Below are 72,089 nucleotides of genomic sequence, written 5' to 3'. Positions count from 1 at the left end.
TAATCGACTCCCGAACCTGTTTTCTTGAATTTCATAAACCAAAATTGTTGTTTTAATAAAACAGGACATTTTATTAAAATGACTAAATTACGAGGTGATCTGATCACACCTGAACAAAAAAGATTGGTGGCGACTCCCATGTTCGCTTTCATTTTCAAAATAAAAAGTAGACTCTTTTTTCAAAAAAAATGGTTTCGACACAACATAATTTAATTTCATATTAAAAATTTCAATTTTTACTCAATATTTGCCTAATTTCCAATTTAGTCCTTAAATCGAGACTAATTTCATTTCTTCACAATTTAATTCTTTATTTTCATACAAATTCCACTTTAGACTAAATTCAACTCCCTATTTTCACATAAATCCCTAAATTTTGAAATTTTCATAATTTATCCCTATTACTCAAAATTTACAATTTATTCTACAATTCAATCCTTTTTCATTTCTAACTTGAAAACCTATCAATTTAATCCCTAATACTCAAATTATTCAACATAAACAACATTTAAAAACTCAATAATTTCTAAAATTTTGACATGGGTCGGATAGTATTTAATACCAAAATTCTAAAATTATAAAAATTACAAGAAAATGAGACTAAATTGACTAACTAATTGAACTTGAAAACTTTTGAAGCCATTAGCCCTTCGTCTCCTTCTTTCTCCCTTTTCTTTCTTTTTCTTTCTGTTTTTCGTTTTGGCTTTCTTTCTTTTTCTATTTCTTTTGTTGCTTATTTATTTTATTATTATATTGTAATATAATATATATACTTACATATTAAGTAAGTATATATATATATATATATATATATATATATATTATATTACAACTTATGCGGCCTCAACTAAAGACAATGACATAATTCCTTCTTTAATCCCTTGAATTTTTCTTTAATATATAATTCAACTTTCATCCTATATGCAATTTAATCTTTATATCTAATTGCTTTTAATTAAAAAATTTACTTAACCGAATTTTAATTAACTACACAACTAGTTAAAAATATTTACGAGTCTGATTTATGGGAACAGAGTCCCGAGAATGCATTTTTTTAATTTGATTCTTGTTAATTAATTAACTATTGAAACGTTAAAATTTCTTAACGAAACTTTAATACCACCTTAATAACACTCCGTAAATATTTATAAAAATATTTACGGCTCAGTTTATAAAAATAAGGTCCCAATATCTCATCTTCTAAAATCACCTGAACTTAATAAATCACTTATATAACATAAATTACCAAATAAAAAACCTTTTTAAAAATCACATTTGTCTCGTAAATATTAAATAATAATATTTACGAACTTATTCGTTGAATTTAGTAACCCCAAAACTACTGTTTCCGACACCACAAAAAAACGGATTGTTACATATCAAATTAAAGATGACCGGGTGAGTGAATGTTTATTGGATTATTCTTCTAGTAGTTTAGATGTTGATTTAGAAAAAAGATTAATTGAAAAATCGAGAGAACGAAAATTGTTATAGGAATGACCTCTTGAAAAACAACGAATGTTGGTCCGCGATGACTATGGTGGCGGACAACGGCAGATATGGTGGCTGACCGTTGAATTAAGGAAGTTTCTAGGGTTGTTTTATATTCATTTTCTTAGGAAGAAAAGAAAAGATTTTAAAGTAATATTATATATTAAAATAAGTATGAAAATATTTTTAAAACATTAAATTAATGTTATATGAAATATTACATATTTTAAATTATTTTCAATATGATTTTGTATAGAATATCATTTATGCAGTTTAAGGGTAACGATGCCATTTTAACTTTATTACTTCCATATTCCTTGATATCATTCATTCAAACCAAACCAAACAATGTAATAATATTTTTATTACCCAAACTATGTAATCCATCCCTACTCCGGGTGTGTAACAAACTGGGCATAATTAATAAGGAGCCTATGGGAGTGTGTTAGCTACATATAACCGTACATAGTTGTTAACAAAATGACAGCAAATTTTGAGGCAAACTTGTAAGAACGAATCAGGATTGAGGATTGATTTCGTTTATTTCTTTCCTTGAATCTTAATTGTAGCTGTAAAAACTCCTTGTAAATAAAAAATATAACACAACTTTCTCTCTAAGTCTCTTTTGTTTCTTACAACTATTATTAATGAATAACACAAGCCACACAAGATCTGATATGGTTACAATAATATTAACAAACTCAAAAGACAAATCACACTAACTGCATCTTACAAATATGAACTTCAAAAATAGAAGGAAAGAGAAAAGGATGGGGGATGAGTTGAGAGCTACCTATACAACCGCACAAACACTGGCAACTCGGAAGCCTGACAAAAGGTTAGCCCACAGTCAGTAGTTCCTTTTTATCTGTTTTGTTTTCGCTCATCTCTACACATAGCAATACGCAATCTATGTCAGAACTCGAAAGCATAACTATTTCTTCTCTTTGCTGATTTTGGTGAACGCAGGTTCATCAGTATGCAGGTTATAATTTTATACTCACTCACCAAAGGAGAGGTAAAAGAAATATTAAAATTATATAAATATAATAAAACAAAGGACCCTGGAGAGTGGAGATCCTATGCAAATTTACTCCTCTGGCTTCCGGAATTAAAATTTGTTGTCATTGAGTGCTGCGTGTTAACCCACTCCGAGATGCATTTCTGCATAAATTTCAGAACTTGTTAGCTGAAATCAACAAAAAGTAAACTCTCTCTGTAACCAATGAAAATGAATTAAACTATATTCTTAAACTCTAATTAGAAAGTTTTCTTTAGAATGATTATGTACAATGATTGGTAAAATCTATAGAATGTCTTGCTCTACGCATACTCCTCCACTCTAAACTGCAGTGAACAAACATAAGATAGACAAACCCAAGGACTAAATCATTTCATGCTTTCTGACCAGGAAGTTTGCTTTAAAATAATTACCTAACAATCCCCAGTAAAATCTATATAAAAATCTTGCAATGCATAGATGAGAAGGCAAATCAACAATCAACTTGAATCATACTTACTACACTAGTACAATTTTATACTTCAGATTAATTTGTATTTTGCAAATACATACATACATACATACATACATACATACATGTTTGTACTGGCACATACTGAAGCAAAAAATGACTCAAGCTTTTCCAACTTCACCACATCTCCCCCTATCGCTTTTTCCAAGGGCAGAAAAGGAAAATCAAAGGAAGGTTGATAAAGCATGTAGATATGCTCCATCCTTCAATTTTTTTTTAAAAGCCATTAATCTGATGTGCTAGATGACAGTTTATGCTATCACTTTGATTTGGTCCTGAGCAAGTAACAGAATGGGCATGGGCCAACAAGGTCACAAGTACACTATCTTCTACTAAGGGTTTATGGATGAGATAGTAATTTTGTCTGCTAGAAACCTATCTCATGTTATCACATGTAAATTTAGAGTTATCATAATACTACAAAAATATCAAAAAAGTATGAACTTTGAAATTTGAGGCAAAAACAAAATGCAAAGATATGAAGAGTAGAACAGATCAGTGACAATAAAATCTAAACAGTCGTATAAAACAAAAGCACCTTCCAGTAAGCAGCTGAGCAGCAGATCCCTTGGAGTTACCAAACCGCTTGGCCCTATTCCCATGTTCTTTCTCCACACGCATGGCAGAAACCTCTTTCTCCATGGCAGCCACTTCTCTTCTCATCTTTTTAGCCTCAACTTCCATTGCCTTAGTCAATGTTTCTACCTTCTTAGCAAGCATCTGAAAAGTACTAGGATTACTAGAGCATTTTATCCAGAACAATAAAACAAAATGACATCGACTTGAAAGTACAAAGTATCAACCTCAATTGCATCATCCTTATCCTTGAGACTTTGATCTTTCTCGTGACCTGCTTTCCTCAAAGCTATGACCTCTTTCTGCAACAAATCATACAATACTCCTGGAACATTATCCTCTTTGTCAACTGGCTGGAAATCATCAGGAATTGCAGTACTTGGTGCTTCACCCTCCTTGGCTCCTTCAGAAGGCTGGTTGAATGAAATATTTGAGCCTGACCCATTAAAAAGCGTTTTAGCTCTGTCTAATGATCTTGTGCCTCCATCAAATGACTTTGATGTTCCTTTAGCATGCTTCAACACTGTACTAGAAGACAAAGAGGATCTCAGTTGAAAGCTCGGAGATCTCTTGGGTAAAAACCCATTGGATGCAAGTTTTGAGAAGCTATCAGCTCCACCAAGAGACTGACGCCTAGAAGGCCCATTGCTCATGCTTCTTCCATCTGATGTACTGCGACTAACACTATTAGAAGATCCTCTCAAGCTCTCTTCTAGAACTCTAAGACGCAATTGATATTTCTCCTGGAAAATAAATAAATAAGGTTCTTATTTCAAAAGCAGCAGTATCAACATAGAGAATAGAATACTAATTGTCACAATCAGATTATTACTTTCAACTGAGCTTCAGATTTTGCCGTACGCTCAGTTATAGCAAGCTTGTCCCGAAGTTGCTGCATTTCTCCCTGGAAGAAATAAAGTCCACAATGAGTAGAAAGTATTAATTCAAATGACTCAAAAGGAGAAATGATTTACAAGAACCTGCAAGAATCTTCGTTCTTCCAGCCATTGTTTTACAGGCATCACTTTGTCATTAGAATCTTTCCACTCATTTGCTACAACTGTGGCAACCCTATTAGCAGTTACTTTTGCACGTGCTAGCTCTCGATCAAGAGTTTTTCTTTCCTCCTAAGGAACAGAGAAACATTCATTTCAGAAGAGCTTTAAGATTATATCAGCAAAAAAGAATTCGGGCAAACTTGGACGGTTGAATGCTGGACACATTACATTCATCTCCTGAACTTTCCGCTGGTAATCCCTAACAGCATTTGCAGCAGCACCGCCAGCAAGAACAGCCTCTTCCAGCTCCCTTACTGTTTGTGTAAGCTTCTCAACCTCCGCAACCTTTTGGCGATGCATTTTGTCCAAAATTTTGTTCTCTTCCTACCATATACAAGTTATGGATATGTGACTTTCTTCATATATAGTTTACAGATTATGCAAAAAAATATTTGCCTCAACTCCTGATGCACATTAAAAAAGGATATGCCAAGAATGATTGGAATACCTGGCAAATTTCTATCTGCTTCATCAACTCCTGATTTTTGTTTTGGAGGTCATCCACCATGGATGCTTTGGCCAACGCAACTTGTACAGTCCTTTCAGCTTCAAGTAAAGCTGCTTCTTTTGATTTAGTTAGACGATCAAGGGCCTTGTTATCATCTTGAAGTTTTGCAATCTGCAAAGAGAACCAAAAAAAAAAAACTAATCAGTAAGAAGATATCCATCAAATATAAGGTATAAACAGTCTCTAATTCTCTTAATGTGACAGAACCAATAGTTCAGGAGCTCAAGAAATACCTCTTGCCGAGAAAGCTTCAGCTCAGCTTCCAAGGGTGCAAGAATGGCTTCAATTGGAGGCATATCATCATCCTTTTGAGCGGCATGAACCCTTCGCAAAGTGGCCTCAGCTGCAAACTGAGCAGCCATGGATGCCTTCTTCTCATCATTTATTTTCTTGATTTCAAGGTTCTGCAAAACATGTTTATTAACTAAACATAGCAACACAACAACTAAAAATCATAACAATAGAATAAACCTTCAAGGAATACCTTGCTTTCAAGAAGAGATTCTGCCAATTTAAGCTTCTCCTCCATTCTTGAGAGCTCATCAGTGAGCTATGATGCAAAAGGAAAATACAAAGTCAGAATCCATCTCAATCATAAAAAAATTGTCACAAGAACTCCAAATCAACATAAAATCACATTTCATACAGGTCCAACACTGCAACAGTCATGAGTTAATTTTATATATTGAATGGCTACAAAAGGTTCATAAACTAAGATGCAAGAGTATTGGCAAGTTTAGAAGAGCCCATATTACATAAAAGCACAACTTTTCCTCACAAGATTAGCGAGTTATTGTATATACAGATATAGTAAGAAATAAAACAAAGAGGGCAATTAACCATCAAAACAATCATGACATGGAATAATACTATTAACCCCATTAGATAATTAAGCATATGAATATAGAAAGATAATGGAGGAAGAACATCTAATCTAACAGGAAAACTATGATGAGACAAGTTCTAGATTACAGGTAGACATGAAATCTTGTGACAGCTTTAACAATGACGAGCCAACAAGTTTAGCGGACAGGACCCAAGCAACCGAACAATTGCAAAGCATTGAAATTAATTTGCCATAATCTACAATTTAAAATAAACACATACAGATGCTACAAGGCAACCTGAAAATGAAATTGGATAAAGCACCAAAAAAGGATTCATTCTGTTAGATGAGACAGCCCATCACTGAACTTTAAAGAGTTACCAAGCAACAAGTAATAATGATGAAAATTCCACCCAACATGACTCTGACATAACAGTTACATCTATATTATATTTAACCAAATTATATCCCGAAGGTCAGGAAACCAACATTCCAACCATCAGAGGGAACATAGTTTCACTATCAGCAATGATGATGCAGGCAGAAATAGCAATTTACATATAAATTTACAGGATCTACTCTTCGGATACAAACAGCTCCATCTTCCATCAATTTATTTTTCTTTTAACAGTACCATCTCTAAACTTCAAACGAAACGTACTTCTTCACCAAAAATCAAACATTATTAATGCGGAGGAAAAAGAAACAGTGGAGTTCAACTAAGGTCAGACATAAATCAACAAGATATTAGCAAATTACAGAACTCTCAAAATAAATTACTACTTTAACAACCGGTATTGCTAGAGTATTAATTTCTAAAATAAATTAAAACCCAATTTTTTCAAAATAAAATAATAGTTTTAATCAACCTCTTCAACAGCCTTTTCTCTTTGTCTTTCAGACATCCTCAATGCCTTAATTTCTGCTTGTGCTTCTCCCAGTTCTCTATCTTTATCTGTAACCCAATCCAGCAAAATAAATAAATAAAATACAGTTAACTTTAATCTAAAAAGTAGCTACATTGGACCAATCAAGGCAGAAAAACAACTGGATCGAGCCACATTCCTAACCTCTAACTTCATTCTCCAGCCGATTAAGCTCAACTTTCACCGGATCCGACCCGTGAAGCAACGTAATGAACTCATTATCCGCATCGAAGCTAGGTCTAACAACTTTCCTCCTCGACGAACCTTTCCATCCACTCTCCTTGAACGAAGCCGACACCGCCAACGGCGGAGCTACTACCGCCGTGGTCAACGACATCCTCACCGGCGAATCACTCCTTCCATTGCTCCCTATCTCCGCTGCTTCGCGGGAAATCTCCGCCATCTCCGATCCAAATCCTTCCTCTCACCACTTCTTCAAGCACAAAATGCAAACGGAAGAAAAAAAAATGACTCTATCCAAAGAGAGAGATTTGCTTCACATCTAAAACTTGAAGTGGATCCAAATGCTAATGTTTCCAAATCAGTTGAAATACAGCTGTTGAACAGATTTTCGGATATAGAAAAAAAAAATCAAGCGAGAGAGAGAGAGAGAGAGAGAGAGAGAGAACAATGATACTTATTATTATTATCATCTTTCTCGCACTAGAATGTGGATTTAAATCTGGTTACAGTGACAGAGTGAGGAGAGAGAAAGCAAGAGTGATTAGCCACGGCTAATCCAATCTAATCACTTTAATTAATTGATTAATCATTGATCATTTAATGGCGCTGTAATTTCTACAGATTAGTGGGGAAAGGAAAATGGAAAACAGGCTTTGGTTTGGTTTACCGGTCAACTAAGTCAGTGATGTAAGTAAAAAATTAACACTTAATCCAAATCTAAAAGGTCTAATTTTAAATTTCATCATTCTATTTCTTGAAAACTAAAATTTTAGTCCTTCTATCTTAATTTATTAGAACTTATAATTTACAAAAACAAAAGGGTTAATCCAACTGCTAGTGAACATTTGAACTACTACTATATTTTGTTAATTGGTAGCATATTTCTTGATTTTTTGCTAATGCTTTACGTATAAATTATTAAGTTGGTGATTTAATAATAAAATGTAATGGTGTTACACAATTTGATTAATTTTTCCTTTTTCTTCGTCTTGAAATTTTGATAAATTAAAGTAAAGAAATTAATTTCTTTAATTTTTATAAAATGAAATTGATAATTAGAACATTATTAAGGCTTCACTGACTTAATAAGAACGTTTTAGTTAGGATAAGCGAAGTGCAATTCTCGTAGGGTTGCTAAAAGGGCCAAGGCCCAATGGTAGACCCGTTGCCTGGATAGGTAGCCTTAGTTTTGGATAAAAATTTCATCAATTTTGATTAATGAGATTCACATACATATTCAACAATAAAATTTTGTTTATGTGGATACATATTACTATACAATATTTCATTTTAGTATTATTAGAATAAATCCTCACTTAAAAGGTAAATTAAAATTTTGATACGAAACCTTTAATTTTGTAAAGTTCAAATATTTTGTTAATATTAAATTATTTGTCCATGCCAATCACCAAGACGGGTGAGGAATATTATAAGATTGATGCAACTCCTTTCAACAATCACGCTTCTTGAACTTCAACTTTAACTTAAATTTTGAAAAAAACAATTTATGCATTTTGCTTTCTTCTTGTTTATATTATTTTTATAATTATCTTACATCATGCACTTCTAAATAAATTCATTTATTAACATATAAAAAATCATTATAAATTACTATAAGATTCTTTTAAGAATATGTTTTGTTACCAGTAGAATATTTTACAATTTCCTTGAATATAGTATTTCCAATTTATTTTCTATTATCAATCCTTCTTTTTAGTCTATTACTCTTAGAAATTTTTACCATTTAAAACATGCTAACTTGTGTGAGGCACCAAGTGCCGATATAACCAACCCTCTAAGGAACAAAGTGCAACCCGTACAAATATAATAATGCAGCATTGCTAATTGTATCCTATGCCATCCACCTATCTAGGGCTTTAACAGAAGTTATAACAATATATTCAAATCTATATTAATGTTGAACTATTTCTATTTGTATAAAAAAATTAAACACAATTTGATAGTGGTTAAATTTTGCTATTAGTCCCTATATTTTGTGAAAGTTATAGATTTAATCCATGTACTTTAATTTGATCAATTTAGTCCCTATAACTCTCGAATTTTGGAATTTTAGTTTGAACCCAAACAATGGCAGTTAAATTTATTTAGTTAGATTTGGTTACTAGTCCTGTACTATTTGTACATGTAACGACCCGAAATTTAAGGGTATCGGAAAAGTATATTTTCGGGTCTCCGTTTTAGAAAGGTTAATAAATATTTATGAAGCTAGTTGTGTGTTTAATTAGGTTCTAAATAGGTGAATTTGACTTAATTATGAGTAATTAATAAAAAGACTAAATTAAATAAAGGGTAAAAGTTGAATTATAGATTAAAAGAAAATAAAAGGACTAAAAGGAAATTATACCAAAAGTATAAATTGAGGTTTATGGGAGGAAAATCTAAGATTTTTATGTTTAATATATTATTATATTATTATATAATAAAAATATTTTATGTTTTAATTATATTATATTATATTATGTTATATTATGTTATATTATATATAAACTAAAGAAATAAAAGAAAGGAATAGAAACAGAATTGGGGACGAAACAGAAAGAAAAGAATAAATTTAGGGTTTTCAAGGTTCAATTTTAAATTGGTAAGTTAAATTAAGTCCTTTTCTTATAATTTTGAGTTTTAGAAACCTAGAACAAAATATGTTATGGTTTATGTTGAAATTTTGTTAGTGATAGATTTTTAGACATGAGTTATATTGAATTAATTGATGAATTAGGGGTTAAATTAATTGAATTTCAAGTTAGAAGTTAGTAAAGGATTAAATTGTAAAATAAAGTGTAAGTTTTGAATAGTAGGAACTGAATTGAAAGAATTTCAAAATTAGGGATTTATGGTGAAATTGAAGAGTTAAAATGAGTTTATAGAAGAAATTTAATGAGAATATAGAATAGTTTTAGTAAAATAAAAATTTGAATTGATTTTGGGATTAAATTGGAACTTAGATAAAATTTATATATAAAATGAAATAAATATTAGATGGAATTGTGTGATTAATGATTTTAATTGTTTAATTACGTAGCTAATATCGTACCAGAGACTTCGACAAAGAAAGGAAAAGAGAAGGTTGACGAGCAGTGATTCGAGAATTTCGGTTTGTATTTCTATAACCGAACTCAATAATTATTTTGATACATTATTATTACTATGTACGATTATTGAAATTGAGTGTTCGTGAAATTATGATTTATGTGATATTTGAGCATTAGTATTGAATTTAAATTGAATTGGTATTTAATCCGAATTTAATTGTTATAATTTGGTTTATATGTTATTGTAAGTAATTAAGGTAAGTATTAGTAATTGTTATTGAATTGGATTTATATGGATATATGTGATTAATTGAAATGTGTATTGGTTAAAAAAATTGAAAGTGAATTGAATACCCTATTAACAGTATCGGGCTAAGTCGGATATAGTTGGCATGCCATAGGATTGGAAGCGTTCAGGGATACTTCGACCTTGAGTCGATGAGGCACTATAAGTGTCGTTCTGTTATTGTTACTTCGATATAATCCGATGAGGTATTGAGTATCGTACTGTTACTGTTTACTTCGGCAAAACCGATGAGACATTAAGTGCCGTACTGGTGTCTTGGTTGGATCCGTGTATCCGTCATTGTCCGAGTCATGTGAATAAGGGTAACCAATTGCACTAAACGACTAAATATTTCTAAATGGTTTATTGTTACTGACTGATTGATTGTATTGAATATCATTGATTGGTTGATGGCTACTGAAATATATTGACTAATATTAAGTTTGGATTAAAATGGTATATAAATTGAAAAGTGAATGATTGAATATTTATTATTTTGAAAAGTTTGAATATATATATTTACATATGTTTTGTATTCATTTAAGTGTTCGGTTAAAGAAATACCACTGAGTGCATACTTCGTGTACGGTTTGTTTCCATGCGCAATTTAGGTAAAAGACAAATCATTGAATCAACATCCAAAGCCGATCCCAATCTCAAGACTTGGTGATGTATGTTTCATTTTGGTAATGGCATGTACCTAGGATGTCAAATTTTGTTATTTTGGGAAATATTTGTAAATGGTGTTTTAAAATGATACAAACTATATATATATATATTCCTGAAAATATGAATGGCATGTTTAAGTTTAAAAACATATGAGTATGAAATAGGTAGTTTTGAAGTAATAGTGCTATAAATATAGAAATTGGTTTGAATAATGATTTGTTTTGGATTGGTCTCAATTTGAAACTTGTAGGGAGGGTTAGCTATTTATAAAGGGGTTATATTGAGTTCAAAAAAAAAATACCCGAACAAGTCCCGATTCGATTCTAACATGTAATTTGGACCTCGATGGTCCATTATAGGGACTTTATGATTAAATCAAGATATGTACGTCATTTATTTTGAATTAATTGTGAATTGTCTTTAGCTGAAAACTGAATAGAGGCTATAAAAAGGATTCTGAAACAACATGCACCCCTTAGGAAAGTTTATTGTGTGCCGTATCTTTGTTACAAGGAGAAGCGTACGTATGGTGGGAATTGGTAACTCAACATGTATCAGAAGAACAGATAAATTAGGAATTCTTTCTAAGAGAATTTCAAAAGAAATATTTGGGAGAATTATATATGGAAGATAGGAAACATGAGTTCTTAATGCTGAAACAAGGCGACATGTTTGTAATAGATTATGAATGAGAATTTTTTAGGCTGAGTAGATGTGCAACTGAATTTGTACCGACTGAAGTTGACAAGTGCAAAAAATTTCTGCAAGGATTGCGTGATGAATTATGACTACAATTGGTATCTCTCTGAATTACTAAATTTGCAGATTTAATTGAGAGAGCCAAAATGGTTGAACAAGTGTTGGGATTAGATAAAAAGCCTGGAACTTTTCGTTCACTTGGAAAACATCCTGGAACTACAAGCTCTAATCCACAACCTAAGAGATCAAAAGAATTTCGTGGCAGTTGGAGATTTGGTTCTAGATCAGATAAAAAGTGACAGAAATCGTGGTAGGCAGACGACAGTTTCCACTAGTAGCATCAAAGGGCCAACTCGGAATACTGAAATTCCAGAATGTCAGTACTGTGGAAATAAACATCGGGGAGAGTGTTGGAAATTAATTTGAAGATGTTTTCGTTGCGGATCCACCGATCATTTTGTAAAAGACTGTCCAAAGATTAATAAAGCAACACCAACGGTATCACAGAGATTTGAATCTGCTTCCAGAGGTCGAGAGTCGGGCAAAGGCGGATTAGTTAATAGAGAAGGTGCTAGAAGAACAAGTGAAGTTGCCACTCAACAATCAGAAGCTAGAGTCCCGGCTCGAGCATATGTAGTAAGAGCTCGTGAAGAAGTTGATGCACACAATGTGGTGACAGGTATATTTTTATTGCACTTAGAACCTGTTTATACTTTAATAGATCCGAGATCATCACATTCATATGTTAATACAAAACTGGTTGAGTCGAAAAATTTAAAACCTGAAATGTCTAGAGTAACAATAGAGGTATCTAGTCCTTTGAGGCAAACTATGTTAGTGAATCGAATATGTCGAAGATGTCCGTTAATGATTCAGGATAAAATCTTTTCTGTTGATTTGTTGATTATGCCATTTGGTGATTTTGATATTATATTGGGCATGGATTGGTTATCGGAACATGGGGTAATTTTAGACTGCTGTAAAAAGAAGTTCACTGTTCAGAATGAAAGTGGTGTTCAGATTGAAGTAAATGGTGTTCGAACTAGTAGGTCAAACCGTATTATTTCGGCAATTCAAGCTAATAAACTTTTTTATCAGGGGTGTACAGCTTTTCTGGCATATGTTATTAATTCAGATGCAGTTGAAAGTCAATGTAGTAAAATTTGGATAGTTTGTGAATTTCCTGATGTTTTTCCTGAAGAATTACTGGATTACCACCTGACTGAGAGGTTGAGTTCGTAATTGAAGTTTACCCGGGTAAAGTTCTAGTGTCAATACCTTCGTATCGTAAGTCACCTACAGAGTTGAAAGAATTAAAGGTGCAGTTGCAAGATTTGTTGGATCGTGGTTTTATACATCCGAGTACTTCGCTTTAGGGAGCTTCAGTGTTATTTGTTAAAAAGAAATATGCTTCAATGCGATTGTGTATTGATTATAGGCAACTGAACAAGGTAACAATTAAGAATAAATATCCATTACCTAGTATTGACGATTTATTTGATCAGTTGAAAGGAGCTTCTGTGTTTTCAAAGATTGATTTGAGATCGGGTTACTACCAGGTAAAGGTAAAAGAAAGTGATGTATCGAAGACAGCATTTCGTACGAGGTATGGTCATTATGAATTCTTAGTGATGCCATTCAGATTAACAAATGCCCCAGCTGCTTCAGCCGTATTTGGATCAATTCATGGTAGTTTTTATTGATGATATTTTAGTTTATTCAAAGTCTGAATCTGAACATGAGCAACATCTCCGAATTATTTTGCAAATATTACGGGATAAGCAATTGTATGGGAAATTAAGTAAATGTGAATTTTGGTTATCAGAGGTTGTATTTCTTAGTTACGTGGTAACAGCAGATGGAATTAGAGTTGATCTAAAGAAGATTGATGCAATTGTTTAGTGGAAAAGCTCCCAAAAAGTGTTAGAGGTACTTAGTTTTCTAGGACTGGATGGGTATTATCAAAGGTTTGTGAATGGATTTTCAAAGATAGCCTTATCGGTGACAAAGTTGTTGCAAAAAAAATGTTCCATTTGTTTGGGATGATCAGTGCCAAGAAAGCTTTGAGAAATTGAAGTAAATGTTGACTGAGGCACCTATTTTGACTTTACCAGAATTGGGAAAAGATTTTGTTGTATATAGTAATACTTCCTTAAATGGACTTGGGTGTGTTCTGATGCAAAATGGGAAGGTAATAGCTCATGCTTCTCGGCAATTGAAACCACATGAACGTAACTATCCGACACATGATTTGGAACTAGTAGCTGTGATTTTTGCTTTGAAGATATAAAGACATTATTTGTATGGTGAAAATGCTACATTTATACTGATTATAAAAGTCTTAAGTATCTTTTATCGCAGAAAGAATTAAATTTGAGACAGCGTCGGTGGATAGAACTTCTGAAATATTATGACTGTGTGATTGGTTATCATCCGGGAAAGGCAAATGTTGTGGCTGATGCATTAAGTAGAAAAGCAGCCAGTGAATTACGAGCAATGTTTGCACAGCTCAGTATCAATGACGATGGAAGCCTGTTAGCTGAATTGAGAGTTAAACCAGTGATGTTTGATCAAATTAAGTTAGCATAGTTGGAAGATAGTAAGTTGATTAAGAAAAGAAAGATGGTTCAAAACGATATGGTAGAAAATTTCAGCATTGATGAGTATAATTGTCTGAGATTTAGTAATCAGATTTGTGTTCCAGCTGTTTCAGACCTGAAAGAGTCAATACTTCATGAGGCACATGACAGTCTTTTTGCAATACATTCGGGAGGAACAAAAATGTACTGTAATACGAGAGTCTTACTGGTGACCAGGTATGAAGAAAGATATAGTGGAATATGTGGCTAAATGTTTTACTTGTCAATGAGTTAAAACTGAACATCAGGTTCCGACAGGACTACTTCATCCAATCAATATTCCTGAATGGAAATGAGATTGTATTACGATGGATTTTGTAATAGAATTGCCATTGTCAGCAAGTAAGAAAAATACTATTTGGGTAATTTTTGATCGGCTTACTAAATCATCTCATTTCATAGTTGTTAGAACTGACTGGTCACTTCAAAAACTTGCGGAAACATACATCTGGGAAATCGTGAGATTGCTGTATCGATAATCTCTAACCGGGATCCACGGTTTACATCTAGATTTTGGAGGCAACTGCATGAATCTCTTGGTACTCGACTTAATTTTAGCACAGCTTTTTATCCACAGACCGATGGACAACCAGAACGAGTTATCCAGATTTTAGAAGATATGCTTTGAGCTTGTATTAGTGATTTTGAATCAGGTTGGGAACGTTATCTACCGTTAACTGAATTTGTATACAATAATAGTTTTCAATCAAGTATTCAAATGGCACCATATAAAGCTTTATATGGTCGAAGATGTCAGTTACCAGCGTGCTGGACAGAATTGAATGAGAGGAAGGTGATTGGACCAGAATTGATTCAAGAAACAAAAGAAACTGTTAAGAAGATTCGAGAAAGACTGAAGACAGCTTTTGACAGGTAGAAATCATATACAGATTTAAAACGTCGAGACATTGACAATTTAGTCGGGGACAAGGATTTCTTAAAGTTTCCCTGTGGAAGAAAGTCTTGAGATTTGGTCGGAAAAGTAAATTGAGTCCACGTTTTATTAGGCTGTATGAACTAGTGGAAAGAATTGGACCGGTTGCCTACCGATTAGCTTTGCCTTTAGAGTTACAGAAGATTCACGATGTTTTTCATGTTTCGATGCTTCGGAGATATAGATCGAATCCTCCACATGTTATTCCCACTGAAGACATTGAAATTTGATCTGATTTAACTTATGAAGAAGAGTCGGTTCAGATATTAGCACGAGAAGTGAAAGAATTAAGAAATAAAAAGGTTCCTCTAATGAAAGTTTTATGGAGAAATCATAATGTAGAAGAAGTGACTTGGGAACTGGAAGAAACGATGAGAGTACAGTATCCCCACCTTTTTTTAGGTAAATTTCGAGGACGAAATTTATTAAGAGGGAGAAATGTAACGACCCGAAATTTAAGGGTATCGAAAAAGTATATTTTTGGGTCTCCGTTTTTGAAAAATAGTTTCGTAAATATTTATTAAAAATATTTACGAAGCTAGTTGTGTGTTTAATTAGGTTTTAAATAGGTGAATTTGACTTAATTATGAGTAATTAATAAAAAGGACTAAATTGAATAAAGGCTAAAAGTTGAATTATAGATTAAAAGAAAATAAAAAGGACTAAAAGGGCAAGTATACCAAAAGTATAAATTGAAGCCGTTTATCGTGAGGAAATTCTAAGATTTTTATGTTTAATATATTATTATATTATTATATAATAAAGATATTTTATGTTTTAATTATATTATATTATATTATATTATATTATATTATATATAAACTAAAGAAATAAAAGAAAGGAAATAGAAACAGAATAGGGGACGAAACAAAAGAAAAGAAAAAAAGAAAAGAAGAAATTTAGGGTTTTCAAGGTTCAATTTCAAATTGGTAAGTCAAATTAAGTCATTTTCTTATAATTTTTGAGTTTTTAGAAACCTAGAACAAAATATGTCATGGTTTATGTTGAAATTTTGTTAGCTGATAGATTTTTAGACATGAGTTATGTTGAATTAATTGATGAATTAGGGGTTAAATTAATTGAATTTCAAGTTAGAAGTTAGTAAAGGATTAAATTGTAAAATAAAGTGTAAGTTTTGAATAGTAGGGACTAAATTGAAAGAATTTCAAAATTAGGGATTTATGGTGAAATTGAAGAGTTAAAATGAGTTTATAGAAGAAATTTAACGAGAATATGGAATAGTTTTAGTAAAATAAAAATTAGTATTGATTTTGGGATTAAATTGGAACTTAGATAAAATTTATGTATAAAAAGAAATATTAGATTGTAATACCGAAAATTTTTACAGTAAAATATTATCCGTGATATAGTAAAATAAGGAAATAAAGTGACAAAAGGGAATTTTTGAGTGATGTCAATATTGAGAAGTATATTATGATATATTAATTCAAGAAAGGACTAAATTGCAAAGATGAGAAAAGTCTTGTTGCACAAGAGTAAATACTCAAAAGTTAAGGGGTTGAAGTGTAAATATAAAAAAATTGAAGGTCTAATGATGCAAATATTTTAAGGGTGGAATGATCTAGAAACTAAGAAAATTTGATGAATTATGACCAAATTGAATAGGTAAAAAAAATTATAAGGGACTAAATCGTAATTTTACCAAATTAAGTGATGACTCAAGGATGGAATTCTAAAAGATCATGAAGGGCAAAATGGTCAATTAAGTAAAAGAGAGAATTCTAGAATGTAATGATTATGTTGATGATATTTTAAATTAATTAATTAGATAAATATTATTTTATTAATATTTTATGAGATGTTTATTATTATTATATTATTATTTATTTAGTATAAAAGGAAGGACAGATGAAGAATTATCAACATATTTCCTTTCCCATGCAAACTAACGTAAGATAAGAAGAAGAAAAGAAGTTTGCTTTCTTTACAATTTAGTCCTTCCACCAAAAATTCATTATTTTCACCTAAAAATTGAAAGAATTTCCATAGCCATCGAGAGAGAAAGATAGCAAGGAGATGATGGGGAGCAAGAATATCAAGTTGGATTCAAGAAATCGAAGCTGGAGGAGAGAGAAAAATCAAGTTAAAGATTAAAGTCAATAAGAAAAGATAAGTACATCAAGATTTCAATATGTTTTTAAGTTTGTTATTATTGATAAAGCATGGAAATAATGTTATAGTAGAGTTTTCTTACATAAGGTCCTATGTTCTTGATATGTTAGTGAAGAAAAAATAAGAGAAAGTGATGAGAAATGGTGTAGAAAAAGAAAGTAAGGATGTTATAACATGGTAATTAATATCTTGTACTAAAACAGTTTTGGACAGCAGCAGTAGTCTAACTTTGAAAAATCATAAAAAATTGTAGAAATCTAATTATAGGATGAAGAAAATATGAAATTAAAGCTTATTAAGTCTAATTTCTTATAGAAGAAATTATGTAAGCAATGGAATTCTAAATTATGAGATATGATGAATTATGTGAGACAAGGTCAGAATGATTTTGGGTTCCCCTGTTCTGAATTTGTAAAATCATAAAAAAAATTGGATAAAAATAATTAGGGGCTTAAATTTATATGTTTAGAATACTGAATGAGTTTATTTTCAATAGAAACAAATATGAACATCATTCGAATTCTGTACAAGGAGATAATTAATTTTTAGTGAAGAAGGGTCACAACTGTCAGACAGCAGAATAGGGGTAACTTTAAAGAATAAAATGTACTTATTTACTAAACCAAAAATTCTGAAAATTTTATGGTAAGAATACATATGAGTCTAGTTTCAGGGAAAATTAGCGTATCTTAATTTGGAGTCCTATAGCTCCAGATATAAATAATTTAGTGACTATGACACAGATGGATAGCTTGAATATTCATAAAAGTAAATAATAAAGATTATAGATAATGTTACTTACAAGTGTTCTACATACATCAAGGATGTGGAATGGAGAGGAGGAGGAGGAAAACATATATGAATATTCATTAAGCATGGCTAATTTGCATATTTTAGGCTTAGGGACTAAATTGAATAAAAGTAAAACTTTATGGGTAATTTTGTAAAAATCTTAGAAATGACCAAATTGCATGAAATGGATTATTTTATTATTTAAATTAAAAAATTGAATGAAATTATTAATTTAGTTCAAGATCGGGGGAAAACATGTTTTAGAGAATAAATTGAAAAGTGTTGAAATTATGGAAAATTCTGATATTTTATAGAATTCATGGACTGTTATCAATATATATGAGAATAATAGCTGGAAATAAGGATTAAATTGCAAGAATTTTATTTTCCTGACCCTAAAGACGGAATCATCATTAATTAAAAGTTTAGGGGCAAAATGGTAATTTTGCCTAGAGCATTAATTAAATGCATTAGAAGATGAAATGAATGAAAATGATGATCAAATTTATTTATAAAGATCCGGACGACTCAAATATGAGACTTGATCGTGGAAAAGAAAAGATATCGGATTAATGAAATTATAAACACAAACAAGCAATGAGGTAAGTTTGTGTAACTTGAATTGTATTTTAAATACTTGAAATATGTAGTTATGTGATGAAAATATGATTTGCATGTTCAATTCATGATATTTGATGAAATATTGATAATACTCGATATAAATTGAAAATAAATCCCAGTTGAATGAAAGAAAAATTCGATGGATCTTTGAAAAGGAATTGACGGTAAAAATGATCTAGCCCGGACGGGTGATCCTATTCTGATATTGTCCTCCCGAAGAATACGTGTAAAATGGATTTAGCCAGACGGGTAATCCGAATTAGGTTCAATTTAGCTTCGGACTGGTAATTCGGATCCAAGCTCATTAGAGTAATTGTCGCTGCGAGGATTTAGCTTTGACCGGTAATCCCATTGTATGGATGAGGTTCATGAGTCTGCTCTCCGATATGAAATGTGTAAGACCATGGTTGAAAGATACCATGGCACTGATATGAAATGTGTAAGACCATGGTTGAAAGATACCATGGCGACTGATATGAAATGTGTAAGACCATGGTTGAAAGATACCATGGCAACGTGAGATGAAATGAACAAGACCATGGTCGAAAGATTCCATGGCAACATGATGAGAAAATGAGTAAGACCATAGTTGAAAGACACTATGGCATCATGTCAAAGATAAATAAGACCGTGGATGGGAGACGCCTAACATCTGTTGAACAATTGATATTCGGTAATATGTATCGATGACGAATGGTTATATGAAATAATTATGAAGATAGATAAACGAAATAAGTATAAGTACATGAAATATAATTTATGTTAAGTTTGATATAAGCTATTACGGAATAAATATACATAAAATATATGGAAATGATGGAGCATGAAATATTGATATAATGAAATGAATGATATATGCTTATGAAGAAACGGTAAGAGCATGATATGTTTCATGACATGTACATATATGATTATCTTTGATATGTTGATACAAGAAAATTATGTAAGTTGAGACTATTATTAAACTCAAGTGCGATATGTCAAGAAAATAGATATATCAATGTTGAATTTATATGAGATATGTGCAAGTATACTAACAATGTTGCTGTTTGATGCTTATACAAGTGTCAAACTGTTGATTGAATGGTAATATATTTATTTATATGATGCATTGAATCGGTAAGTATTTAAATTTTTTTTTAGTAATCTGTAAATAGTAGTAATACTCTGAAACCCTGTTCTGGCAGCGGATACGGGTTAGGGGTGTTACATAGATGGAATTGTGTGATTGATAATTTTTAATTGTTTAATTACGTAGTTAATATTGTACCAAAGACTTCGAGAAAAAACGGAAAGGAGAAGGTTGACGAGCAGCGATTCGAGAATTTCGGTTTGTATTTCTATAACCGAACTCAATAATTATTTTGATACATTATTATTACTATGTACGATTATTGAAAGTGAGTTTGTGAAATTATGATTTATGTGATATTTGAGCATTGGTATTGAATTTAAATTGAATTGGTATTTAATCCTAATTTAATTGTTATGATTTGGTTTATATGTTATGGTAAGTAATTAATGTAAGTATTAGTAATTGTTATTGAATTGAATTTATATGGATATATGTGATTAATTGAAATGTGTATTGATTGAAAAAATTGAAAGTGAATTGAAGACCCTATTAATAGTATCGGGCTAAGTCGGATATAGTTGGCATGCCATAGGATTAGAAGCGTTTAGGGATACTTCGACCTTGAGTCGATGGGGCACTATAAGTGTCGTACTGTTGCTATTACTTCGGTTTAATCCGATGGGGTATGAAGTACCGTATTGTTACTGTTTACTTCGGCAAAGCTAATGAGGCACTAAGTGTCGTACTGGTGTGTTGGCTAGATCCATGTATTTGTCATTGTCCGAGTCATGTTAATAGGGGTAACCAATTGCACTAAACGACTGAATATCTCTGAATGGTTTATTGTTACTGACTGACTGATTGTATTGAATATCATTGATTGGTTGATGGCTATTGAAATATATTGACTGATATTAAGTTTGGATTAAAATGGTATATAAATTGAAAAGTGAATGATTGAATTAATATTTATTATTTTGAAAAGTTTGAATATATATATATATATTTACATATGTTTTGTATTCATTTAAGTGTTTGGTTAAAGAAATACCACTGAGTGCATACTCAGTGTACGGTTTGTTTCCGTGCACAAGTTAGGTAAAAGACAAATCGTTGAATCAGCATCCAAAGTCGATCCCGATCTCAAGACTTGGTGATGTATGTTTCATTTTGGTAATGACATGTACCTAGGATGTCAAATTTTGTTATTTAGGGAAATGTTTGTAAATGATGTTTTAAAATGATACAAACTATATATACATTCCTGAAAATATGAATGGCATGTTTAAGTTTAAGAACATATGAGTATGAAATAGGTAGTTTTGAAGTAATAGTGCTATAAATATAGAAATTGGTTTGAATAATGATTTGTTTTGGATTGGTCTTGATTTGAAACTTGTAGGGAGGGTTAGATATTTATAAAGGGGTTATATTGAGTTAAAAAAAAAAAACCCGAACAAGTCCCGATTCGATTCTAACACGTAATTTGGACCTCGAGGGTCCATTTTAGGGACTTTATGATTAAATCAAGATATGTATGTCATTTATTTTGAATTAATTGTAAATTGTTCGATATATTCTGTAATGTTTCGTAACTCTGTTCCGGTAACAGTCTAGGTTTAAGGGGTGTTACAGTACTGTTGTAGATTTAGTTCATATTCTCTAATTGAATCATTATAAGTCCACATACTTTTTGAATTTTGAAACTTCAATATTGACACAAATGATAGACATTAATTCATTAGCATGATTTTTACTGAGTAGTATGTGGAAATAATAAGTTGACATGACATTATATATATGATAACATATTTGACACATCAAATATGGGAAATAACAAAACTTAATAAATTTAATAGTTATCATTTGGTCATGAATGAAATTCTAAAATTTGAAAAGTATAGGAACTAAAATGATCAAATTAAAGTACAAGGATTAAATGATAAATCTACAACTTTTATAAGATTTAAACTTCATAGTATAAATAACACAATTTTATAGTATAATTCACATAATTATGTTTTTGGCTAAAAAGAAATTACATCATTCTATAGTATTTATAACTACTTTAAGTTTTTTTTTATGAGTTAATCATAGGTTAATCAAGTACCAACTCATTTATGAAATTATTAAAATATTTTCACAACTCAAAATTGGGCCAAGAAGTTTTGAGGGTAAAATGGGAATTTTAACTTAGTGAGTTCGGGAATTTCATTAGCATGGCATTTGAAAAGATTTTGTCTATGGAATTTTAGAAATTAAAACAATTTTTGAAAATAATGTTCAAAAGACTTTTAATTTTGAAATAATGATTGATTTGTAAAAGGGTCTAAATTATGAGTTTTTAAAATAGAATTAAACCAAATTTTAATTTTCACCCAATTTTCCCCTTCATCTTTATAAAACCCCCAGTAGTCTCTTCTCCATATTTTTGTTTTGCTATCCATTGCATTCCAAAGCTCCTCTCATTCAATTTTGATTCCTAAATTTAATTCCTTAGATTTCTATCATTTCTCAAGCCATAAATCTTCATAGTATTTCAAGAAAAACATCCAAGAACACCATAGATTTCTCCATTGTTGAATTTTTGGGTTTTTCGGATTTTCGATCAAACGTTTAATTTTTTGTCAACTATGGTGACGATTTGATTCCTTATTAGTTTTTTTTTATATTATTTGATCCTTTAAATTGAATTTTTAGCCGTTAAATTGCATGTTTTAAATAAAAGTAAAAAATTGAGTCATTAATGGTGGATTTCAAGATTTTAGGTAAAAACATGGTTTCAAAGTGTTTTTCAATTATTTTTGACATGATTAGAATGTAACAGCCTGCTTTTAGTCAAATCGAAACAGTGGTTTTGGAACCCAAAATTTGAGGTCAAAATATTTATTTTATTATTATTTTAATGTCTACATCATGATAGTTTGATTGTTTGAAAATTTCGTTAAGAAATTTTATCGTTTGAATGCTTAATTTGATAAAAAAGACTAAATTGCATAAAATGTAAAAGTGGAATTCTATTAGCTAATAGTGTCTAATAGCTATAGAACCTTAAAATAAATGTCCTTATTTGGTAATTAGACCATTGTTTAATTGAGTGGACAAAGATGGACATCATTTTAATGGTTTTAAAGGTTATATATTAAGGTTAATTAAGTAAATTAGTATTAAAAGTAAAAATTAAAGAACACAAATTAAGATTTTCATTCATTCATCTTCTCCAACAGAAAACTAGGGCAAGAATAACCATTAAAGAGCTTCAAGCATTCGGCAACACATCCTAGTGCATGTAAGTTCATTTTTGTCCCGTTTTTAATGATTTCTATGTTTTCGGAGTCGTTGTAGCTTAATCTAGCTAGCTCAGGGACTAATTTGTAAAATTGTTAAAAGTTTAGGGTTTTACCATTGATGAATATGTGTGTATTTTGATGTTTGATGATAGAAAGTGAATGGTCGTTGTTGTTAGATAAACAACATTTGTTAAGCAATTTTGGGTGAAATTGCAAATTAGGGATTTATTTGTGAAAAATGAAAATTATGTGGTAAATGTGTGAAATAATGAAAAATAAGGGCTGCTTCGGCTAGCATGGGTAGGGACCTAATTGCATGAATTTGTATTTTTATGAGCTAAGGACTAAATTGTAAAGATATTAAAATATTAGGGGCAAAAGTTTAATTTGCCATTATATACTTTTTGGGCTAAATTGAATAGAATTTTAATTAAATAAGTTAAATTTGATTACATATAGATCAAGAAAAACAAAGTTCGGATCTAGATCGGGGAAAAAATAAAGTATTGGACTAGTCGAACCATTTCGTTGTTTTTGCGATCGAGGTAAGTTCATATGCTAATAAGCATTAATATAATTGCGTTTTTAAATGATTTATTAATGAATTAATTGTGAGTACGATCCTACGGGTATGTTCGACGAAGATTCGACAATGTGAAATCCCTGTTTAACCTTAGGAATAAGTTAGGATACAAATGACATGTCATTAGGGGTTATGTGTTTTGGGTGCTGGTCCATACGTCCTACCTGTGGCTAAGTTATCCGACATGTGTTGCAGATTCTCGTCAGCTTCTGTGAGCAGTACCGTGTAGCTATGTATGATCGTCAGCTTGTTTGAGCAGACTTGTTGGTGGCTCGAGAGTGAGCATTATATGATATATGAGATTGAGATAGCTTCGGCTATGTATTGGCACTTAGGGTGCAAGATTCCCGAGTATCTGATATTATTCCAAATGGTTCAACGAGTATATGAAGTATATGGATGAGTATGATATTGATACGAGTTAGTACAGGTATGTACATGAACCATACAAGTATTGAATCGAAGGAACTTGTGTATTTCATATCTAACCTTGTGAATGATTATGTAATAGTTTTGGTGGATCAATATGAGTTATATTATGATATTGTTTAATTGCTTAAATTGTTTATATAAATGGTAGGTTGAGTTTATTACTATACGAACTTATTAAGCTTTATAGCTTACTTTGTTTACTTTTCTGTGTTTTATAGTGTTTATCAAAGTTTGCTTGGATTTGGGAGTCATCGGAGATCTCATCACACTATCAAGCTATCATTTTGGTACTTTTGAACTTGTGTATTTGGTTATATGGCATGTATAGGAATTATGGTTATTTTGGTCTATAGTTTAGTAATAGATTTAGCCATTTAACTTGGTTTGTAAATGATGAATGCTTAGTTATGTGTATAGCCATGTAACTTGGCTTATTTTGGCATGCTTGGTGATGTATATATATATACGTGCAAATGGCCTTTTGATATGTTGTGTATAATTGCTATATAAATGCTTATGGTGAATGTTGAAATTTGAGAATTGTATGCTTGTGGCTTTAGGTAAAGTGATGTATAATTGAAAGTGACCATATTGATGATTTGAGAATGTGAATTTGGTATGAAATTGAATAGCTAAATGTGATACTTGTGTGCCTTGTAGTTCTTGTATTAAAATGGCATGAATTAGGCTTGATTGAGATTGGTTTGAATACCTATTGATGCTATGGTATATTGCATTTGATGTTTCTAGGTGGATGCAAATTGGGTAAGAATAATGGCTTAGTAAATAGCCTAATTTTTATCTACACGGGCAGAGACACGGGCATGTATTTCAACTGTGTGTGACATATAGTCAGGTGACACAACCGTATGTCCCCTGGTGTTTAATTAGAAACTATGTTAGTATGCTCTACACAGCTCAGCACACGGGCATGTGACTTGGTCGTCTGGCATAAGTCAGTATACCCTACAGTTTTGGCACAGCCTAGCACATGGCCTGGCACACGGGCATGTGAAGCTATTTCGAAGGGCATACGGACTAGTCACACAGGCGTGTGGTTGGCTGTGTGACTGAAGTCAGAGAGTTACATGGGGTCGGATATGGGCTGGGACACGGCCATGTGATCCCATTTCTAATGTCCACAAAGCTTGTGACACGGGCGTGTCTTTGGCCGTGTGAGACACACGGTCGAGCCACACGAGCGTGTGTCCTCTGTATTTTGAAAAATTTTCTAAGTTTTTGAAAAATTTCCTGACTTATCAGTTTAGTCCCGAACCACTTTTAATGCATGATTTGGGCCTCGTAGGCTCGTATTAGGGACAATATGAATGATTGAGAATGATTTTTATTTGGAATGGAAAAATGTATGAGAAATGTATGTTCATTTGAGTAATAAGTCCGGTAATGCTCTGTAACCCTATTCTGGCGATGAATACGGGTTAGGGGTGTTACATAGAAGGTTTTGTAAACTTACTTTAAAGTTTCATAAACATGTCGAAAATTTTGATACCTTGAATTGGGTAGTTTTTAGTAGTTTAAAGGTTGAGAATCAGTCATAGGTGAACAATTGGATGAAAGAAATCAATTTTAGGCAAAAAGATTAAGTATATACTAAGATAATTGAAATTCAAGTTTGCTATGTTGAACGTTTCGATTATATAAGAATTAGCTTAGGCATGTGTTTTGATTGTTTGAAGTGAGTTTTGGTTGATTGTTGATTGTGTTGTTGTGTGATTTAACTTGTTGAAGCTTTGGAATTGTTAGGACATTCAACGAGTAAAGATAAAGGTAAGGAAAAACTAGTTTAAACTTTCAGCAATTAGACGAAAGTGTGATCAGTGAGTGTTTGGAATTGCTACTTGTAAACATGATTCATTGTGTTAATTGGGAGCTTAGGAATAGCCTAAACCCCTATCCTAAGTTTCGAGTGTAACCTTTCTATTTCTCTTGCTTTATTTCGGCAATTATGTGAATAATTATGGATTGATTATTATGATACGATATTGTGATATGAAACATGTCTGATGATTATTTTGAATTGTGTTGTGTTGTGAGCATGATATGCATGCCAAACGACAGTGATAATGTTATGTTAATAATGCAAATATGTAGCGAAAGCGAGCAGAATATCAGTAAGTATATATGTGTTGAGTTGTGGAACGTGATATTATTATGACAGGTAATATGTGAGAATACTTGTATTTGATATATGATGTACTGATTTTAATGCACACAGATGTGGTCGGATATGTGATGGCTCAATGAGCATTATTGTGGCACATGAAGTGTAATTAAATGTGAATCCAATGAGCATGCATTGTGTAAAAGTTGTGATGTAATTTGATTAATATAAACATAGATAACGTGCATTAAATCAATAATTAAAAATGTGTAATTGTGGATATTTTAGCCTTGTGATCTCTTGAAATCGTTGGATATAGTTAGCATGCCATAAGATTGTGAATACTCACCTATATGTATTGTGTTTTTGGGCATTGAGGCACTAGGACAGGTTAGAGAGATAATGGAATGTGAGCTAAGCTTTATTAAATGGGACATGTTTGATGTGTTGGAGAGTATTAGCTTTATGCTTCACTTTTTGAGATATGTTCGAATCTATGCGTCATTTAGTGTGTTAGAGATCCGTGTATCCGATGTGTAGTGATAGAACCCACTTTTATGTTTCATAGCCTCAAGTGTCAAATTATCATTTAAATGTGATCTTATATATTGTGATAATATGATGTGAGACGGATGCATAAACATGTGAATAATAAGCTAAATAAGTTTATTTAAGTTTCATGAAAATGTTAGTATGTTCTCATGGTAAATTGTGTATGTAATTGTAGTTTGGGTTGTTATCATTTAACTTGTGAATGCATATGAATATATAAGCTAGACTTGTGAGTTATTAAAGCATGAACACATTGTTTAGTCTTGATGAGTGTAGTCGTACATAAGAGTATATACTAGTTTTATGGTTTAATGAAGTGTGAATATGTTATTGTGGCATGGTTAGAATATGGTTGTGAACGTGTTGTAGTATGCTCTTGTTTAACTTTTTATGTTGTGTATACGTTGTGGTTATTTTGACATTCACTGAGCTTGTTTAAGTTCACCCACTCTCTCTAACTATTGCAGATATTTAAGTTTGCGATGTGAGCGATGCAGAGATACCAAGGAAGTGATCCAAGTTAGGCTTTAGTATTTGCGTAGGTGGTATTAATATTGTTTTTTGAACTATGGCGATAAGGCAATGTGGTTAGACTTTGATTGATGATTATTGTGGTCCTCATGATTTTTTATGGGTTTAGTTTTCTAGCTCTTTTGATGGATGTCATAATTATTTCATTGGTATTATTTTGGTTTGAATATTTACTATGTTGAAGTGCCATGAACTATATGTATGGCCAATGGATGTTGAATAATGTGGTATAACTGTTGCATGACATTGCCATGATGTTTTGGATACTTTGTAGCTTAATAATTATTCCTAGGAACTATAGGCTTGGACCTTGGTATGTTGATTCTTGCTCGGACATTTTTTTTATGTTTTGAACTGTTATTTTGGTCGTTTTGATATTGGTTTAAAAAATGATGCATGTTTATTAGATATTTGTTGGGATGAATTAAATACTTAGATTTGTTGTATTTTTGTTCTTTGGATTCGGGTTATAAAAATGATACCTCTATGATATTTTGATGTGCAGGAAGTCAGTATGATAATTTGGTATCGATACCTTACCACAAGTATCGATACTCGGGATAAAACAATTGATATTTTAATTAATGTATCAATAAATTCTGGGGTTTAATTTTTAGACAAGAAACAAAATGCTATTTTGATATCGATTTTCCAATGGTATCGAAACTATATAAGAGAAATATTGATACCTTTGTTTCAGTATCGGTACTTGCGTAACTTGTTTTGGAATTTTTCTAAGTGGCTTTAATGCATGTTTAATTGATATTATAAGTTTGTTTGAAGTATGTTTAACATGTTTTAATGATGATTAGTATATGCTAGACTTAAAAATTTGTAAGAACGCTAATAAAGAGGACGATTGCCTATTAATGTGACATTTTATAATGTGTGTGATGTGTGATGGTGGTGTGACATCCTAATATTCGTGTTCAGCGACTGGATCGAGTATAGTGTAACAGCCCATTTTCAGTGAGATTGGAACAGTGGTTTCAGGACATCAAATCCGAGCCGAAAATAAATTTTATTTTAAGTTTATTTTATGGCCCGTGTTATGATAGAGATGTCATGTGAAAATTCTGATAAGAAAATTTTACCGATTATGTGATTAATTACAGGAAGGACCAAATCGCATAAAATGAAAAAGTTGAATTTTAGTAGCTAGAAGGATTAAATAGCTATGGAATTCAAAACCTGAGGTCATCATATGGTAATTAGACCATTAATCAAAAGTTAGTAGATATTTTTGATGATTCATCCATGGAAATTTAGAAAAAAGGTCAGGACTAAATTGGAAATAGAAATAATTAAAGATGATAAATAATTAAAATAGAATTAAAATCATTTTATATCATCTTCTTCCCAAAATATTCTATGGAAACCCTAGGAAAGAGAAAACAAGCTTTCTTGGCATAAATTGGTAAGTATTAGAGCCCCGTTTTTAGTAATTTTTATATTTTTGAAACTGGTATAGTTTAATCTATCTATTTAGGGGATCAATTTGAAAAGTTATCAAAGTATAGAAGTTATGTCATGGATGAATATGCTGAAAATTAGAAATTATGATAGAAAAAGAAAGGTTGTTGATAGATAAACAACTTTTATAAAGTGATTTTTTATGAAAACATAATTTAGGGACTAATTTGTAAAGTTGTCAAAATTGAAGAAAAATTTTGAAATTTATAGAATATATGTGCTGTAAATTTTATATTGAAATTTTGGTTAGGCTTGGAAAAATAATTAGATTGCATGAATTTTATTTTCCGAGCTTAGGGACGAAATTGAAATTTATGGAAAGTTTAGGGGCAAAATGGTAATTTTGTCTAGGATATAAATTGAGTCCAAATGAATATGAAATGTGAGAAATTGATGATTAAATTAATTTATATAGATCCGGATAATGCAAATTCAAGGCTAGATCGAGGAAAAGAAAAAGTTTCGGATTAGTAGATTTATATACGCGAACAAGTGTTGAGGTAAGTTCGTGTAATGTAATCGAGCTTGTAAATATGTTAAATTGAATGTTGTGTTTGTAAATATGTTAAATTGAATGTTGTGTTTGTATGGAATGTGTTTTATATTTATGTGAATTAATTTGAATGTTATAATAAAGAAATGAATACATGCTTGAAATGGTTTAAAAAGGTTATGTTCCGTTTGAATATTGGATTTCGATGGATAAATGTGATTTCCCTTATTGAATGAGGTCCTGCATTTGTTGTTGACGGGATTTTGCTTGGACGAGTAATCCTATTGACCTTATTACAGATAGGATTTAGCCTAGATGGGTAATCTTGTTATAATTTCTCTCGAGCATATGTTATAATTAGGATTTGGCCTGGACTGGTAATCTTGATATATGATATGTGGCTCGAGAGTATGTTCTCTGATTTAGTACCCTAATGGGTACTCCTGAATATAAATTGACAGATTATTGAATTGTACACCTTGAGTGTACTACCTGAGTATCCATCGGAATTTCAATGGTTCAACGGATAAAATACTTGACATGTTATGAGAATTATGAGTTTTGTGACTAAAATGTTTAGTTGAATGCATGTGTTAGGCAATTTTGCCAAGTTGATGGAACACATGTTATTATATGCTTAATTTTAATAAATGAGATTGTGCTCGCAAGCTCGCGAAGGTTGGTGAACGGTTGGAGCATCATCACACTATCCATAAACTTATTTTGGTATAAATAGCAAACTTATTTTGGTATAATGGCATGTATAGGCTAACTTGGCCATAGGTAGCTTGAATATGGTATTTGTAATCTAGTCATTGGAATGGCTAGTAATGGTATGTTTTGGTACCTATTAAGCATAATATCATGATAAACACTTATGTGTTAAGTATGAGTGATCAAATGATGTTTAATGTTTAGGTTAAACCAAGGTAAGAACTTAAAACATGTATGGATGCAATGTTATATCATATTAGATGTAGAAATTGTTTGAAATCAATGTTTGGATTGATTGGTATTTGGATATAAGTATTTGTGCAGGATATTGGTGAAATTTTGGGTGAGAAATGAAGCTAGAAATGACTTTATTTTGTCCACAAGGGCATACAGACGAGCGTGTGTCTAGATCATATGTGACACACGGCCTGGTACATAAGCGTGTGGTTAGACCGTGTGTCCCCTGCATTTTAAATTTGAAAAACAGAATGCTCAGAATTGGGCACATGGGCAAAGACACGGGCGTGTGTCTCAGCCGTGTGTGCTACACGGCCTGAAACACGGGCGTGTATCTTGGCCGTGTGAAACCTGCACCTAATTTCGAAAAATTAAATTAACCACACGGCCTAGCACACAGGCGTGTAGCTGGCCATGTGGCATAAGTCAAAGAGCTATCTAGTTTCGAACATGGCTTCTCACACGAGCGTGTCCTAGGGTCACACGGGCGTGTCCTAGGGTCACACGGGCGTGTCCCTTAGACCACACGGGCGTGTGAGCCCTGTAACTTGGAAATTTTTTGAAACTTCGTGAAAAATTCTTAGAGTTTCCGATTAAGTCCTGACTCAATTTTAATCCTCGTTTTGGGCCTCGAGGGTCCATATAAGGGACATTATGAATAATTTTGGTAAATGAGCAGTAATTAACATGAATTATTTGTAAATGTTCTGGAAGTTCCAGTAATGCTCCGTAACCCTGTTCCGGTGACGGATACGGGTTAGGGGTGTTACATATAGGGTGTTACAAATACCCTCTCTTATACAAATTAAGTTATATTTTTATGAAGGTGTTTTGTCTTTTTTTATATAATATATCAATAAAAAATTGATCATAATGAGATTAGAACCAGCTTTTTAAGATTGAACCAATGATTGAACCAATCAGGCCGATGATGGTTCATTAGTCTGGTCAATTCGACCGGATGGTTCGGTTCGATTAAATAAATCATAAAAAGAATATTGGTTCAACTAGTTTTTTTGTCTAGTTCAAGTTGTCCATACCAGTTCTTAGGTCAACCGATCTAATGCCTTTCTTTGGACCATACATCGACTAGCTCTTAGTCAAATTGGTCTAATCCGATTCAAAATCCATAATTTGAACCCAAAACACCATGTATGATAAACAATTAATTTTAGCATCGTAATCAAAGCACCAATTGAATTTGATGTGGATTTTAACAAATATATTTGTTACATAAATTTTTTTATCCACATCCATGATGTGCTATAAATCTACTATAATTTCAAGACTTAAACCACAAAATGGGACATAAACTATACCATCTTTCCCAAGTTGGTACCCAAGTTTTTTTCTGTTACAAATGGTATCTAAAATATACTCTATTATCCAAATTACCCTAAAAAGTTAACATCATTAAAAAAATTCTTAACCAACCATTTTTGTGACAAGTGGTACTTTTTAACCAAAAATTCAAAAAATTAAATAATATTTCTTTAAGTTTTTTTTAAAAACCCGTAAAAACATATTAATCTTTTTTTTTTTGTTTTTTTAATAATCTAATCATATATTCTGATTCCACATCGAATAAAGAGACTCAATAAAATTATTTCCAAAGTCGTAAATTTTTTTTTCTAATTCAAGTGTAGTCCGATCGAGCTTTTGTTGAGTTAGCAGAAGGACAATCGGACATATACAATTAGGCTCTAGTAATTGCAATTATGTGCAGAAGCATCGCTCTGATAATTCACAATTACTTAATCATGGAGTCAATTCACAATTACTTTTTACGAAAGCAATTCATCCAACTGTTTTGTCCAATGACCTTGTCATGTGTGTGTTAAACTCATATCCTTGATTCCTTTGAGTTAAATTCTCTCATTCAATGCAATCATATTTTATCTCATTGTCATAATTGTGTCTTCTTAATGATTAATATGATCACTATTAATAAATGACTGTGATAAATTGCTTGTTCGAAAATAAGCAACTTGTGGTCACGTTCCATATTTATCAATCCACATAATGCTAATGAGAGGATATCATTAACTTTTTAATTGAGCTATGAATTTCACTGTTGCTAGTAAAGTCATGCCATATACAAGTTATGTACCCAACATATCGACTATCGGCTCGATCAGCTTTAGAGCATAAGCCTCTACTTATATCAAAGCACATTCATGATCCATGACTAACTCGGGATTTAGGTAAATCACACCATAAACGTCACAAGTGAATCAATTCACAAATGGATTCAAAATTTATTCATCTTGGGTCTAGTCAAATGTATTATTCTTCCAATGGATACATCTATCTTTCTACCTATGGAGCCAACTACTCCGATAGCCAAGACTAGCCATCTCCCTAATTGGAATTGTAGGCGGCATAATAATCTTATTATTATCTACTGAAGTAAGTTGTCTTTCTCGCAACGTAACTTTCTTACAGTGCCACTTATCATTAGTTTGAACTTAGACAATCAATGAGCTAATATTTGCTTATCACAATTTCCTTATGCATGCAATATGAAAGCTAGAAACACAAAAGATATAATAGTGAAAAGTAAAATTAAATTTATTTATTCATCGTTCAAATATATAAAAAACAATTACATATTTACTACAATATGAGGGCATTTCCTAACAATCTCCCACTTGTATGTTCACTGCAACAACAAAAACATCTTTGGAGGAAAACTACATTCCAACTTATAAATCGCTGATATTTAACGAAAAACTTACATGACCCTTCTTTTAGAAATTATACTTACGTGAAAAAATCTAGTATTACGTCACCCTCACATGTCCATTTACTTCAGGCCTTCTATTGCTAAAGACTCTCCTCTTGGTTCAAGACTTCCTGTAATTCCAATTTGAACTCTTTTTCTAAATCAAGAAGAAATTTTGAAGGATCCCTATCAAGCCTATCCTCAATCCCCTTTAGTCTTGCCATAAACAGCCTTTTCCTGTTCCTAATATGCCTAAAGGACTGATAATTTCACTTTTTGACTTTAGTGCAGAATTTTTCAATGTTTATCATCACACCATTACCTAACATCCAAGAATCTTTTAAAACCTCGTCAAACATATCATTTCGAGCCAAGTTGCAACAAAGCGAAAAGGTTTTTGTGTGTTGGGGTGTCTTTGGGATGCCAAAGAAAGACACAGAGGTTTATGATTTGAACCTATGCATTGAAGATGTGCCACAGAAGAATCGAGAAAACACTTCATCTAGTTTGCGTTACAAATGAATTGGTCCAATCGTTGGAATAACAATCCCCTAATCCAAGTAAAATATGGAAATTTATAACCCAAATCTACCATCTCATGTTCAAACATGAAGCCTCGGAATAAGAGATCAATACCTAGCCTCGTCTTTGCACCTCCAACCCTTTCCTCACTGGATACAATCGCATTAAAATCACCCCTAAGTAGCCATAGATCATTTTCTTGGTGCTTCAATGAGGCAATGTGGTTCAAAAACAACGTACGTTTTGCTATGTTAGGACTAGTGTAAACAACCATAAACAAAATATTTTGTTTCATACATTGCTTAGAGCAGTAACAATGGATAAATTGGCTTGAAACTTCAATAATATCAATCCTCATTTTGTCTTTCCATAGAACCCAAATATCACTTGAAAAGCCCCTTGCTTCCACTCTAAACGAAAAATTAAAACTTGTTCTCCGAATAACCTTATCAGTTTTTTCCCATTTATAATTGTTTCTACTAACACTAAGATATACGACTTTTAAGTCCTCAAGATATTTTTCAACACAGCACCAAATTTGAGACTTCCAACCCATTGACAATTCCAGCATAGTAGTTTAAAATCCATATTAAAAATGTAAAAATATTGTACTTACTACCCCAATAAAAAGTCACCCTATGACAGCCCTAATTTGGCCCTAGTCGGAAAGTGGTTTCGGGATCACAAAACTGAGTCACAAAAATAATTAGATGTTATATTTTGTGTTTGTTTCATGTGAAAGTGCATGTGTGAAAATTTCATGCTTTGATTTTGTCAATTGTGAGTGAAATTATGAAATAAGACTTATGTGAAAATTTTTGAAAATGCTATAGGCTAATTTGTAGTGGCCAAATAATTTGTAAAGCAAAATAGGAGGATTTGCATGTCAAACCTCCCATTTTATGTGTAGTGGCCGACCATCATGTTGGTGGTAGACAACATGTGCACTTGATAATAATAAATTAAGACATGAAGTTATGGTACTAATTGATATGTGTCATTTTATGTGATAAATAAAGAGTAATAAAATAACAAAAGGAAGTGAAGGACAAAATTTTGTCCATCTTTGTTCATCATAGCTGAAAATAGGAGAGCAAGAAAGGAGAAAGCTCTTGACAAATTCGGTCACTAGGGGGAAGAAGATGCAAGGTAAGTTCATGGTATTTTGCTTCTATCTTAATGTTCATGAGTTCTTCTTGATTCTACCTTAACTCATGAAGCATATTTTCATTTTTTTGGTTGCGTTGTGAGCATTCGGTCATGAATTGAAATGAGGGAAATGGTTGTTGTTTCATGTTCTTTTGATGAAAAATGGAAGATAGGTGAAGTTGAGCCAAGCAAATGAGCATGCATGTGCCTTAGATGCTAAGGGGGAAAATCGGCTAACATGTTGTGTGTATTATAATGACCCAAAATCCACGGGCACCGGAAAAGTGAGTTATAGGGCCTCCGTCTTAGTGAAATAAGTTCGAAAATAATTATTAAAAATATTTATGAGCCTAGTGGTGTGTCTAATTAGGATTTAATTAGGTGAAATTAGCTTCATTTAGAATAATTAGCAAAAAGAACTAAATTGAAAAAGGGGTAAAAGTTTAATTCTAAAGTAATAGAAAATAAAAAAGATCAAAATGACAATTAAGCCATTTACATAAATTGAGGCGGCAAATGGAAGAACAATTAAGATTTTTCTTGAATGTATGTATTATATATATTAAAATTATTATTATTATGGTTTTATAATTATTATGATTATTTAATGCATATTATATTTTAAATAAATTAAATAGTTGATAAATATATGGTAATAAAATTTACATGTGTAAAAATTATATTGGTACATTTGTAATTTAAATACTAAATTACTTATAATTTAAGTAAAAGATATTTGTTAATTAAATAATTAAAATTTTAAATTATGAGATTTTTGTTTGAGAAACAAATTAAATAATGACAAATGTAATAAAATTATTGGTACAAATGTAGAATTAAATATGTGTACAATTGTAAAATATGTAAATGATGTTAAAATAGATATTTAAAATAAATATATTATAATATATGCTAATTAAATAAGTAAAGCAAATAAATATAAAAGAGAAATAAAGAAACAAAAGGAATAGAAACATAATTGAAAACGGGAAGCAGGGAGAAAAGAGAAAGAAAAGGAAAGAAAATAAAAGAGAAAACTAGGGATTTGAAGCTTGGAGTTAATTTGGTAAGTCAATTAAGTCCTTTTTAGTTAATCTTGATGTTTTAGAAGCTTTGAAACAAGATTTTGATGAAATTAAGTTGATAGTTCAAGAGTTCATATGTTTCCAAATATGGTTCATGTTGGACAAATTATGGAATTATGGATTTAATTGAATGAATTATAAGTTAGAATTGATTAAGGGATTAAATTGTAAACTAGGCTATAAGATTTATGTTGTAAGGACTAAATTGAAGAAATTTCGAAATTAGGGAAATATGCAGGAAATTTTATAGTTAAATATAAGTTTAGACAAAATTTGAATAGAAAAGAGAGTGAATTGGATTAAGAAAATAATTAAGTTTAGTTAGGATTAAATTGGGAATAAGGTAGGAATTGTTTAGAAATTTAATTATTTATTATAATTAATGCTGTAAATAATAATGTAAATTACTATTATTTTCAGTAGCCAACAAAGAACCTGAAGCATTAGCATCAAAAGGAAAGGAAAAGTCATCGAGGACTAAAACGGAGAATTACGTGTGTATTACTATAATTCAAATTTTAATTATTATTGATTGCTGAATTTTAATTGTTATGTATGGTAAGTAAGACTTGAGGTAAGTATGTGAAATTGATATGAATATTGAGTGAAAATGAAAGTGATGCAAATTGAATTAAATTGAATAGAATAAGTGAATTATGGAATATGTGATTATTTGAAAAGTGTATTGATTGAAAAATGAATGGTGATTTGAATTGTGAATTGAGAAAGTGAATTGAATACCCTATTAACTAGTCAGGCTGAGTCGGATATAGTTGGCATGCCATAGGATTAGAAGTGTTCAGGGATGCTTCGACCTCGAGTCGATGAGACACTGGGTGTCACTAAATTTCTTCGGATAGATTCGATGAGGTACTGGGTACCAACTTTACTTCGGCTAGGCCGATGAGACACTAGGTGTCAATTATTACTTTGAACTATCCGATGAGGCACTGGGTGCCATATTTGTGTGTTTGGTTGGATCCGTGTATCCGCCAAAGTCCGAGTTACGTTAATAGGGTGAAAATTTGAAATGTGAATTTAAGGCATTGAAATAAAATAAATAAAAAAAGAAATTGAATTATGAATAGAAATTGGAATTGTGATAGAAAGAGAAAAGTATGAGCTAAATGTTCATAAGTGGTTTAAATTCAAGTTTGTGAAAAATACATTAATTGACGAATAATTAAATTGAATTGTTATTATGAAATGATGAAAATAAAATAAAAATAAAGTATGAATTAGTATTTAAGAAATTAATTGTTATGTATTTTAATATTTATATTTTTATTACTGATGATATATTTTGAATTATGGTAATACCACTGAGTATATCCATACTCAGCGTACGGTTGTTTCCGTGCGCAAGTTAGTAGAAGTCAAGTATCCCACTCAAAGCATCCGAACAATCCCGACTCAACACAAATTTGGTGATGTATATTTTCTTTTGGGTAAAGGTGGCATGTACATAGGTGTTGTTTAGTCACTTGAATATGTATATTACTTTGGGTAGTGAAGGATGAATTATAAGATTTAGATGGTTAAATGAATGAAGTTTTTAATCAATTTAAAATGATGCTGTGATAGTTATTAAGTTAAAAATTATGTTAATGATATAAATATTAGTTATATGAATGTGAAACATTGGTGTCGGTTATTTTGGTTTGAATTTGCAGGGGGTTTTAGGTAAAAATAAGCAGAAATGCTGCTGAAATTTTTATAAAAAAAAAATTCTCGGAATACTCGATCAAGTCCCGTTCTACTTTTAATACGTGTTTGAACTTCGAGAGTCCAATATAGGGACTTAATTATTATATTATACTATGAAAGTTAAATTAATTGTAAATTATTCGTAAGTTGTCTAATATGTCCGGTAATGCCTCATAACCTCGTTCCGACGACAGTTTGGGGTTAGGGGGTGTTACATGTATTATGGCCGAATGTGAACTTGGTTAATATTGAGTAATGTTTGTGCTTTAAAATGATGAAATAGAGATTATGCTTAAGTGAAATCATAGGTATGTGATGATTGATTTGTGATATCATGTTTAAATAACATGCATGCAAGGTATGTGTGAAAGAGTGATTTGGTAATAAGTCTGCTTGGGATAGCAGCAGTAACTTGATTTTGGAAAATCACCATAAATTGTGGGAGATGATTTTGAAGCATAATAAAATATGTAATTAAATCTTAATGAGTCTAGTTTCTTATAAAAGAAACCCTGTAAGCAAAATAATTGCTGATAATGAGATATTTGAAGTGATGTGGGACAGGGTCAAAATGACTTCTAGATCCTCTGTTCTGTTTTTATAAAATCATTATAAATTGTACAAAAATGGTTATAATATGAAGTTTATATGCTTATACTCCTCAATGAGTCTAGTTTCAAATGAAATAAACGAGAACATATTTTGAATTCTGTACAATGAGAAATTCGATTCGTAGTGAAGAGTGGTCAGATTAGTCAAACAGTGAAACAAGGGAAACTTTAAGAAAAATCTGGTATTGATTGGCCAAACCAAAAATTCTGAAAATTTTATGGATGGAAGATATATGAGTCTATTTTCAGGGAAAATTAACGGAAATTGATTTGGAGTTTCGTAACTCCAGTTATAAATGATTTAGTGACTATTGCTCAGGAAGATAGCTTACAGTGAAATTTTGATTATGTGGTAAACATTGACAAAAATTTGTTAATGAGTTGCTTATTGATTTCTTATAAGCTTACTATGATCTGTAAGTGTGGAAGTCGAATATATATATATATATATATATATAATATTTTGAAAGTGATGCTTGAATAGTCGAATAATGACTAAGTTTAAAATTGTTGAATTTAAGCTCAAGAGCATAGAGGGGCAAATTCGGATAAGGGAAAAGAGAAAGTAATCGAATAGTCGTTGTAATCGTTCGGCAACATTCGAGGTAAGTTCTTAAGTGTTTAAGCTTGATTCCTTTTTATATGCCTAAGAGTTAAATTAATATGGCAAAGAGAATGTAAATTTTATTTAGTTAATGTGCCGAATATGTAATGATTTAAGGCTATAAGCCGATTATGGCTATTATGCTTAAGTTGAATTGGATTTGGAAATTTGATGCACTAAATGAGTGTTACAATGAATAAACTATGCCGTATATGTGCTGGTAGAGATATTACGATATGTGGATTCGTTTTGTAAAGTAAATTATTCAGGTACGAACAACCTAATTAAGTACATGTGAATTAAATGAATTTGATGATTGATGTGAATCGAACTTATAAGAAATGGTTTCATGTTTATGTTCAACTATGAGACCTTGTGTTAAATCGACAATCGATTTCGTTCAATACATTAAGTTGGTCAGGTATGCGATATGTACTTATGCATGTTAAATCGATTAGAATTGAATCATGAATGTGAATTGAGAAGCATAGGTGAAAATGCCTATGTCATATAGGTGAGTAAGGGTAAAACCATCGTAAATTATCGATAAGGATGGGCTATGTGCGGAACCATCTTATAATTGCTAATTTGAATGGTTGCGTGCGAATCAGTGAGTAAGATGTATTGTATTGTGATGATGCCTCAGTGAAAATATACATATGTTCTTTGTGTTGAATGAACATTAAATTTAAGTTATGAGCCGTATGTGACTAGCATATTTAGTCGAATTTGATACTATTAACTGATGTACTAAGATATGTGTTCCAATGTGAAATTAAACCCTATGTGGTTGAAAGGATTAAAATCTTTGTTCATAGATATGTGTTTCAGTTATACATGATTGAAGTATAAGTTATGAAAGTGGGAAAGAACAGGTGAATTGTTTATCGAAATATGATATCCGGGTTAAATCCCGCAGGCTTCGTGCTGGTATTATATCCGGGTTAAATCCGCAGCTTCGTCTTTGGTATTATATCCCGGTTAAATCCCGCAGCCTAGTCTTTGGTATTATATTCGCCTTTGAGCCTAGTAGACTATTATGCCGGTGAGACATTATTCGGGCCTTTCGAGCCTAGCAGGCTATAATACCGGTGAAATGATATCAGGCCTCGAGCCTAGCAGGTGAAATGCCGGTGAATGAATAAAAGTCTAAGGTTAAGGCACCTCGTATTAGTTTGACAACTGAATACATTCAATACGTTAAGTGGGCAGTGCACGCACTATGTACTCATATGTGAGTTCGATTTGAATGGAATCACGAGTGTATAATGTGATACATATGTGAATAAATGTTATAACTATATCTATGACCATGATACATTTGATCAAGGTGTGAAAGTATTTGATTTATTTATGTTATATGAATTCAGATTAAATGTTATAAGAATGCTGAATGTGCATTATGTGCTTGTGTATATTCGGCCAAATGGTAATATACTTAGAAAATGGCCTTTTGAGAAATTGAATAATAGAAGTATAATTGCATTTAATTGTTTGCACTGCTTAAAACTTACTAAGCTTATGAAAGCTTACTCCGTTTGTTATGTTCTCTGTTTTATAGATTTTTAGCTCCAGTTACTTGCTCGGGTTGGAGTTCGCCGGAGATATTATCACACTGTCGAGCTCACGCTATTGGTGTAAGTAAATCCTAGTATTTCGAGTCTATGGCATGTATAGGGTTTTAATGTTGAGTATATGATATTATAATTTAGCCAAAGGTGGTGGCTTGTATTGATAAAGTGTTTTGGCCATGTAAATAGGCCTATGTTGGCTAGTGATGTTTTGGGCCTCGTAAGCCCATATATGGACAGATTACATGTGAAAAGAAAAGTTTTAAATTGATTGAAATTTTCGGCACGGTTTTTGTGTGATTGACTGAGTTTAAGTTGGGTAACACCTCGAACCCTGTTCCGGCAAGGGATACGGGCGAGGGGTGTTACACACCCACCATCAGAGCTTCCTCCGTATTATTATGGGCGTCTATACAATGATGGCTCAATTTCCTCCCATCCGGTACCTCATCCATAAATAATACTTCCATAGAAACATCTACATTGCTAGTTTTGCTCGAACTATCTAATTTTTTTGAAAACATCTCCACCCATTCTGCTAGAACTGGTTTAGTAGGATGTTTCTGCTCAACCCTTTTGCGGACTTTATGCCCCTTCTTAGTGATCTCCTTCATGGTTAAGGCTTTATTATTATTGTTATTATTATTATTATTTGTGCTTGAACCCTTTTAACTTTACATGGTTCATGCATAATAACCGCATTTTCAAGATACCCAGTACCATCTTCAACCAAGATAGCTTTATGGTTCGTGATGGGGAGACTTGTGGGCCTGTCAACAACCTTAGGGTCATTTTGTTCCAACCCTACCGCTAACCGTCTACTAGGCCCACTTGTTTCAATTCTAACATTTCCATTAGGCCCACCTGCCCAAATGCCCAATTTTTCCTTTAATCCCACCGATCCACCATAGTCATGGGGCCCATTAAGGGTTTGATCCGCCCTTACATCATCATTAAACCCTTGAACACCAGCCATTCCCTTATCCTTAGTCGTTCCTTTTTTTTAACACCGTCTGCTCCTCTATTTTTTGTTTACCATTTCCTTTCTTCCTTTTCTTTCCATTTCCACTTCCCTTATCACCTGAAAAATTTGTGTTCCCAAAATCCCGCGATTCCTCAATTATCGTGTCATCCAAATCTACAAGAATATCAAAATGAGTATTTTTCGAGGCTAATTTTACACTATTTCGTTTCTTCCCATAATTGTTTGCTGCCAATTGTTTTGTCGGTCATTGTTTCCAGCCAGGAGCTTGCGTCCACAGACCAAAGCATTTCTGGCCAGCCATTATCCTCTCTATCGATGGCGGTGATGATCTGGATGCACTGCCCGCAGGTCGGGCCTCCTCCGGTTCGTTTCTTTCCGATGGACAACGCTCTTGAAGGTGTCCATAACAACCGTACTTATAACAGATTAAAGGAAGCCCCTCACACTGAAAGCAAAAAGGGACATTGTTGATTCCAACAAAAGCCTTTAGCGGTTTCATCAGATCTACCACAATCGCAAACCGTGCAAACTTCTCTCTCCTTGATTTTGTTGTGTTATAGTTCACCTTTACCACCTTCTCCAATGTCCTTGCTATTATTCTCAACAGTTTCTTGTTATAATACCTATACGGGAGCCCCGACATTCTCATCCACACCACTATCTTTGAGGGATGTTGCTTGTTCGTAGAGAAGTCTCGACTCTAAGGTTGAACAGTGAGGTAATTCCCATAAACCATTTATGGTCCCTCTGTGAGTGCTTTGGTATAGTCTTGACTCAAAGCAAACTTTACCAAGTAATAATCATTGTCTATGTCGATCACCTGAAATGATCTAACAAGTTTCCAAAGAGTCTGTATTCTGTTAAGGAGGGCTTTGTACCCTATTGTTCGTCCCAAAAGCCTAACTACTACTGTTAAATCCATACTTTTATCTAGTATTTCTGGCACCCGGTCTGAGAAGAAAATCTCTGGATACGGACCTTCCAATGAAATTTTGATATTAGCTTCCATTATTTCTAAATCTTCATTCACCATCACCACCTATGTGTCCCCAGTCTTGTTACCTACATTCGCCATCAATTTCAAATTAAAAAAAAATTAGTTATTAGTGGTTAATGTTTAAGTCAAAACGGTGAGTTTTGTTTATATGTAAAACGGGGCGTTTGGCTATAACCGAATTGTCACGTTGTTCTCTTGCCATTTGTTTTCTTTTAAGTGCAGGGTGTATGGGGAAAATTCAGTTATGTAAATATTGAAGCAAATTCTCTTCCAAAATTCTTCGATCTAATTCTTCTCTTCTCTCTCATAATTCTTCTTCTTCTATTCAAATTCTAAGTTCTTATCAAAGTATCAGAGCTTTCACGATCCCTCTAATGGCCGGCAATAGAGTTTCCACACATCTACAGAAGGAGATTGGAGGCATGCAGCAAAAAATTTCGAAGTTACAAGAGGAGTTTGTTCGTTTATAGGCAAAAATAGAAACTCGATTTCAGAAGTTTAAGGATGAGTTTTGAGCTGATTTATAGGCTTTGTTAGGTCAGTATTTCGACCCCCCACCCGCGGGACACACGGATAAAGAGAAGGGGGTCTTAGGCGCTCCTCCTGGTTTTCCTTCCAAAGAGGTAGATGCACCATAGGTTCCAGTGGGGCCTACCCTGGCGGATTCGGGCAGTGTGCATCTGCAGAACCAGTCACAGTTGGGAGAAATGTCTGGGAAGTCCAGTAGACTTGAATGCCCCAAATTCGATGGAAGTGATTTTCGGGGCTAGTGGACTAAATTGGAACAATACTTTGAAGCTGAGGGAACATCGCAGTCTAGTAAGGTTCACATTGTGATGCTGAATTTAAAGGGTCGAGCTCTGGAATGGCATCATTTTTACTCACAGAGGAACGGTGGTCTTCAAAAGTTGTCCTGGCCGGCCTACTTGAAAAGTTTGCAAAATCGCTTTGGATTCAGTCAATTCGGAAATCCTATGAAGGAGCTGGTAACTCTGAAGCAACAAGGTACAATAGAACAGTATCAAGATATGTTAGTTGGGATATTGAACCAATTGCATTTGCCTGAAGCCTATGCCTTTAGTATTTTTCTTAGTAATCTGAAAACTGAAATTAGCCACTACCTTGAATTGTTCGAACCTTCAACTTTAATGGAAGCTTTTCAGTTAGTTAGGAAGATTGAGGTGCTTTTATCTTGCTCGGGGAGAAAATCTACAATGCCTGCGAGTACTTCTCCTAGATCTCTAACCAACCCTTCTGTAATATCTGGTTACTCTTCAACTCCTACTAGGCCTGTCTCGAGTTCACAGTCTGCTAGTAGTGCACCAATTACTAAATCAGGGCCTTGATCTATTTCACCAGCTTTGATGGCGGAGCGAAAACAGAAGGGGTTATGCTTTTGGTGTGGAGCCAAGTATCAAGCGGGGCATAAGTGTGTTAGATTTCAGCTATATCAAGTATTGTTGGACCCTTTGTCTAACAGTGAAGCAGAGGAATTTCAAGAATGTTCTGACAAACTTGACGAGAATGGCTCAAAAGAAGAGTCTTCCAAATCGCCAGTCATTTCACTACATGCTCTTACTGGGTTACAAGGGTATAATACGATGAGAGTGACTGCTCGAGTAGGTTCCAGTTGGGCTATCATCTTAGTAAACTTTGGTAGCACGCATAATTTTATTGATGCCAAGTTGGTCAGTAAGCTTTCATTACCAGTAACTCGTTAAGAGCAGTTGAGAGTTTAAGTAGCAAATGGTAGTTGCCTGTTCACCAAGGGAATGTGTAAGGGAGTTTCATGGGAAGTTCAAGGCTATCATTTTGAAACCGACTTGATGGTCTTGCCTTTGAAAGGGTGTGATATAATATTGGGGGTTCAGTGGCTGCTGGCATTGGGTGATACTGTTTGGAATTTTAGCTCTTTGACCATGCAATTTATGGTTAAGGGCCAACTTTGCGTTATTCATGGTATTATGCCTGGTTCACTAGCAGTAGAGAATGGTGGCTCGGGTTCAAAATGCTTTGTAGCTGTTGGACAAGCTTTGGGACCCTATAAAGTAGTCATGAGTTTGTGACACTTTTGGTTTTGGACATAAGTGATTCGAAGGAACAGCTGCAACGGTTACTGGCAGATTTTGATGATATTTTTCAAGTCCCAAAAAGCTTACCTCCATATAGGCTACATGACCATAAGATTCCTTTGAAGAATGAAAGAGTTGTCATTAAAATGCGACCGTATAGATATCCAGCTATTCAAAAGAATGATATGGAAAAGTTGATTTGGGAAATGCTTCAAGCTGGGATAATTCAAGATAGCAATAGCTCGTTTGCCTCTCCTATAGTAATGGTCAAGAAGAAAGATAGCAGCTGGAGGTTGTGTGTCGATTACAGGCAATTAAACTAGCACACAATTAAGGATAAGTTTCCCATTCCTATAATTGAAGAGTTGTTGGATGAGCTTGGTGAAGCTAGAGTATTTTCTAAGCTGGATTTGAGATCTGGATATCATCAAACCCGGATGTGGGAACCTAATGTACATAAGACAATGTTTCGAACGCATGAAGGGCACTACGAGTTTCTCGTAATGCCCTTTGGCCTCACTAATACCCCATCTAGTTTTCAAGCACTGATGAATTCGATTTTCAAGCCATTGTTGAGGAAGTTTATCCTAGTGTTCTTTGATGACATCCTAGTGTATTCAAAGTCATGGCCCGAGCATTTAGAACATTTGCATGAGGTCCTTCTCATCTTAAGGAAACAACAATTGTTTGCTAAAAAAATAAATGCTGTTTTGGCACTTCTCAAATCGAGTATTTAAGACATGTGTTGCATGCTGGTACAGTTTCTATGGACAAATCCAAAATCGAATGTATTTCTTCTTGGCTGGTTCCTAGCTCAGTGAAGGAGTTAAGAAGCTTCCTCGGGCTCTCTGGATATTACAGAAAGTTTATTAAGGATTATGAGGTGATGGCCAAACTTCTCACTGAATTGTTGAAGAAAAATGGGTGGAGTTGGTCAGATCAAGCTTCAATGGCCTTTCAAGCATTAAAAGGGGCTTTATGTGCATCACCTGTCCTAGTATTGCCTAACTTCCAACTCGAGTTTACTGTGGATACAGATACAAGTGGATTTGGGATTGGCGCAGTGTTGCAACAGCAAGGGAGACCAGTGGCCTTCTTTAGCAAAGCCTTGGGGGTACGACATCAGGCCTTATCGATTTATGAGAAGAAGATGCTTGCGGTTTTACTAGCTGTTCGCAAGTGGCATACGTATTTGGTGGGGCGACATTTCAAAATTCGCACTGACCACCAGAGTTTGAGATTCTTATCCGATCAGATGGCTATTACTCCGTTCCAGCAATGCTGGGTAGCTAAAATGCTCGGCTATGATTTTGAAGTCTCGTATCTAAAAGGCATCAATAATAGGGTGGCTGATGCTCTTTCTCGTCAACCTCAATTGGAGCAGTGCTAGTGTTTTCAAGCTTCAGTCAGTTCAGTTATTTTAGGTCTTTTGAAGCAAGTGCAACAGTCATATACAACAGATGAAAAATTGAACCACATCATACAAAATATTCAACAGCAGTGAAATCAAAATCCGAAGTATTCATAGGACGGTCGGTTCTTGAGAAGAAAATGAAAGATTGTGGTAGGAAAAATATTGCAGCTGCGACAGGAACTATTTTATCATTTCCATGCGAGTGCAATGGTGGGGGGCATTCAGGCGTGCATGCCACTAAGAAAAGGATGTCTAGTTTGTTATATTGGAAGGGCCTCACCACTGATGTAAAAAAATGGATAAAGGAGTGTGTAATCTGTCAGAAATGCAAGGGTGAGACTGTTGCATCCCCAAGACTTCTTCAGCCCTTACCTATTCCTAAAAGAGCTTGGCCTATGATTAGTTTGGACTACCACATTCTAATAGGAAAAACTCTATACTTGTGGTGGTGGATCATTTGACCAAATATGGTCATTTTCTAGCTCTTTCTCATCTGTTTACTGCTAAAGATGTGGCACAAGAGTTTTTGAACCATGTGTACAAGCTCCATGGTATGCCTGATGCAATTATATCAGACATGGATAGAATTTTCCTCAGCAATTTTTGGCACGAGTTGTTTTGATAGGCTGGCACCAAACTTCTGTTATCCACAGCGTATCACCCCCAAACAAACAGGCAAATGGAGGTATTGAATCTTTGCTTGGAGAATTATTTAAGGTGTATGATTGGCGAAACACCTTCAAAATAGTTCCATTGGTTATCTCTGGCTGAGTGGTGGTACAATTCGTCTTTCCATTCTTCGATCCAACTCACCCCATATGAAGCCTTGTATGGTCAGTCTCCACCTCAACACATGCCCTACTTGGCTGGGGCTTCATCGGTTGCAGTGGTAGACAGAAGTTTGCAAGCTAGAGAAGCAGCAAGGAAACTATTGCAGTTCCATTTGAAAAGGGCTAAAAACCGTATGAAACAGTTTGCTGACAAACGCCGATCAGAAAGGAGTTTCCAACTGGGTGATTTAGTGTATTTGCGACTGCAACCTTATAGCAGCAGACGGTCAGGAAGATTCTTAATAAAAAACTATCTCCTAAGTACTATGGCTCGTTCCCTGTGATCAAAAGAATAGGGGCAGTAGCATACACTCTACAACTACCTCCGGGGTCTCGTATACATCCCACTTTTCATGTGTCTCAGTTAAAAAAACATATAGGATCAGCACCTGCTCAAGCTTCCTTACCAGTGGTGGATGTTCATGGTGCATTACAGAAGGAACCGGTGAGAATTGTGGATAGAAGAATTGTGAAAAAAGGAACTCAAGATGTTACTGAGGTGTTAGTGGAATGGGTAGACTCTTTTCCTGAAGACGCAACTTGGGAACCCCTTAACAGTTTGCAGGCCAGATTTCCTCAGTTTCATCTTTGAGGACAAGGATTTCTTCATGAAGGCAGCACTTGTTATGAGCTGGAAATAATTAGTAAAAAAAAAATTAGTTATTAGTGGTTAATGTTTAAGTCAAAACGGTGAGTTTTGTTTATATGTAAAATGGGGCGTTTGGCTATAACCGAATTGCCACATTGTTCTCTTGTCATTTGTTTTCTTTTAAGTGCAGGATGTATGGGGAAAATTTAGTTATGGAAATATTGAAGCAAATTCTCTTCCAAAATTCTTCTCTCTAATTCTTCTCTTCTCTTTCGTAATTCTTCTTCTTCTTCTATTCATATTCTAAGTTCTTATCAAGACGTCACATTATACTCCTTATCTCGGACTTTTTTAGTGACTGGTTCAATCTCTGAAGGTATCGGCAAGCCAGGCTGTTCAAAACTCGACAAGGTTGCAGTAGCGAAATCCATTTTTCTTCCCCTTACGTGCTTTAGTTGTTTGTTTTAAAGTTTTTTAATTAGTTACTATACAACTTATAAGCATCACCTTTGGTCGATACGTATTATAAATGTTTATGGTCTAAGGTAAACTAAATTGGATGTATTCATGTTATATATATTTGATACAAAATGAAAAATTCATTCATTCCAAACAATTCTTCAAGAAGGAATGGCTATTTTCGATCCATACAGCATCATTCATAATATTCAACGTAAACTTAGCAAGTTTATGGGGTAGCAAAGTTCCCATCTCCTTTAACGAAGAATCAAAAAATTTTCTCTAAAATTACAAGAACTAGTATTTCCTCAAGAATATTTTTGATAGTTAAAATGAACCATCTCCCTTAGTTAAATCTAAAAAAGACTTGAAGGCAATCTATTTCCACAATAAGCTGAGAAATGCCAATATCCAAAGCAAAACAAATGCCCTCCCTAACTGCAATCATCTACATGTCAAAACAAATAGTGAAATATGAGCCCAAATTAAATCTAATCTAATTCGGTGAAGGTTTGTTTGACTTTAGTTATTACATAAAGTATGAATCAACTACTCTAGTAACTAATTTTTAATTGATGATGGGTTGATTAAAAATTAAGGCTAATGTGTAAAAATTATATATTAAGAGTATAAAGTATGAATCAACAACTCTAGTAACTAATTTCTAATTGATGATGGGTTGATTAAAAATTAAGGCTAATGTGTAAAAATTATATATTAAGAGTATGGTCCCCAAATTATACATACAACACGACATCTCATCTTTAGAAAAGAGAGTGTCACATTTTCTAAAATATTTATACTTTAATTTGGAAGATCAAAACTATAAGATTTTAAGATCTCAAGATTTCAAGAGATTTATGTACGTTTTTGCATCTACTATTGTTTTTAATTTATTTTTGATAATTTGATATGACAAATCCTAATTTATTAAATTTTATGTCACTTTTTTTTTATTCTAACATAGAATGCAAAGGTAAAGCTTTCTTGGCAAATCCCCAATCACAGTTCCCTCAAAGTACCCCCTACATTACATCTATCATCAGTTAAGGCAACATCAACATTTAACTTAAGAAGGATGTCTCTCAGCGGCAGCTTCTATTTTCTATGATAATGGATTGGTAACGTTCGATTGGCCAAACAAGAAGCATCAAGTTCCGTCATGTATGGTTGGGTAAAATTCATCACTATGCTAGTGTCATTACCCATCCGGCCATCCCCCTCAAGTTTCAATTATTTCCAGTTATTTCATTTTGCCAAATTGTAAAACATCACCTTCGAAACTCCTCTATACCAAGCTTTCGAAAGCAATTGATCATCCATTCAAAAAATGAGTTACCTTCAACTTCTTGGACTTTATAACAGAAAGATGGGAGGTTCCGAACTTTAGTCGATTCAGCACAAGAGCAGAACATATGCAAGATAGATTCATTGCTGTCTCGACAAATACAACACAAGAAGGGTGCTGAAATTCTCCTTTGAACCAAAGTTTTACTCACTGGAAGGATGTTGTTACCCGCTCTCCCAAGCAACATTTTGATTGTTAGTGGTAACAAAGAAAAGAAAAATCTAAAAGAAAATCAAATTATAAAAAGTGTAAATGTTGAGAGTTAAATTTTTAGAATTAAAATTAAATTAGCATAATATATAAATGTTAAAGATTAAAATTGTTATTATATCAATTTTAAAACATGTCACCGTTAATTAACTAGTGACTAAAAATATAAAATTAAATAGTTAAGTGATCATTTTATAATTTTTATAATTAAAAATTAAAAAATTATTAATAATTGGATGAACTAATGTAATTTACCAAAAAAATATTGATGGTAGGGCTGGAAATTGATTTTGTTATTACACAGATTTAATTTACAGATAATTAATCGTTGGTAGATGAGTAACGTCTTTTTCTCTAGCACCATGAAATTTCACTCATACCCTTGACTTAGAGTCTTAGACTTGCTTTGCTGCAAAGACTGCACACGAATAATTTGGTCATTTGACTTTAGCCCAACGCTCTTTATCGTTTTCTCCAAGCATTTTTATTGCACTCACAACACAAAAACATCACTATCCAAATCCCGGAAAAATTTCTGTTTTTTTCTTCCAAATTTTCACTTTAATAGTACAGAAGAAAGAAAATAAAAAATCCTATCTCCTTTTCTTTTGTATGAATATTAAATTAAAGAAATTTTAATTCGTTTCTACTCAGTTTTTACAAGATCTAACTTGAAAAGATGATGAAACAAATTTGATTTAATCGAGTAAATATCTTTAGTTTGTGCTTTTCTTCTTCTTCCCTTTTTTGTTTTTAAACTTTAAAAGAATAATCTAGTATGGCCGACGCGCTCTTCGTTATTCCCGCCTCCGTTCTGCGTAATCTATCCGACAAGCTGTATGAGAAGCGGAAGAATGCGGCCCTTGAGGTTCTTCTTTTGCTTTTTTATTGTTTTCCATGTAATTCAGTTTCTATCTTGCTTTTTGAATGACTGAATTGCTCAACCGTTTGATATCATAATTTTGTGTAGTTTGAAGGAATTGTGAAACAGCTAGCGTCGTCCGGAGATCACGAGAAGATATCGCTCGTGATCAACTTGTTGACCACGGAATTTGTTTACTCACCACAAGCCAATCACCGTAAGGTTGGTCGACTATGAATATTTTCCAGAATTTTGAAATTTTTTATGAGATTTTGTATCTATTTGTTTTAAAATTCGGGATGGCTTTGTTCAATTTGGTGTTGTGTTTATGTAGGGAGGATTGATAGGTTTAGCTGCTGCCACTGTGGGGTTGACTTCCGAAGCTGCCCAACATCTTGAGGCAAGGATAAATTTGCCTTTAATTAGCTTTCTATTAGCACATTTTATTCTTATTAGAAAACCGTTGAATAATGTTTGCTATGGCATTGTTATTTGAGAACAAAGAATTTGCTATTTCGGGTTTAACGATTTTGCTCTATGATTGTAATTATTTTTGAGGGGTTGTTACGAGGGTATAGTGTTTGTTTATTATTAAGAAGGCAACTGTTGTTGATTTTCCTTGTTAGTTATTACTTTATATAAGCTATGGGATTTTCATTCTAGATTTAGTAAACTTCAGTTTTTACCTTTAGTCTTTTGTGTTATGTTACTTGGACTAGAGTGTGAGTGTCGAATACAGGTATGTATCCGACATGGATAAGGTTAGAATTTTCGGGTATTTTGCTCTATGATTGTAATTATTTTTGAGGGGTTGTTACGTGGGTATAGTGTTTGTTTATTATTAAGAAGGCAACTGTTGTTGATTTTCCTTGTTAGTTATTACTTTATATAAGCTATGGGATTTTCATTCTAGATTGAGTAAACTTCAGTTTTTTACCTTTAGTCTTTTGTGTTATGTTACTTGGACTAGAGTGTGAGTGTCGAATACAGGTATGTATCCGACATGGATAAGGTTAGACTTTTCTAGGTTTTTCCATAAGGATCCTTAGAGGTTATGTCTCCATATTCATGTGCTGGACATGAGTGCCGGACATTGGTTCTTAAAGAAAAATGAAGTCCAAACAAAATAGCTTTTGTGATCTCTAGTAGGCAGTTATAGATACATCTACATGACATGGGAAATCAGGATTTTTTTAATTTATTATTTTTTATGAAATTTTTATAGGATATAAATAATCATATTCTCACTAACTTGGTTAAAACGTTTCTAGTATTCCCCAGGGCTGCTTTGTCGTACAAATATTATTTGGAATACTTGCATGATGTTATTATAAGCTTAGCCTCGTCCTATTTGTCATATAAATTGTAGAAATCAGCTTATATGATACTTTGATCACTTTAGTTCTTCTCTAACCCCTTGCTTTTGTTCCACATTTGTGAATGTGAGAGGCACTATATCCCTCCTTATAACATATGTTAGAACAATGGAAGATCAATGACCAACTGATCAAATCTGTAGGCCTATAAATGCTTCATACGATTCAGACATGGGCATACGAACCCTACTACTTTTCTAGTTCTAATACCTTCAAGCTTTCCTTTCCATGTCTGATTATTGAAAATAATTAGTGTTATGTACCACACCTATTAAAACGGGAAGTTATATAATGAGCTAGTGAGATAAAGGACAGTTTGGTCAATCTCTATTGTTCATTTGCAATGCTATGGAAATCATTGCTGTTGAATCCTAGAAATTGGATGCCACAATAGCTCTTTTTGCACCTGATATATCATCCAGAGAGGTGGAAATTGTCAAGAAAAGTGGTCCTATCATGTTCATGCATTAAAGATAAGTTTCTAACTATCTATATGAACTTTAATTATTTTAATTAGTTTAATATATAATTAGAACCTTACCCTCCAACAGTATGTTCCTTTGGCTTAATTTTATGAAGCTTTTACAGGCTTACGAATCTGATTTGTTGGTTAGTCTTCCACTTCAAACATATGTCAATTTAGGTTTCATGAAGTAAGGAAACAAGTTATAGCCAGGCAGCATTTTGATCTTGGTGTCCTGTATCAATTCCACTACTTGACATATAGCTTAATATTGTGGTTTAGAATTTATTAGGAACTATTTCCATTCCGGTAATTGGTAATGCATTAGATGTATATATTATTTGTTTAATGTGCTTTCATTTCTTTCTTCATTTCTTATTAAACTTTCATAACTTCTAAAAGAATTGGAAACACTTAAAGATTAAAGTAAACATCGATGCACATTTAATTGCGTAATCAGGGAAGTTCTTAAATCATTGTTGCTTCTGGTTTGACCTCTTACTCCTGAGGAAAGATCAGATACAAATATTGTTGGTTGTTTGTTGCTGTCCTAAACTCTGTTTCACTATTCACAGAGAAAGAGTAATTATAAAATTTTGATTAGAAAGTGTAGAGAATTTTACTTAATGGAATTTTATTCTATCTTAATAGTACAACTTTTACAGTCTCCATATATGCACAATTTCAATCTTTTTTTTTGGGTTACAAAAAGAGGGCCAAGACCCTAAGACGCTTCAAGAGGAGCAAGACGTGGAAATGCAAGTATGCAACTCCTTCCATGTCTGCCTTCAAGAGGTTTCAGATATCCTGCAGGTGGATGCTCAAAGAAAACAAATCAAGCAAACAGCATTTAAACTCTCCCTTGCCATCCAATGAGCAACATTTTAACTAAGGAAACTTATCAGTAACTAGTTAACTAAAATATTAAAAAACCAATCAGATACACACACTATTATCTGATATTCTGCCCACAAAAAACTAAACACTCATACACAGCAGTTCACTAGAACTCAAAACAGTCACACGCTCACACCATCTGAAAGAAGGCTTCCAAGCCATTTAGTAGCCTGGTATTGGGACTGCATCTGCCGCTTGATTTTTGTTATGTGCCCGCCTTTGTATCTTGGCTTGGGTGGTAGGTGATTTGTTTTGTCTCCTTAGTTTTAGTCTTTCGGGGCTAGAGAAGGTTAGTGCTAGGATGGGGGTTGAGACTTTATGTTCTTTCATGCAGTCAGAGGGGATGACCATTGTTTCAAATATTATTCTTTCACGAGTAGAATATAATGTAAAATCGGAAAACTGTTACCTGCTGTTATGTTGGACATAGAGATTACTTTTTTCCTGTGTTGTAAAAAGTGTTTTTCCCCCAGTTGTTTTGTTTTGTTAAAATCTATTTCTTTCATATATAATTGAGTAATTAATTTGCTTTTGATGTAATATGGCAGCAAATTGTGCCACCAGTACTTAATTCTTTCTCTGACCAAGATAGCAGAGTTCGCTATTATGCATGTGAAGCTCTATATAACATTGCAAAGGTGAAAGGAGATTGGTTTGCTTATGACCCTTTTTCTTTGCCGCTTCTTGTTTTCATGACTAATAGTGGACAGGGTATGTTGTTTCTACCATACAGATTGTTCGAGGAGATTTTATCATATTCTTTAATCAGATATTTGATGCTTTATGCAAGCTTTCAGCTGATTCAGATGGCAACGTACAGAGTGCTGCTCACCTTTTAGATAGGCTTGTGAAGGTTAATAGTTGCTCCCTCAACTAATTGTTGGCATCTTGGTAATCATGTGAAATATGGAATTTATTGCTCTTCTTTTTTACCATGTGAAACAGGATATTGTTACTGAAAGTGACCAGTTCAGGTGTGCTTTATTCCTTTCCAATATCAGCCTATGAATCTTGTTATTTAGAGGCCTTGTTTAGAATTTTCTGGGAACCATCTTTATAATGTTATTATATGGTTGCTTTATCTTCAGTATTGAAGAATTTATCCCATTGTTGAGAGAGCGCATGAATGTCCTGAATCCTTATGTTCGTCAGTTTTTGGTTGGATGGATAACCGTACTGGATAGTGTTCCAGATATTGACATGTTGGGTTTCCTCCCTGATTTTCTTGATGGTAATAAAGTTTTGGTCTTTTTTAAGCTAATGTTCTACTTCTCTACAGTAAGTGATTTTTAGTTATTTAGTTCTTGATAACTTTCAGGTTTATTTAATATGTTAAGTGATTCTAGTCATGAAATAAGGCAACAAGCTGATTCAGCACTTTCAGAGTTTCTTCAAGAGATTAAAAACTCCCCAGTAAGATTCTACTGTCTGTCTTTGATTGATGGATTGGCTCCTTGGCCACTTATCTTAAAGCTTGTCAGCATCTTTATGGGAACCACATGATTGATACCTTAGACTTTTAGTAAAAAAGTTGTGGCTTTATTAATGTGCAAACTTACCAACAGTATTTCTCATAAAAAGAAAATCTTTTGTTCATTTGTAATTTTCTGACTCGAGCAGTGCTACTCTTGAAGTCTGTAGATTATAGTCGCATGGCTGAAATACTGGTGCAACGGGCAGCTTCTCCTGATGAATTCACTCGGTTAACAGCTATAACTTGGGTAAGATGAATATGAATTTTTGTAGCCACAGAAAGGGAACATTTTAAAGTAGAAATCAGGAAAAGAATCTTGGTCATGGATTCTTCCCCTTGTCAATGTGTTTGTCTGTCCTATGATATTCTTAAATTTACATTCTGTTCATATATTGATTATTTCATCTGGTATTTTTACTTTATAGAAATTTGAGATTTTCCCCATTGTACAGATAAATGAGTTTGTAAAGCTTGGTAGAGACCAGCTTGTTCCTTACTATGCTGACATACTGGGAGTCATTCTCCCCTGCATATCTGATAAAGAAGAGAAAATTAGAGTAGTAAGTTTAGTTTATCTCTTCTGCTGTCTCCTTAATCTACTTTAAAAAACTATCTGCAATGTCTTTCAAAATTTGTGTGGAGTTCTTTCCTTAGTATTCATTTTGTGCGTTTGATTTCATTTTCTTGTATTAGGTCGCTCGTGAAACCAATGAGGAGCTTCGTGCAATCAAGGCTGATCCAGCAGAAACTTTTGATGTGGGTGCCATTCTCTCCATCACAAGGAGGTGTAGTTTTTGTTCCCTGGGAAAAGTTCTAGGTTTGAAATGCTACTAGCAATTTGCACTTTTATGGGGGATATATAGCTCTTCTGTATCTTGAAGGTTGAAGAGCTATACAAAAGTGTTTGAAATGGTGACTTATTTGACCCCTGAAATGATCACTTAAAATGATTTTGTACTAATTAGTATTTTTTTTTACTGGTCAGGCAACTTGATAGTGAGTGGGAGGCCACTAGAATTGAAGCATTGCACTGGATATCAACCCTTTTAAATAGATATCGTGCTGAGGTGAGAGGGCAGTTATCTGTGAACTTAATGCCGGTTGTGCTCGTATTTTCTCATATTTTAATGTTTAGAATCATCATAATGATCTTAGTTGCATAACAACTTCATTGAAGTCCCATTTTTGTGTTAGTGTTGAAGTATCTAAACACTCAACAAATCTTATCTTTTAAAATTATACCTGACAGGGTTTCTGACTTTAATGTTTATGTTCCTTTCCACCATTATTATCATTTTGAAGTTTCAAGGAGTGTCTATCTCTAACATATGCATTGGCAGTTGAAGATTTGTTAAGTACTAGTAATAATTCTCATTACTAAAGATGATGGTTATTAAGTTACTGCTAGATGCAAAGTACAAAAGGTTTCGATCTAGATTCCACCTAACCTTTTTATTCTGAAAAAAAAATGGTCAACAATGTCGTCTTGATGGTTGCCAAAATCAATCGTTCTTGACTTATTATTTGGATACACAGATATTCTTAGTATTTATCTCACTAAATGTCCTAGTTGACATCTCTTTGAAATATTTTAGCACTTTTGGTGGAAGTACATCTGATGCTGCATGCTTGAAATCTTTTCATGTTTGTAGAAAGACCACATTCCCTGTTTAAGGGCATAATAGTTTCAACAAAAACCGAGACAAAAAGTGTATAGCCTCATGCAAAATTTGTTATTTCAATGGTAGATTATCAATTGAACTGTTGCTCCAATATAGGCAATGTTTAATGTTTCACCTGATACAGGTCTTGTGTTTTCTAAATGACATATTTGACACCCTTTTGAAAGCTCTATCAGACTCTTCTGATGAGGTAAATTTCTGCTTCTTCTTGTGTATTTCCTAATTAATTGTTCCATTAAGGTTTTTCTTTTTGTTTTACTTGTTAATTATTAATTATTTTGTCTTACATTATCTATCACTGAAATTACAATAGGGTGTGCCTATATGTATTATTTTTGTTTTTGGATGGAGCTGTTATTGAAAGTCAGCTGACAGTATACTTATAGTCATTTTCTCAAGAACCTAGAAAGAGTCTTGCTATTTTAAGAGTTTTTTCTCCTCCTCCATTCTCTCTTAAAGATGACTATAAGTATATGTATTATTTTTGTTTTTGGATGGAACTGTTATTGAAACTCAGCTGATGATATACTTATAGTCATCTTCTCAAGAACCTAGAAAGAGTCATGCTATTTTAAGAGTTTTTTCTCCTCACCATTCTCCCTTTCTTCTTTTTCTTTTGGAAGATGGGTGTAGAATAAGTCTATGGTGTTGTCAAAAATTGGACCTATAAAACTGTTCCATTTTAATCCCCTCTTGACGGTATTCCAAAATTTGTACCAGTTACTACTGACTGAGTCTATATTTTCGTTTCTTTTCTGTAATCTTCCATCATTTGTAACTGCACTTTTATGTCAACAATTGCTCCCCTTCTCTCGTAGCTTGTCACTGGTTCTTTTGTCCTTTTATTAGACTGTATTTATGATAGTTAAACAATCTTAGGACGTTTTTTTTCTTTGGAATGTATTGGTACATCTTAGACATTACTAGTCCATGCTTCTTTTGTCATGCATGTTGTGTTGGAATGTATCTAATATAGCCTCTGATCTTCCTCTAAAATACATTTTATTTGTCATAAAATTGAAATCTAATCTGTTCATATTTTTTATGATTTTTTGAGCCTGAACTATCTAACATGTTTTGTCTCTTTATTAATGTGTGTTAACCTAGGTGCTCTTGCTTGTATATACTAATTTATCTTGCAATTTGGATTTTTCTGTCAGGTGGTGCTCCTGGTTCTGGACATCCATGCATGCATAGCACAAGATCCCCTAAACTTCCGCCAGCTTGTTGTTTTTCTGGTGTATAATTTCCGGGTTGATCATTCTCTTCTAGAGAGGTGATTCTAGGCCCCTCAACCCCCAGTATTTTTATTTGAAATTTGTTATTATTATGAATTGTTTTGTTCAGTTGAACATTCACGTAGGCTACTTGGCCAACTTGCTATGTTTGTTGTATCTATCTACATGCCTCTTATTTATGATTCTCCTGCTTTTTAGGCGTGGTGCTTTGATAATCCGTAGACTTTGTGTTCTCTTGGATGCTGAAAGAGTCTACCGCGAGCTATCCACCATACTAGAGGGAGAAGCAGACCTGGATTTTGCCTGCATTATGGTTCAGGTTCTGTTATGTACCTAAGAATTCAACTAAAGTAATAATGCTCTTTGGTTAAAGTAATAAGATGGAGCAACTCTTTAACTTCAAATATTTGATAGGCATGATGTTATTCTTAAACTTAAAGTAGTATTTTCTTATCTTTTAGTGTACTGGTATTTCCATCGAGTCTCAAATTAGATTTTGTCTTGTGTTTCAGGCTTTGAATTTAATTCTACTCACTTCTTCTGAGCTGTCTGAGCTTCGTGGACTCTTGAAACAGTCACTGGTTAATGCTGCTGGAAAAGATTTGTTTGTTTCTTTGTATGCTTCATGGTGCCATTCACCCATGGCAATCATAAGTCTTTGTTTATTAGCGCAGGTACGAATCTATAAATCCTTTAAATGGCTAGCCAGTCTCTCTCTGTTGGGCTGAGGGAAGAGATTTGGAATTGCAGTTTAGTTTCGTGGTTGTTAACTTGGTTCTTATTTGCTTGATAGATGTACCAGCATGCAAGTGCTGTGACTCAATCCCTGGTCGAGGAAGATATCAATGCCAAATTCTTAGTCCAGCTTGATAAATTGATTCGCTTACTTGAAACTCCAATCTTTGCTTATATCAGATTGCAGGTGCTTATATAGATGCAATCTATTTTCCTTGCAATCTTGTAATTTTCATAGTTTTAACATGCTTGATCTTTAAGCTCTCTCTGTTTAGTTTTTGGTTACTTATGATATTTGCTTATACTTCAGCAAGTCTTGAGGCAATATTTTTTTCATTATGATTTTTTTGTCTACATATAATCTCTCTCTGATGACAAGCACTAGTAGTAGCTTCGACATTGATAGGGTCATGCATTCAGCATATTAGCGACTGGTCACCATAGTTGTCACTATAGTTGCATTTTTCTTATAAGTAATTGGTTTATTTCTATTTTCCTTGTTTTCTTTTGAATTTAGAAGATCTGTTGTGTATCTGATCCTCGTTTTTTTTTTTTTTTCCTCTTCTGATTTCCAGCTTCTTGAACCAGGAAGATATATATGGTTGCTGAAAGCATTGTATGGTCTTCTAATGCTACTTCCACAGGTACGTCAGTGCTAGTTTCGCTTCAGGTCACCCCTCAACCAAACCAATGACAAAAAAATGTAATGTCAGGTGCAAACTTGATCTCATCAAAACAGATCAAAAATTTCTTTTACTCCAGTGTTGGGTATGGGTATGGGTGATTGGTTTCAATGTTACTTATCTCATGTGTGTTTGATTCTGTCACTGATTGGCACCTAATCATTATGCATTAGTTTTTCCTCGTTAAATTATACTGACCTTTTAATTTAACTGCAGAAAAGTTCTGCCTTCAAGAGATTGCGAACACGTTTAAAAACTGTGCCACTGTGCTCGTTCAATGGCGACCAAATCAAACAAGCATCATCAGGCAATCCATACTCCCAAATTTTATGTCACAGTGGATCACAAATCAGCGAGGATGGTGACATAACCCAAGATAATGGGAATTTACAGAATGGAATTAATTTTGCTTCAAGGCTACAACAGTTCGAGCAAATGCAGCGACAGCACCGTATGCTTGCAAAATCACAAGCACAATCACGAATCAGTTCTGCTTCATTATCAAAGGTGTGTGTGCTACTTGTTGTGTTTCCATTTTTCAGGCATCGGTATTTTAATAACTGTGTTAGACATGTGGCACTATGTCTCAATTGGGTTAAGAGTGGAATACCTGCAAATTAGAACATATGATTGTATATTAGGGGGAGTTTGAAAATAAGACCTCTCCTATTAGAAGAGTTTGGTTCAAACACTAATTATGCTTTATGTTGCCATTTTTAACCTTTGTTTATCTTTCCTGTCACATATGTTGCTTCGGCTCTTCATTTTTCTTTGGAATATCTATGTTTGACACCTATTCAGACAACGGTCCTCCAAATACAATGGAGTGCTTGGAAAAAAGTGATCATACCCAAGTAGAATACATGCCTGTATTTTATACTGATACCTGAGTCCAAATAACATAACCACTATATGAGAATCAACTTGCCATATCTCTACTGTGTGCAGGTGGAGCCAAAAGCAGAACCCTGGCGAATTCCAACATCAGAGGGAAACAGGCCTCTTTCAAGATCATCTAGGAGAGGTGTGGGGCAGTTTCAAATTTAGTTGTCGTCGTCATCTGCCGCCTGTTGATAGTTCAAGGTCAATTATACCCAGATCTCAAGATGCATGGGCTGCAGGTGAGATCCGGATCCTGAACACTGTAAAATTGTATACGATGGTAGTTAGTTTCTTTTTTTTAAACACTTAGAGGTCGGGATGGTGAAAGTTTGGGGGGGGGGGGTCAATATAAGCTTGGGTTTTTTTCTAAGCTAATTGTTTTTGCCCCCTTTGTTAACAGGATTTGACCATGTGGTTCTGTTCTCATATTTTTATTGAAAACCACATGGATTAGAGGGATATAATGAATGTAGAAAATGCAGCTTTTTGGGTTTTTTTAGAATCTGTTTATCTTGTAAGGATCTTATAGAGTTAAGGGATTAGGCTAAATCATGTGCAAATTTATCTTTGGTGAAGGTATTGCATGCATTTAGAATCTCTGTTAGAATTAAGTGACCTAAATTCTGATTTAAATAAAATACAATGGAAAATAAAATAAAAGTAAAATCCATATAGAACTCTTTTATTTTATTTTAGAATAAGGTTTTAAACCTTATTAAACTTCATCTATTTTATATTGATTAGGATAAGGTGTTTCAATCCTACTAGAATATGGCTTTACAAGCCTATAAATAGACATAGTATATTCCTCTTATATTGGATTCAATTTTTTGACATAGTGAATTTTCTTCTCCTCTGCCTGTGATTTTTTTCCCGTAAGGGTTTCTAAGTAAAATTTGTGTGTTCTTTATTTTTTATTTTATTTTATTTTTCTCATGATCCATTTTAATTCAATTAAATTTACTTCCTGACCCACTCCTCTTTTTTTTTTTGTGTATGGTCTAACGGTTATGGTGATAGAACTTTTATATGCATATGGTAAAAGTAGCATGCCAATTCTTAAACTAAACTTCAGATTGCGTTGATCTTTGTATCTTAGATAAGAAGTAAAATAGTCTGCGAGCTAAATTTATGCCCATTTTATATACAAAGTTATAGTAACAAATTTAGTATATTTACATGTTTTTTTTTTTGTGTAAATAAACTCTCAACCTTTGATGTGAGATTTTTATCTGTTATAGCATTAAATAAGTTACCAACAAGTATTAAGTGCAATGGTAACATACATTATTATATCAATGGGAGATGTAGATTCGAATTTTGGAAATGACATTGTTTGGAGGAGGCAACACAAACCTCGATCATAAATGGTGAAAGAAATATTATTTTTTTAAATTCAAATTTTAAAAAAAAACTTAAAACTTTTAAAAATTATTTTAGAAGTGCAAAACAAGTTTTATTTAGTAACATTTCTAAAACTTCTAATAAAAGTAGCATAGTATTTTATCATAAATAAGCACCCAAATAAAACTCTTTTGAGTTTTCCTAGTGATAATTAATTGGGCTTATTGATAACTTCGTAATCAAGGTAGATCCACCCAAAATTGGATTGTTTCATGAAAAGTTCAAAATTTTAAGAGTTTCTTTCAAATTTATATTTTAAATTTTGATACATTTTAATTGAATCCTTGAACTATTAATATTGTATCAATTAATTTTTTTCCCCATCAATCTAATACTAGTTCAAACATAAAAAAATTTCGAATATCAATTTGGGTGTTAAATGTAAGTTCGGAACTAACATGGAATATGTTTAAGCATGTTTATACTTATTACATTGATAGTTTGAATATAATGGAAAAAAAATAGTGGTTTTTATATAAATGAGGGGTAATTTGCAAGATAAATTGTATAAAATAGTGCTTGGAACTATAGTCACAGTTTCAACTACGAAATTAAAAGTGCATAAACGTAAAGATGAACATTGATATTCTTTATGCAGTTTGACCTTAGTCTACATCCAAAGTTAGTCTACATCCAAAGCAATGATCCACTGTTTGCAATTTAAGTCCTAACATTGGACTAACTTTCACCGTTATACAAAGGTGATCATTCTCCCATTAAGCTTTTCCCTCGAAAGCTTAGTTTTGCAATCTAAGAGGCTCTTTTGATTACTTAAAAAAAATGCACACATAAAATGTTCCTAACTTGAACAATTTTTTGCTCTCTATCCCTCGGTTTTCACTTAACTTAGACAAAATTTTAGTTTATATACTACTTAAGTTTTGTTTATATAAGAGTCATAGTCTAATTACTTTTCTATAAAATAAAGCTAAAAATTAACATAGGATAATCTTGACATAATTCGGTAAGAGTTTTGGTGTAAAGCAATGTCTTCAAATATAGAAAGTGACTTTACTTGATTCATAAGTAACCAAACTTGATCCATAAGTAACCAAAGTTGACCCACAAGTAACTAATCTTCAAATCTTCAATTTTAACTCAATTGGTCTTCATGGTTTAAGCTCTAACTTGTCCAAATATCTTCAAAGCAAACATAGGATAATCTTGACATAATTCGGTAAGAGTTTTGGTGTAAAGCAATGTCTTCAAATATAGAAAGTGACTTTACTTGATTCATAAGTAACCAAACTTGATCCATAAGTAACCAAAGTTGACCCACAAGTAACTAATCTTCAAATCTTCAATTTTAACTCAATTGGTCTTCATGGTTTAGGCTCTAACTTGTCCAAATATCTTCAAAGCATGTAGTCTAATGTTTTTGTTCTAAAATTTGTTAGCTTTGAAAATATACAAGTACAACAATAAAACAATGCCTCAAGTTGGGGCCACTATTTCAGCCACAGAAACAACCATAGAATTTTCCGTTACCTTTAAATATGACATTTTTTTAAAGCAAATATAATTTTTTTTAAAAGAAAAACCAAAGATAGTGTTGTTGACATTTAAAGAGATTCTTTTTAACAAATTATTCATACAAAAGTATAAAGAAGTTTAAAATTTAATCTATATATTTTGAATATGCTATATGGCTTATCCAAATTACCATTTAACATCTAAATTTATTAGCAAGATGACTTAGGAATTTGATTAATATGATGCTTGATACGTGTCAAAAGTAATATATTTTAATCTTGTTCTTAATGCGTTTTTGAATAGTTAATCAATGCAAAATGGTGAATTTTATACTCCTAATCCTTTGAGTTCATGTTTCTATACTTAGGAGAGTATTTGGGAGAAAAACGAGTGAAAATGGAGAGAAAATTAGACAATTAGAGTAGATTTCAGGAGCCACACGGGTTGGAGACACGGCCTATCACATGGGCTTGTGCCAGACCATGTGGATTTCGCGATTCTTAGGGTGTGTGTCAAATACAAAGAAAAATGTAACTTTTAGGTTTTTCGAATATTCTAAGACCTATATACACCAAATATAAGAAGAGGGGAAAAAGGTTGTCAAAGAATATTGAAGAAAACTCAGAAAACACCATTGAAGCCGACTCTAAAGTAGATTTCCACTAAGATTGAAGATCTCCGTTTGATTTCTTTGAAGTTTATTATGAGTTTCTCTATTTCTTATGGTTATACTATTTCTGAGATGTTTTTATTCGCAATTATGAGCTACTTTTCTAAATACTTCGGGGAGATGAACCCTATGATGAATTATGTCTTTTGATTTCTGTTTTACACAATAAATACTTGAATCTTGTTCTCAGGTATGTGTGTTTAATTCTTGATTTAATATTTCTGGATTATTAATTGATGTTTAATGTGCTTAATTCAGAGGAGAAGTAAACCCTATTTAAGAGTAGATCTAGCATAATTGAGTGGAGTTGCATGCAATCTTAGAAATAGGACGACATAAATCTACCAGATTAGAGTCAAATCTAATAAGGGAATCTATAGATCGAGTGAATGTGATAATAGGGGTTTTAATTAGAAAGAAATTTCAATTAATCAACTTAGAGTCAATTGCTCTTAGTCTTGAAGAGAGATATTAGCATAATTTATGGATTTCTACAGATCAAGATATTAAGTGAATAATTGTTTAATTCAGATTAATAGTGACAAATACAGTCTAGATGGATTCTTTCTTGGGTATTGTTTTGCTTCTTGGTTATTATTCAATTATTTTCCTATTTTTTCTTTGCGACTTCTTTAGTTAATTAATTTAGTCGATTTTAGTTTAAATCAATCACTCCAATTTGCCAGTTAAATACTAGAAAGACGGTAATTTCTAGTACATTTAGTTTTCGTGGTAAGGATATCTTGCTCACCATAACTATACTATTTATCAATAGGTGTACTTACCTTTATCGAATTTTTAGTTGGTTTCGTAGACATCAAGGCTTAGATAACTCAATTCAAACATTTTGAAGTTTGATAATAAATTTAAAATTTGGACTATAATTTAAGGATATTTTATGTAACTAACTATTAATTTAAATAGTTTTAAATATTTAACTCATATTGATGTTGATGTTTTTATTCTTCAAAGAACCATGATCTCTTAAATAAAATAAATGTTAAAATATATTGTTAGTCCCTATATTTTGATAAAATTTGAGATTTAGTTCTTATACTTAAAAATTCAAAATTAAGTCTTACTTTTTCTATTTGAAAATCTCAGCACAATTATTAAAATCACCACTATTTTCCGTCGAATTTTATCAACTTGGATTTTTATTAGACTATCCTTATATAATGTGAGGTATGATTGACATAAAATATACATGTTAAATTGATAAATGTTGATAAAAACTATTGACGACAATAATGATTGGACTCAATCTTTTAAATTGAAAAAGTAAAAGGATTGAAATTTTTAGCTTTTAAAATACAAAAACTAAATCTCAAATTTTATAAAAGTACAGGAACTAACAACATATTTTAACCAAATAAAATAATAAACAATTAACGCCTCATTTGGTAGGAGTATTACAATTTTAATACACATCTTAATACATCAACTTAAAATAACAACAGTTCGGCCGGGTTTTTTTAGATTTTTTGAACCATCCATCATTATTTGGTTCGCCTTGATTCAGTTATCAATTTTCTGTATTAATTTTTTGTTTTGATTTTTTAAACTTATTTTGATAAAATGAGTTTTGTTTTATGGCTTTTGAATATAATTTGACAAAATTTTAAGATTTTTTCATAAATATTTCTAAAAATAAGAAATTTCAAATTATTTTTACTATTTTAAATATAAAATATTCATTTTTATATCATAAAATTAAAATTAATTATATATTAAATAAAAATAAAATTCGATTCAGTTTCGGGTAACCGAGGTTTTAGAAATTATATTCTATAAACCGTCCAAATACCTCGGTTCGAGTTAGTTTTTGATTTGGTCTCTTTTTTTTTTTGCTCACCCTTACCCCTTTACAGTCATCAACCTTAACTCAAGCCAATCATTGAAGTTCTTAAAGTTGAGACACCAATTTTCTATTAAGCAATTTGTGTAGCAAATGATTCGTTGGATAGAAAATGTCATCTTTAACGTTTGTATCCACATTCTTTATTGTTGTTGTGGAATTCTTAGGATACACTAATGAAGAGAGAATGGATGGTTGCACTTTTCGTATTCAAATTTCAAATTTTTTTTTGTTGTTCTAAAAATTCTTCATTCATCATAAAAGAGTTACAAGAGACACCTCAGTTTTCGGGGAATACATTGTTGCCAAAGAGGCGGGTAAGAGCCTTTGAAAGTGTTCTTTGCAATCTAATCAGCGACTCGATTACCAGTTCTAACAACATGCGAAAAACAAATATTTCCAATATTGGATGTACATAATAAAATATCTTCAATAATTGTAGACACATCCTAAGTCTTCCTAAGCTTACCACTGATCCTAATAATAGCTTTTGAGTAGTCAGACTCTAGGATCACATTTTTCCAGCCATCGTGATTGATAAGGATGAAACCTAACCTAATCGCTAAGTTTCAACCATGAACGCGCATATTGAGCATGTTTGTGTGATGATTCCATCAAGAACATCACCATTTCTATTCTTTACAATAGTCACAGACAAGCAAATTTAGAGTTGACCAAAAATGAAGCATCATAGTTAATCTTAATTGTGTTGGGAGGAAGAGGAGTCCAATTTGAACTTAGTTGAGATGTTGTTATCGAATTTCTTCTCAATGACTTTCCAATGGTCTCATTGAATTCGAAAACACTGGCCATCGTGTCATTTCATACCCAAACGGGGCTGCCGGCTCCACCTCGAAAAACCCAATTATTCCTAGCTTTCTAAATGTTCTAGCATAACCATGCGATGCAACTAATTCTCAAGAGGTCACCAGAGTCGGGAAATTCATAGTAAACATCTATCTTCCATCAGAAAAAAAAAGGAACAAAATGAAAAGGAGAAGGGATATAATTGAAGGTTGAAGCTCTCCAAATAACTTGGGCAAAAGGGCAAAAGAAAATGATGTGTTTCAATGACTCACACGTTGCTCCACATCTCGAATAACCTTCCTCCCTTGCAAGATGTCTCTTCACTAGATATTAATTAGAAACGAGAGAGTTATGGCATGCTCTCCATATGAAATTCTTGATTTTGGGAGGCACATTGAGCTTCCATATTGTATCCAATCCATGGACTACCATTGCCAATTTGAGAGGATTGATTGAAGTTTTGTCTGCGCAAATGATATCTTTTCTTTATGCTATTGATCACATTATCATTAAAGTGCTAAACTAATTTATCTTTGATCTCAGATCCAATCAGAATAAGGGAGATGGCAACCTTGTCCTCATTATTAAACATCTAAGATAAAAAGGTTTTGGTTCCACATGCATCCATTGTTAGTTAAAAGATGTTTAACCAACATTGGACCTTCATTAACCAGAGGAGATGAAGAAAATTTATAGTTCGGACTTGAGGGGATCCATTTGTCATCCAAATAAGAATATCTTCTCCATTCTCAACATTCTATCCTAATCCTTTGTCGAGAAAATCAAGATCTTCACAAAGACTATTCTATGCCCAAGAGCAATTCCAACTTGAAAAGGAGATGAATTAGAAAAGTAGATTCCTTTTAAGAGAGAATTCTATCTCGATTCTAGATCTTGAATGAGCCTCCATGCTTGTTTAGCTAGAAGGCCCACATTGAAAGCTTGAAAGTCTTGGAAATCCATTCCTTCCTTTCTCTTTTTTAGAGAAAGTTTATACTATAACATCCATCTAATTGAACTTTTGGAAGATTCAGAGCTGGCCCACCAAAATTTTTTCATAATCACGTTGAGTTCTGTGCAAAAAGTGGACGGAATCTTAAAACATAGATAGGCATAGCCGACACAACGTATTTGATTATGATTTTTTTCCCGCTTGAGAGATAAGTTTACTGTAACACCCTAAAATATATAGGATTGGATAAAATAAATAACCAAGAAATGACTTAGACCTAATAGTTAAGTAGTTAACACACTCCTTAAAGTTCCTAAGTTCTTTCCACTCTTCTCTCATTTCTTTTCATTTTATTTTCAGCAAACTAGGATGAAAGTCAATCTAAAATAAATATTAAATGGAGTAAAAGCATAATAAGATTGGGTAGTAGCCCAAATGGTTAGGCATCATTATCTTCCCCTTATGATCCCAAGTCCAAATAACGTAACATTCACCCCCATTTTCTTTTTTATTTTCGGCAAGATGGGTTAATTACCTAAACAATTCCTAAAGTTTAAAAACCCTATGTATTTAATCTCTTTTTCTAATCATGATAGAACTATGGTTTTCTTTTCCAATTAGACAAAAATTTTGCTTTCTTTTTCCCTATTTCTTTCTCCTTTTCTTTTTCATATTTTCTTTGCAAATATTTTTCTCTCTAATTGCTAAAATTACTTTCGTTTCCCAAATCAAAATCAATTCCGAGCGTGAATCATTTTTCACCAATTGTTGAATTTATCGTCGATAATCTCTGAATTCTCACCAAAAGTTTGGTAAGTATTCTAGTTTCAATTAGTAGAACCCGTAAATTCTAAAATAGCATTGTTTCTCGCTAATCTTTCAATTCAATTATGAATCTTTTGCAAATTTTGCTGAAAGCCTTGATAAATCTTGGTTAATCTTGAAATCCATTATTGATTCATGTGTAAATCTTGTTTGAAGGACCCATTCTAGGTACCTTGAAACATATCCAAGAGCAAGGAACAACATTTGAGATCTCAGAGTTAGGTATGTGTTTTTTTAAAAGTGAATCGGGGCAAAACCATGCCTAGGATAGGACCACAAGACCAGCCACATGGGCGTGTCAACCACCCGTGTAGACCATACGACCCTCTCACACAACAATGTTTCCCCTAAAACTCTAAGATATTTGATTCTCACACGGCCTCTCTGTAACACCCCCTAACCCTAAACTGTTACCGGAACAAGGTTACGAAGCATTACCGGACCTTTCAGACATATTATAAACCTTACACAAATAAATAACATACATATTGTAAAACATTCATAATTTCCCTTTTATGGACCCTTGAGGCCCAAAATACGTGTTAGAAGTGACTCAGGACTAATTCGAGTGCTCAAGAAATTTTTCATGTAATTCTAATTTTTTTTATTTTTTTAACAAATACAAAGCTCACACCATATAGACCGGACCGTGTGGGCTCAATATAACCCATTTATAATCATCTAACCAACCCTGTAAACTTAAAACGTACCCAATTCAAACCAATATCATAACCATTACAACTTTATATACAATTACATTTAAACATATCAAGACACCAACTTGATAATCTACTCACTAAACATTCACAAGCAACATTAAGATTAGTTTAGAAATTTCATTCTATTTCCATTTCGAAGTTTAATATCATATGTGTCATTTTATCTTCTTATTCTTTCATATGTCTATTCAATAACATATGTCATCTATGACAACCAAAATCCACTATGACACATATACATAACCTAGGTACATGCCATCTTTACCAAAAAGAAATATATACATCACCAAGTTTCTGAGGTCGGGATCAGCTCTGGATGTTGGACCGGATCGTTTAACTTCTACTAACCTGCGCACGGAAAATAATCTTACGCTGAGTATATTATACTCAGTGGTATTAATATAATTTAAATCTGTGAATCATGCAAATAAGTATACTTATTCAATTTATACTTTTATCCTTTTAATAATTGATACATATTAAATCAATTTATTTAATAATAATAGTAACTTTTCAAACTTGTATCCAATTGAATTCATACACTATTTCACTATCTCAAAATTCATTCCATTCTCACATTTCATATCAATATTTCTTTCACTTCATATATAAAATTATTCAATAGAATTTATATTATCAAAATTTATTCATTTTCCCCTATTAATGTGATTCAGACTTTGACGGATACACAGATCCAACTAAACACACCAATATGGCACCCAGTGCCTCATTGGATAGTTCGAAGCAATAAGTTGACACCCAGTGTCTCATCGGACATGCCGAAGTAAGTTGGTACCCAATACCTCATCGAATCTATCCGAAGTAATATAATGACACCCAGTGTCTCATCGACTCGAAGTCGAAGTAACCCTGAACACTTCCAATCCTATGGCATGCCAACTATATCCGACTAAGCCCGACTAGTTAATAGGGTATTAAAATTACTTTTCAACATCAAATCAATACATATTTCAATAATCACATATAATCATACTTTGATTCAATTCAAATCGTTTTCCAACTTCCAATCAATTTACAATTCAATTACACATATATATTCACTATTCAATCCAATTCACATTCAACTCAAATATCAACACTTACCTTAAATTTCACTTATCATAGTCATTAATTAAAATTTAGCATTTAATAATAAATAATTCAAATTATAGTAATACAAACCAGAATTTCTCCCGAGTTACTCTCCGACAATATTTTCCTTTCCCTTCTGAGCCGATGTGTAATGACCCAAAATTCACGGGCATCGGAAAAGTACATTAACAGGCCTCCGTCTTAGTAAATCGAGCTCGAAATAATTACTAGAAATATTTATGAGTTTAGCGATGTGTTTGATTAGGTTTAAATTAGGTGAATTTAGCTTAATTTAGAGTAATTAGTAAAAATGACTAAATTGAATAAGGAGTAAAAGTTTAATTATAAATTAGTAGGAAATAATAAGGACCAAATAGGGAATTAAGCCTATTTGGGAAGATGAGGCGGCAAAGGAGTAAAAAAATCTAAGATTTTTACTTAGTTATATAGTATAATTTTGACAAGTGGATGGTAAAAAAATAAATAATAAATAAATTATTATAATATATTATTAGCAACTAAAACAAATAAAAGAAAGAAAATAAAGTAAAGAACAAAGAAAAGAAACAGAATAGGCAAACGAAAAGCAGGGGAAGGAAAGAAAGAAAGAAGAAAGAAAAGAAAAAGGGAGAATTAGGGTTTGAAGGTTTGAAAGTTTAATAGGTAAGTTAATTTAGCCCTTTTTACTTAATTTTAATGTTTTAAAAGCTTTAGAACAAAGTTTTGATGAAATTAAATTAATATTTTGAAAGTTATTAGAATTCTAAATATTGTTCATGTTGAATAAAAAAAATGAAATAGGGGTTTAATTGAATGAAATTCAAGTTAAAATAGATATAAGGATTGAATTGCAAAGTAAGCTATAAGTTTTGTGTTTTAGGGACTAAATTGAGGAAAATTTCAGAATTAAGAAAATATGTTGAAAATTTAATAGTTAAATTTGAGTTTAAATGAAATTTGAATAGACATAAGGTGTGAATTGGTGTTATAAATTTGGTTATTAACATTTTACATCAAAACAGTTTTGGGAAGTAGCAATGGTCTGACTTTAAAATTCACTAAAATTGTATAAATTGAACTAGAGGATGGAAAAATATGTAATTAAAATTATTGAGTCTAGTTTCTTATAGTATAAATAGTGTAAGCAATGAATTGATGAATCAAGAGATATTTGAAATTTTGTAAGACTGGTTCGGGGTGATTTCGAGATGCCCTGTTTTAACTTTGGAAAATCATTATAAATTGTACAAAAATTATTATGGAGTGTAATTTATATTTGTGAACTCCTTAATGAATCTAGTTTCAAAATAAGTAAACAAGAACCTTATTCGAGTTCTGTACAATGAGATAATTTATTTTTAGTAGAGAGAGGTCAGAACTGTCAAATGAAATAATAGGGGAGTATTTAATGAATAAACTGTACTAATTGGCTAGACCAAAAATTCTGAAAATCTTATGGTGAGAAGATATATGAGTCTAGTTTCAGAGAAAATTAGTGGATCTTAATTTGGAGTTTCCTAGCTCAAGATATAAATAATTTAGTAACAATGACTCAAGTAGACAGCTTAATGGTGAAATTATATATATATATATTAAAAATGGTTAAATTTGCATGTTTAGGCTCATGGATTAAATTGAATTGTGTTATATTGATGATTATAAATTATTATTATTTTCATAGTTAACAAAGAACCCAAGACATCAAGCACAAAGGAAAGGAGAAAGCTATCGAGGATTAAAACGAGAAATTCACGGTTTGTATTACTATAATTCAAATTACTTTTTATTAAATGTTTTATATCAATTCTATATTTAATAAGTGAATTATAAGGTAAGTATTGATATTTGAGTTGAATGAGAATTGAATTGAATGGTGAATGTGTATGTATAATTGAATTGTAAATTGATTTGAATGTGAAAATTTTAATTGAAAAGTAATCTTGGAATGGAAATGACAGTGAATTGAGAATTGAAATACCCTATTAACTAGTCGGGCTAAGTCGGATATAATTGGCATGCCATAGGATATGGAAGTGTACGGGATTTGCCGGCTTTATCGATCAGGCACTTTATGTGTCGTATCGGCACATCGTGTGTCGTATCAGGCACCTCGTGTGTCGTTTTAGGCACTTTATGTGTCGTATACTGATCAGGTACTATGTACCGTTTTAGGCACAATGTGCCGTACTGGTGTGTTTGGGTTGGAATCCGTGTATCCGTTAAAGTCCGAAATGTTAATAGGGTGAATAATTGAAATGAGAAGTTCAAATGAATTTGATCGACTGTACTAGTGAATATGAAAGAAATTAAAATTGTGGACTGAAAATTTAGATTGGAAATGAAATGCATGGATTTAAAATGATTGTGGTGATTAAAACACGGTAAATGTGATTTGTAACTAAAATTGAATAATAGCTAAAGATTGTTTATTTATTGTTATTTAATGATAACTTAAAAAAAAAGAATTGTTATTTGATGCTGAGTTCTTATTTTATTTTTTTAATTGCTATTGCAATTTGAATTACTGTAATACCACTTGAGTATGAAATACTCAGCGCACTGTTGTTTCCGTGCGCAGTTAATAGAAGTCTAGTGTCCCGTCCAAGATCCGAGTGATCCCGACTTCAATGAAAAGATTTTGGGTGATGTTTTCTTTCTTAATTAAAAGTGGCATGTACTAGGTGTTGTATAAGT

General features: G+C 32.7%; 3 protein-coding genes across 7 annotated transcripts; 1 reads left to right on the top strand and 2 right to left on the bottom strand.

The window, feature by feature from the left end:
• Positions 1-2,098: 2,098 nt before the first annotated feature.
• Positions 2,099-7,681, bottom strand: LOC108460858 (microtubule-associated protein 70-2-like). 4 transcript variants are annotated; one of them, XM_017760546.2, is made up of 11 exons: positions 7,062-7,681; positions 6,861-6,946; positions 5,650-5,715; positions 5,399-5,569; positions 5,106-5,276; positions 4,826-4,981; positions 4,580-4,726; positions 4,432-4,503; positions 3,827-4,342; positions 3,562-3,743; positions 2,099-2,655 (listed from the first exon to the last, which is right to left on the bottom strand). In XM_017760546.2, exons 1-11 carry the CDS (start codon positions 7,318-7,320, stop codon positions 2,616-2,618), a joined length of 1,866 nt encoding a protein of 621 aa, XP_017616035.1. In that variant the 5' UTR covers positions 7,321-7,681; the 3' UTR covers positions 2,099-2,615. The 4 variants fall into 4 exon arrangements, with proteins under 4 accessions (XP_017616035.1, XP_052879075.1, XP_052879077.1 ...); XM_053023115.1 differs by lacking the exons at positions 6,861-6,946; positions 7,062-7,681 and adding an exon at positions 6,273-6,806; XM_053023117.1 differs by lacking the exons at positions 6,861-6,946; positions 7,062-7,681 and adding an exon at positions 6,290-6,347.
• Positions 7,682-41,628: 33,947 nt separating this feature from the next.
• LOC108477588 (uncharacterized) lies at positions 41,629-42,417 on the bottom strand. Its single transcript, XM_017780118.1, has 2 exons — positions 42,175-42,417; positions 41,629-42,084 (listed from the first exon to the last, which is right to left on the bottom strand). Exons 1-2 carry the CDS (start codon positions 42,415-42,417, stop codon positions 41,629-41,631), a joined length of 699 nt encoding a protein of 232 aa, XP_017635607.1.
• A 7,316-nt stretch (positions 42,418-49,733) lies between these two features.
• Positions 49,734-60,144, top strand: LOC108476491 (protein VAC14 homolog). 2 transcript variants are annotated; one of them, XM_017778698.2, is made up of 20 exons: positions 49,734-50,171; positions 50,274-50,387; positions 50,500-50,565; positions 53,450-53,539; positions 53,635-53,754; positions 53,847-53,875; positions 53,990-54,132; positions 54,220-54,314; positions 54,536-54,622; positions 54,828-54,935; positions 55,069-55,160; positions 55,361-55,442; positions 56,182-56,247; positions 57,218-57,333; positions 57,494-57,614; positions 57,808-57,969; positions 58,089-58,217; positions 58,606-58,674; positions 58,930-59,220; positions 59,662-60,144. In XM_017778698.2, the coding sequence occupies exons 1-20, from the start codon at positions 50,082-50,084 to the stop codon at positions 59,758-59,760; spliced, it is 2,169 nt and encodes a 722-aa protein (XP_017634187.1). In that variant the 5' UTR covers positions 49,734-50,081; the 3' UTR covers positions 59,761-60,144. The 2 variants fall into 2 exon arrangements, 1 of the variants encoding a protein (XP_017634187.1); XR_008276083.1 differs by lacking the exon at positions 59,662-60,144 and having other exon boundaries at positions 58,606-58,743; positions 58,930-59,049.
• The last annotated feature ends 11,945 nt before the right edge of the window (positions 60,145-72,089 follow it).

This window comes from Gossypium arboreum, chromosome 12 (genome assembly GCF_025698485.1).
Source record: "Gossypium arboreum isolate Shixiya-1 chromosome 12, ASM2569848v2, whole genome shotgun sequence".
Lineage (NCBI taxonomy): Eukaryota > Viridiplantae > Streptophyta > Magnoliopsida > Malvales > Malvaceae > Gossypium > Gossypium arboreum.
This window is presented reverse-complemented; position numbering and strand designations above follow the sequence as displayed.

Excerpts from the sequence above, each read along its gene's own strand:
- LOC108460858 (XM_017760546.2), bottom strand. The coding sequence starts at position 7,320 with ATGGCGGAGATTTCCCGCGAAGCAGCGGAGATAGGGAGCAATGGAAGG. Across the intron at positions 6,947-7,061 it reads GCTGGAGAATGAAGTTAGAG|ATAAAGATAGAGAACTGGGA; the intron begins GTTAGGAATGTG and ends ATTGGGTTACAG. Across the intron at positions 4,504-4,579 it reads AAGAACGAAGATTCTTGCAG|GGAGAAATGCAGCAACTTCG; the intron begins GTTCTTGTAAAT and ends TATTTCTTCCAG.
- LOC108477588 (XM_017780118.1), bottom strand. The coding sequence starts at position 42,417 with ATGGTGAATGAAGATTTAGAAATAATGGAAGCTAATATCAAAATTTCA. Across the intron at positions 42,085-42,174 it reads TAGACAATGATTATTACTTG|AGTCGAGACTTCTCTACGAA; the intron begins GTAAAGTTTGCT and ends GTTCAACCTTAG.
- LOC108476491 (XM_017778698.2), top strand. The coding sequence starts at position 50,082 with ATGGCCGACGCGCTCTTCGTTATTCCCGCCTCCGTTCTGCGTAATCTA. Across the intron at positions 53,755-53,846 it reads TTTTAGATAGGCTTGTGAAG|GATATTGTTACTGAAAGTGA; the intron begins GTTAATAGTTGC and ends CATGTGAAACAG. Across the intron at positions 59,221-59,661 it reads GTTCTGCTTCATTATCAAAG|GTGGAGCCAAAAGCAGAACC; the intron begins GTGTGTGTGCTA and ends TACTGTGTGCAG.